The sequence below is a fragment of the Gobius niger genome (genome assembly GCF_951799975.1).
Source record: "Gobius niger genome assembly, chromosome: 2".
Taxonomy (NCBI): domain Eukaryota; kingdom Metazoa; phylum Chordata; class Actinopteri; order Gobiiformes; family Gobiidae; genus Gobius; species Gobius niger.
In genome coordinates, this window is record NC_136853.1 from 21,322,736 (window position 1) to 21,393,422 (window position 70,687).

At 41.2% G+C, this 70,687-nt stretch overlaps 2 protein-coding genes across 9 annotated transcripts; one reads left to right on the forward strand and one right to left on the reverse strand.

The window, feature by feature from the left end:
- The first annotated feature begins 4,688 nt into the window (after window positions 1–4,688).
- arhgap24 (Rho GTPase activating protein 24) lies at window positions 4,689–48,044 on the forward strand. 3 transcript variants are annotated; one of them, XM_079552088.1, is made up of 10 exons: window positions 4,689–4,943; window positions 13,279–13,500; window positions 22,150–22,237; window positions 39,291–39,413; window positions 41,939–42,146; window positions 43,677–43,809; window positions 43,874–43,947; window positions 45,507–45,628; window positions 45,826–46,954; window positions 47,033–48,044. In XM_079552088.1, exons 2-10 carry the CDS (start codon window positions 13,297–13,299, stop codon window positions 47,292–47,294), a joined length of 2,343 nt encoding a protein of 780 aa, XP_079408214.1. In that variant the 5' UTR covers window positions 4,689–4,943; window positions 13,279–13,296; the 3' UTR covers window positions 47,295–48,044. The 3 variants fall into 3 exon arrangements, with proteins under 3 accessions (XP_079408214.1, XP_079408216.1, XP_079408215.1); XM_079552090.1 differs by lacking the exons at window positions 4,689–4,943; window positions 13,279–13,500; window positions 22,150–22,237 and adding an exon at window positions 28,140–28,575 and having other exon boundaries at window positions 47,033–48,042; XM_079552089.1 differs by lacking the exons at window positions 4,689–4,943; window positions 13,279–13,500; window positions 22,150–22,237 and adding an exon at window positions 34,733–34,944.
- A 2,032-nt stretch (window positions 48,045–50,076) lies between these two features.
- mapk10 (mitogen-activated protein kinase 10) lies at window positions 50,077–70,072 on the reverse strand. Of its 6 annotated transcripts, none has more exons than XM_079551359.1 (13): window positions 69,750–70,071; window positions 65,092–65,163; window positions 62,998–63,167; window positions 58,321–58,450; window positions 57,326–57,384; window positions 57,113–57,251; window positions 56,766–56,931; window positions 56,412–56,483; window positions 54,168–54,350; window positions 52,790–52,914; window positions 52,620–52,683; window positions 52,467–52,544; window positions 50,077–51,264 (listed from the first exon to the last, which is right to left on the reverse strand). In XM_079551359.1, exons 1-13 carry the CDS (start codon window positions 69,750–69,752, stop codon window positions 51,122–51,124), a joined length of 1,404 nt encoding a protein of 467 aa, XP_079407485.1. In that variant the 5' UTR covers window positions 69,753–70,071; the 3' UTR covers window positions 50,077–51,121. The 6 variants fall into 6 exon arrangements, with proteins under 6 accessions (XP_079407485.1, XP_079407487.1, XP_079407486.1 ...); XM_079551361.1 differs by having other exon boundaries at window positions 65,075–65,163; XM_079551360.1 differs by having other exon boundaries at window positions 65,067–65,163.
- Between the last annotated feature and the right edge of the window lie 615 nt (window positions 70,073–70,687).

A 70,687-nucleotide genomic window follows, 5' to 3' on the forward strand; every position in this document is an offset into this window, starting at 1 on the left:
GCTACCTGTTTAATGGAACTTCTGAAAGACCTGGATAATTGCGGATTCTGCTGAAAGCTATAAGAAGTAACTGGAGTGCATAGGATTTTTATTTTTATAAAACTGACGCAGATGTAATAAAGAAGACAAAAGTGCTCACGCCATGATCTATACTTGATAAAGAACTTTTAGATATGGTGGAAAACTCTTGCACAACTAAGAGCTTGCACAATATTTTTGTAATGTGTTTACCTTTATTAGAGCAGTGTTTACCAACCAGGGGTACGCACGCACTTAGGAGGGGGGACATGGAAATAGTTATGATCTAGGCAGATCTGTTGCAGTAAAAGGATTGAATTTCAGAGTGATTTTGCATATTTTTAACAAAATACACACCAGAATACCAGTACATCTGAGTGGATCATTCACTGCACCTTAGAGTTTGGGGTAGTTTTAGTAAATGACAGACTCAAGGGGTTCGCGAGACAAAAAAGGTTGGGAACCACTGCATTGACCCACTCAGTATATAAGTCCATACTCACTTAGCATAAAATAAGAAAAAGCTCTCAAAAATATGTTTCTATTATAGGTGTTTTACATCAAGTATTAATTAACGGAAGAAATATTCTAGTTGGCTGCTGACGAAGGCTGTCAATTGATTGTTTTAATCGCGATTAATCACACTTGTGAAATTCCATTTAATCGCAATTAATCACAGTTATTTTTTCTCTAATAATTATTTTCATTTTTAATACTTGTCCAAAATGTATTGCACATTTCATTAGCTAAATATTGACATTCATAATTATGCCCAACATCTTGTAGCTAGTATCTCTTTAGCCCAAGACTTGATAAGTCACATTTTAGATACAATCTGTAAACCTTTAGGCTCTTAAAGTAGAGAATGAGGACAACATTAAAATAATCTTTGTTGAAATAGGATAATTAGCCAAACCTTTTTGATGCATAAGTTGCTCTTTGTTGCTTTTGTTTCATAAAAGTACCTCGTCGTGTGAAAAGATTGCAGACTCCAGGCTTATAATATGTAGTTAACACAAGTGCTTTGTGTTTCAGGTCATGTGTGGCTCAGATACAGACGTGTGTTTGGTCAAAACATATGATGCGATTAATCGCAATTAATCTTAATAATGCTTGCAATAATCGTGATTAATTTTGACAGCCTTACTGCCATTATTTGTTAAATGTGTAGCCTACATAAAGAGCTTAAATAAAAGTTCTTGCTTTGTCCAGCAGAGGGAAGCAGTCCATTAAGCGAAAACAATGGTGTGCCCTTGTACTAAAAACAAAACTCAACTCAACAATATAGGTGAAATTCATTCACATTTGTAAAGAAAATGTGTGATAACCTACATTTCCCATACATCAAGGCTACAATAGGCTGTATATCCAACTAACTTCATTTGATCAAGGGGGGGATTCTTCCGTCAGAGGGTCCAACCTGAAGAAAATTATTTTGTTTAATTTATTTGAAATATATTTAAAGTAAACGAAGTTTGAACATTAGAAAGTTGCCAATGCCTTAAGTCAAGGCTCTCCGAGCAATAGATCAGGAGCTTCCAGTCGCTCTCCAGCCCTTTCCTGGTCGCTCACCAATGATTTTCTGAATTTCTTCATGCGCTTTTTACAATTTAGGTGTAGTTTCTTTTTATTTTGAACAGAATCTTTCACTAGTGTCAGTGAACCTGTTCACTGATTTATTCCAAGTCAACCTAATGGCAATAAACCCTCTGATTCTAAATAAACTAAAGTATATAAGGACAAAACTCAAGCAATTTCTTTCATTTTTGTTGGCATATCTTGGCTACTAACTCTGGGTGAACTCGTCCTAAATCGCATAGTGTCTTTGAAGCACACGTAACTCTGATGGTTTTGTTATGTTAAAGTAGCTCACCAGGGTAAAAAGGGTTGGAGACGCCTGCCTTAAGCACTGATGCTCACTTTCATAAAGAAGTTCACTGATTGGACACCGGCCTCAGAAAAGATGAGCTCAGTGACTGTTTGACAGCAAACGCTTTCAAGCAAAGAAAAGTTTAAATAAATCAATTAAAATAAGTTTAAGTTAGTACATTCTTAATATATTATTTCAGGTTTGTTCAAATAACAGGTAGGTTGTAGGCTTTCATACTGTAGTGTTGCATATCTAAAGTTTGGTGTCTCAGTAGGACAGTAGGAGTCACAGGGCCATGGGAACAGAGGAGTCACTGAGAGCATCCTTACTCCCAGGGGTGTCCTCCACTGTTCTAATCTTACACTTATCCTCTCTCACATCAAGTCCCAGAGAACATGGACGCTGCTTTGTTTACACATGATGACCAATTCTCATGTTGCAAGGTCACGCGCCTTCGTGTTCTGCATACCATCTCTCACAAATATAATAAAACATGTTGAAAGATGTCTGTGGGCAGATGGCCTGCAGTTTGTCTGTGGAGCCACAATTTATTCAATAGCCTGACTTTGTTCATATGATCTGTGCATATCTTCTCATGGCATTTGTGTGCTTTGCGTGTTCAGATGTACATCAGCAAAAAAAACATTTAAAGCTCAATTCACCCACAATTGTACCTTTGTTCCCACTTATAGGTTATTGGCCCTGTTATAGCAAATGTGACTGATAGACTCCTCATAGCAAAAGTAGGTGGGACAGTGCATTATCCATACAACTCAATGTTTTTGACGGCATTATATACAGTGCCTCCGGAAAGTATTCACACGCCTACACTTTCCCACATTTTGTAATGTTACAGCCTCATTCCAAAATGGATTAATTTTCTTTTTTCTCATCAATCTAAACACATAAGTACATAAGTATTCACACCGAGCTCCACACTGAGCTCCATCCTTTGTCCACTGATCGTCCTTGAGATGCTTCGACGGCTCTCCTGGAGTCCACCTGTCCTAAATTAAATGTGTTGGACTAGATTAGGAAAGACACACACCTCCCACAGCTGACCGCTGCAGAAACTAAGGCCTGAAGTCAAAGTTACTGTCTGTAGACTCAGAGACAGGTTTGTGTTGAGGCACAGATCTGGTGAAGGTACAGAAAAACTGTTGCAGCTTGAAGGTCCCGAAGAGACCAGTGGCCTCCATCATTCGAAAATGGAAGAAGTGCAGAACCACCAGGAGAAGGAGAAGGGCCTTGGTCCGGGAGGAGACCAAGAACCTCCTGTTATTCTGAGGAAATACCCCATAATGACAAAGTGAAAAGGGCTTTTTTAATGTCTTGCAAATTGATTAAAAATAAAGTGCAGCACTCCACTAATCAGACTTTATGATTGAGATGGTTAAGTTTCTCCCATTTATAGCTCTGTCAGAGTGACCATCGGGTTCTCGGTCTCCTCCCTGACCAAGGCCCTTCTCCCTGATGGCTCCGTTTGGACGGGCACAGCTATAGGAAGAGTCCTGGTGGTTCTGAACTTCTTCCATTAATGAATGATGGAGGCCACTGGTCTCTTCGGGACCTTCGATGCTGCAACAGTTTTTCTGTACCTTCACCAGATCTGTGCCTCGATACAAACCTGTCTCTCAGTAACTTTGACTTCAGGGCTTAGTTTCTGCTCTGACATGCATCTGTCAGCTGTGGGACCTTATGGAGAGGTGTGTGTCTTTCCAAATCTAGTCCAACCCGTTGAATTTAGCACAGGTGGACTGAGCTCAGACCTGAGTGTCAGAACAAACTGTGTGAATACGTAAATATAATATATATATATATATATATATATATATATATATATATATATATATATATATATATATATATATATATATATATATATATATATATATATATATATTGTGATATTTCAGTTTTATTTTTAACAAATTTGCATTGTCATTATGGTGTATTGTGTGTAGACGGATGTGAAAAAAATAAATAATCCAATTTGGACACACAAAATGTGTAAAAAATGTAGGGATACTGTAGGCTAAGCTCACAGAAGTTTTTCCATGAAGGCGATTGAGTACAATAGGCTGTAGAATTTTACCCAATAAATACAATTTAAACACAAGCATTGATTTTCTGACACATATTTTCATCATTGAAAAAGACCTCATAAAATAAAGTAATTTTGCTGTGAGCGGCTCAGCTCTCCTAAAACATGACTGTAACTTTACCAGGAGTGGGTACTCTCAGCTCGTCTAGGGAGATGTGACTAAAGTCAGTAGAATTTGATTTAAACAGGTTAGGCCCTCATATAATCCATTCTTTTATTTCCCACTGCAAAAAACAGCATTTTCTGTGTTGAGCTGGTCATTAAGATCAAGGTTTGTTCTGATGGCAAAAGTATAGTCCAAAATCTTACGCAGTGTGCCTTTAACTAATTTTGTGTCGAGTGGACCACCAGTCGACCCCCGCCACCCAGCAAAGGATGATCTCAGTGTAGCCTGTGTGTGCACAGCTGGATTTACACCGGAGTGAAGAAAAATGTCATTTGTGGAGCCTCGAGTCAAGTCACTTATTTTGCCACCTTAAAGACACAGTATCTTCCATGATGGGCTAAACAAAGTGAGCAGCGGTGTTTGTGAGCGCCGCGTGGAACACGATGTCCAAAACTCAACATTGCAAATGCCTTTTCGGTAAAAGTTAAACATGTGAGATACTCTCCTCGAGCCTTCCTCAAAACATTACGCTGACAAAGGGCACTTTCTCCGTTTCCTCTCCCAGTCCTTTCGGCGCACTGAAGTGACTGTGCGCGCTGCAGTGCATGGGAGTGCATGTGTCTGTGATGTGTCTGGGCGGTCTCCAGCGGTAGTGCGATTGTGCACCATTTGTTGACAGAGCTGACCGTAACAGCAAGTCTCCCAGTCCACTACCGAGGAGGAGCCAGCGGGAAAAGTTTACCAGCGTTTCATTCAGTGTCCGTTCAAACTTCACGCACGTCGGGGTTTGCCTGTGGCTGCGTTGTTTTTGCCCCTTGGACTGAAAGGAGGGCTACCAAGGACAGGTGAGTGGACTGACGGTCCTATGTTCTTCCTGTGATGCTGCAGCTGAGGTTTAAGCACCTGAGCATAGAGGATTACGTCCACACTTCGCTGGTTATAGAGCAATTTAGTATGAACTATTTTGGGGATTGTAAAATCAGTTATGGAGGCTGACTTTTGTTTGAATTAGAGTGTCAGTAGGCTATAAGTGTGGAATACTCTATTACACTCTAATATGCAATGCAAACAAACCACCAAAACAATAGATTGTTTATTTTTTCTTCCTGATCCATTTTCTATTAATGATGTAGGCTACTATCCCAATAGCAGCTGCTGGAACACTATGGGCCATCCAAGATTCAAAGAAGTAGACTTAATTATGAATACGGTGTGGATAATGTGTTCACACTGTGGTCCAGTTTTGCATAGCCAGGACAAATGTTCCCTGCAACATGAGATTTTAGGTTCACGTGCAAATTACCCCTCTCAATCAGTGTCTTCACCCTGTGCGTTAGTGGAAGTGAGAGATGGGAAGTAGAGAGATGCAATGAGAGATGGGAAGTAATACGGCACAAGTGGAGACAGGAGGAAGGACGAACTGTGGCCATCCTGTGCCAGATATGTTCCCAGTGCAGGCCGTGCTGCTGGAAAGCCCAGGGATCAGATTCCTAATGTCAGCTGCTGCTGCGCCCAACTGTTCCAGGTTTAACTCACTCATACAGTATCTGTTCATTTGAGAGGAATGACGTGCAGATGATGGGGGTTGCACTGCTTTAACACGAGACGCAGCTTTTATTCATGATATAATATATATATAAACATGACTGTAATGAATATTGGGGTGACATGTCAACAGAATATCATTAACCCGACTGTAATGTTGAAATCATCAGATAAAACTGGCTACATCCATTAAAAGAAGGGAAAATAGAGTGCCTCTCGAAAGTATTCATACACCTTGAACTTTTGCACATTTTGTCATGTTTACAACCCTAAACATAAAGATTTTATTTTGATTTTTTTACTGAACGTTCACACACAAGTAACCGACAACTGTGAAGTGAAAGCAAAATGATACATGATTCTGTTATTTTTCAAAAAATAGAAAAGTGAAAAGTGGGGCGTGCATAAGTATTCATACAGCATGCATGAATACTTTGTGGAACCCCCTTTTACTGTAATAACAGCAGAAAGTCTTTTGGGGTTTGACTCTACAAGATTTGCACATGTAGAAACTGACATTTTAGCCCATTCATCTTTAAAAAAACAACTCCAGCTCTGTCACATTAGAAGGAGAGCGTTTGTGAACAGCAGTTTTCAGACCTTTCCACAGATTTTCAATAGGATTTAGGTCAGGACTTTGCCTGGGCCATTCTAACACATTAATATGTTTTTATTGAACCATTCCATTGTAGATTTATCTTTGTGTTTAGGGTCATTGTCCTGCTGGAAGGTTAATCTCCGCCCCAGCCTCAGTTCGCTTGCTGACTCCAGCAGGTTTTCCTCCAAAATGTCTCTGTATTTGGCTCCATCCATCTTCACAACTATTCTTCCGATCTCCCCAGTCCCTGCTGAGGAAAAGCAGCCCCACAGCATGATGCCCCCCCCATATATTTGACACTGGGGATGGTGCACTCAGGACGATGAGCAGTGTTAGGTTTGCTCCATACATAACGTTTTGCATTTGGGCCAAAAAGTTCAATTTTTGTCTCATCTGACCAAAGCTCCTTCTTCCACATGGAGCTGTGTCCTCCATATGACTTCTACAAACTTCAAACGGGATTTCTTATGGCCTCCTTTCAATAATGGCTTTCTTCTTCCACTCGTCCATGAAGGCCAGATTTGTGTAGAGTAAGACTCATAGTTGTCCCATGTACAGATTCCCCCAGCTCAGCGGCAGGACTTCAGCTCCTCCAGAGTTATCATGGGGCACTTGGTTGCCTTTCTGACCAGTGTTCTCCTTGTTCAGTTTGTTAGTTTAGGTGAACGGCCGTGTCTTGGTAAGTTGGCAGTGGTGCTTTACTCTTTCCATTTCCGAACAATGGATTGAACAGTGCTCCGGGAGATGTTCAAATCTTGGGAAATCTTTGTATAACTTAATGCTGCTTTAAACTTCTCCACAGCTTTATCCCTGACCTCTCTGGTGCTCCTTGACTTTCATGATGTTGTTTAGTGACCGATACACTCCGACCACAGCTTTGAGGGCCTAAAAGAACAGCTGTAATTATACTGAGAGTAGATTACACACAGGTGGCCTCTATTTAACCGTTAGGCCAAGGAGTGAACATTCTGGAGTCATTAGGAATGTTTTAAAGGCAATTTAATGCACTCAGTAAATGCTGTATGAATACTTATGCACGCCCCACTTTTCACTTTTCTATTTTTTGAAAAATAACAGAATCATGTAACATTTCACTTTCACTTCACACTTGTCTGTTACTTGTGTGTGAACGTTCAGTAAAAAAATCAAAATAAAATCTTTATGTTGAGGGTTGTAAACATGACAAAATGTGCAAAAGTCCAAGGTGTATGAATACTTACAAGAGGCACTGTATATTTAAATTTATTTCTGTCTGGTGACCATAATATGTGTTAGACATTTTCAAATTTGTCAAATGAACTGGGTTGTTCATGAGCAAGAAAAAAGTCTTCAACTCAACGACCCAGTTCACTGGACATGTTTGAAAACCTCCACTATGATGAAAGACATCCTGGAAGATTTTATGTGGATTTTCTGTATGTGAAAAATTGAACAAACTTTTATATTGAGTCACAATAAGTTGCTTTTATAGCAATAGGTATTTGACTCAAATAGCATTTTTGCTTATCGTTTCTTTGTCAGTACTGTGAACAAGTTTTATTACATAAACCTCTTAAAGGAACAGGCCACCATTTCTCCATACTGAGATATGTTCTTACCTGAGCTTAGATGAGTTGATACATACCTGTCTGGTCTTTGTGCGTGTGGAAGAGCGTGGTCGCTTCTAACTTCACCCCCGTTTGGAGCCATAGGAATATACTGGGAGAGGCCAAATGCTAACAACATCTTTGGTCGTTTTGCGTGACTGAGGGCACGCACAAAGACCAGACAAGTACGCATCAACTCGTCTAAGCTCAGGTAAGAACATATCTCTCTAAAAATGGTGGCCTGTTCCTTTAACCCCCGCTTCAAGCAAATCTTCTCCAGTTCGGCTTGACCCAAATCTAAAAGCTTCTCGACAGGAGTTGACAGCCTATACAGACCAGTGTAATGCCTCATTTGAAAGCTAAGACCTATAAAACTGATCCAAACTTTTTTGTTTTTATCTCTTTTTTGTCATTTTTTGTCACTTTTTTTTTCCTTGTTGCTTTTCTGGCACTTTTTGGCTGTTTTTTGATCCTCGTTTTGACACTATTTTCAAGACGCTTTTAGATTTGGATAATGCCAAACTCTGTTCAGGTGGGGGTTAAGAGTTTAATAGATGAAACATGGTCTGACGCAGTAAAGCGGTTCAGAATGAAAAACCTCATCACAAAGAACTTTTCTCTCTAAAAGTAAGATATATTACTTGCACACTCACCTTCCTCTCTTCTCTCTTTCATCTCTATCTTTAGCTCATAAAAGATTGTTCTGTGACCTTTCCGTCACCATGTGGGTGATAATTCATGAGCACGCACGCAGTCATTACACAGAGGAGTGTGACGGACCCTTTTTACTATTTTGTAACTTTTCTTGTCAGCAGCTGCAAAGTTCTTCTGCTTTCACATCCTCTCTTGCAATTAACTCGGCATGAGGCATGGCTTTCCCTCACCCTATAGACCTCTGATAGGACAAAACCAGGGCACTCTGTAGGAAGCCATCTTTGTAATGACTAGTTATATTTGTCTTGAACACATGTGGGTCATGGTAGCCCCCGCTGAGGCATTCGAAGAGTCCACAACATTGGCTATAAATGCAAAGTTCAAGTTTCCTCGGTGGCACGTTGGCTTTGGTCTGGATAGTTTGGGGAAGTCGAGTATACAGTGGTAGTAGTGTGCGGAAAGTAGATAGGCAAAACTAACTTTCTCCTCACTTCTCTCTTTGATCTTTAGTTTGTACATGAGGGGCTGCTTGCACGATGCCCAGGTGGATTCAATCTACTGTCAACATGTCAGCCAGCTTGTATTTATGAGAAAAGCGCCCACTACTTCCCACATGTCCTCGAAGCGGGCATATAGTCATTCAGCAGGAAATGCTATAGGAGGTGGTTTTTTCAGGGGGTATTTGTTGTTTCTTTTACTTGTTGTACTTTTCAAAAACCTATGATGACAAATGGATATCCAGTTGTTCTAATGATCAATATTCTCATGACAAACACACCTCATGGCCTTATGTGGAGTCACTAACTTCTTCTGTATGAGCGATGATGATTCGGTGTGTTTTCTCCTCAACAAAAAAAAAAGTATTAATTATCATTGAGTCACATCATATTACACAACAATCTTTATACTTCCTCCTTAAGTCTGCCTCATATTCGTTTCTATGCCCTCAAAACCTGTCCCCGGAGAAGGCTATGCAAAAGTAAAAAAACTTTCAAATGTTTCCTCCAATGTTATTTTTCCAGAGGAAGTCATTTCCCCGAGAAGAGCTTCATTTCTCAGTGGATGAGCGTCAGTGGCCCCAATTTCATTCCCTTCAAACAGAGACATGTCAAACACTCCTCAGGCTCTTTGTAAGCTCACCATTTTCCCATATGGAGCGCAGAGCAAACACCATGGCACTGATGAAGCACTTCTGAAGCTTCTCCTTTGCATATAAGATACACGCTCAGTAAAATCTAAATTATATTCTTATTGTAGGAACCTAAATAGTTTTGTTAGACAGTTTATATTTTTTACTATTATTTCTTCTTTTTGGTTCTGATAGTTTATGCCACAAATTATGTGGCCAAATTTACTTGTCTACTAAGTATCTGGTTAAAGGGACTACAGTAGATGCAAGTTGGTCATTTTATACTCACTACTGCCCCCTCAGGTCATACGTGTAACTGTAGGTTATATATTAAGCATGACGGCACTTTGGACCTGAAGTAACACCTTTGTGAGTGACAGTGCAGGATTTTAGAGGCAGTTGTGGTGAATAGGTCTGAGCTCATTCTACACATTAGGACATGGCTGGAACATGTAGGGGGAGGAAAATACATACATTTTTAATCTCTGTATAGTCCCTTTCAGCAACCATAATTCATACTCATAATAATGGTGTTTGATATTTTGTCATATTTTGTTTAGTAATGGCTCACTATAATGGCTCACTACCCCTTATTTATAATCCCCCACCTGTTTTGCCTTTTTTACTCACTAAAGAGTTTATAACTGTACTTTTGGTCTCCTTGGATGTTTTTATTGACACGGTTTCGGATTCACTTTAGACACTTCTCTGTGGACACAGTATTTCTTTCTTCTTCATGAAGTTCAACTTCTCATTAAAGTGTGATTTGATGTGTTGGTACTTAGGGCACTTTGGCCTCACGGTGAGATACAGTAGTTGTGGGTTCCATTTCTGTGTGGTGTTTGCATGTTCTCTCCTTGTCTGAGATGGGTTGTGCACAATCCCCCTGCCTGGTACTTGTATGTGGCGGTGTTGTTGGTCGGATGATTGTGTATATGTAACTTTGGCAGCTTCCCTGTTCTAAAATACATTTCTCTCTTGGGAGACGAATCAGTCAAACTACCTATATTAGAGACTAATTTAAGTATTGTTTAGCATCATTGTTTGACCACCCTAGTTATAAATCACTCCCCTCTCCCTTGTCCTATATTTATTTGTAATTGTAACCTATAGATCTTCTTCCATGTGTGCCCTGAATCAGATACATCCAGCTATGAAACTAGACTACATGACGTCATCTTTTAGGATCTTTTGTCCTGTCAGCTCTGTTTTGGTCAGAATGACTTTGGAGCTGTGACTTTTAGGATTTTTTTTGGCTGGTATTCATGATGATTTTGTAAAATGTGTTGGCGCTATAACAGTTGTAGTGTAACTACAGGCTGTTAGTCAGTCGCAGATGGTGCGAGCAGAATTAATTGGCACTTTGGAAATGAAACGCTCCATCACCTTATCATCTTTCATTCTTCACCAAAGCTGTGCTGCTTCTTGATCCAGTTCATTTGAATCACATTTGATCAGGGTTTTGAATGAAAAAGGTTCAGTCTTTATGACGTCACCAATCTTTGCTGTGACTGATCTGTTGGAGGATGCAACTTTATTTAAATCTCTATCACAACCAACTAATAATTTGGTATTTAATGTATGTGCCTCACCTGGACATTATCCAGAATAAAGGCTGGCATGATTGATTTTATAGTAACCTCACTCTAAATTGGACTAACTCATGATTGGTACTATTGCCACATTGACAGAAAGCACTGGCAGTATGTGGAAAAACATCAGTGTGTGGGTATTACTCCTGACAATGAACGGAGCTCAAAGATCTGAACATGTGTCCTTTGCTCGGCACTATGTTCTTCCTCCTGACAGGTTGACCTCGTGTTATTGAAGGGTCAAATGCAGAGGGCAATTTTCCTGCAGGGACAGGTTAGATGCTTAAAAGATAACGTTGCAGAATGAGATCATGTACACATAGAATACAGTGATAATGAATGGAGTTTGAGAAGGATGCCGAGCCCGGCTGGGGTCTAAACTAGAAGACTCTAAGCAAGTCAATTTGTGATGAGAGAGCACATAAATAAACCTATACATATGTTGAAAGTTTCCTTGTCTGGGGTAGTGACAGAATGAAGAATTTTGCATACAGCGTTTCCTCTGTGCTTATTTTAGAGACTTGAAGAAGTGAGACATTGGCTCACACACCTGCACACACAGGTGTTTTATGAGGACGCCTTCCACAGAGACCTGCATTGTGCTGAATGGACGACATGGTTCTAGATAGAGAAGCAACAAGGGCAGAGTAAAGGATTGAATAAACAATAAAGGATGTTCATTTTATATAATTAAACAAAAGAGTGGTTACAATGTATGTTATGTAATAGCATTAAAAGTGTAATTGTCTTCAGTTATTATACACAAAGGTTGTTAAGTCATCATCTGTACTTTGTAGACACTTCGTCCCTCAGTCGAGGAGCTGAACAAAGTGGTCAGTCTCAGTTATTGTCATGGGGCTTTTTAATGTTTGTTTGTTTGTTTGTATACTTTATTGTCCCCGTAGGGAAATTTGTCTTCTGCATTTAACCCATCCTTCGATGCCACTGGGGCAACCCGTAAGGAGCAGTGGTCGACGGCAGAGCCGCGCCCGGGGACCCATCTCCATGATGTGGAGCCAGGCTGATGGTCAGAATCACCTGGCTGGAGGATTCACCTATTGCACATGTTTTTAGTGGTAGGGGAAACCGGAGTACCCGGAGGAAACCTACGCAGACACGGGGAGAACATGCAAACTCCACACAGAAAGGCCCCGTCCTGGTGGGAATCGAACCCGGGACCTTCTAGCTGTGAAGCGGAGGCGCTAACCGCTGCGCTACCGTGCCGACTAATCATTAGTTAATTAGTAAAATAAATGTTCTATGGTATTAAATGTCACTTGACAAAAGGTATTTCTTTTTTATGTTCCTAAACCATATTAGCAAAAGCTGTATTAATTTGATATTTATATATTTTATTAGTACAAAACCCCTCGATTTGTAACATCTCATTTGCAAGATAAGACAACCATTCACTTTTTCACTTACAGCTGCCTGTTTTAAGAAAGTCTTATGGAATCAGTCAGTATCGGATATCGTTAGATGCTCAAACCCCCTGCGTCGGTATCGGATGTAAAAAAGCTGGATCGGACACAAAAAGACACAAAATGAGCAGTGGATTTATGGGACAATATGAGCACTGCTGCAGGGTGCACCTGGTTCTCATCAGGGCCAGTACTGTCTGGACTCTGGACTCACAAACACATGTTTAAAGCCACAAATACCATGGCTGTTCACAGTTACAGTAACAGACTCCTGTACTCCTCAAGTACTGTAAATCAGGTGTGAATTTTGTTTGTGATACGTCATGTGAGAGTCTGACTGCAGAGAGTGGACGACGTACGTTTGAGGTTACGCTTAAATTTCTTCCTGCTCAGTTATGATTTTCACTTTGAATAACTTTTAGACATACCCTTACCCTCTTGTCAGTTTGCCACTCCACAATGTTTAAAATAAAGACAGACAAATACGATTAAGGCGTAGACGTTTGGTTTTGTATCCAATAACAGGAACAAAAGTCAATCCATTACAGCACTTTGGTAAACGACTTCATCAGTCCCTGTCGCTCAAGTATGGCATGCTATGCATAACAAATACACATCTTTTCAAAACCTAACTTGCTATTTCTGCTTTCTACAGAAAAATCCAGACGTGAAAATGGATGAACAGAGTGTGCCCCCGGGCAGCCCGCATCCCAGTGCGGGACAGTCCTGCACTGACAGACTGAACAGGGTCAATGTGGTCAGGTGTGGCTGGCTCAGGAAGCAGGGGGGCTTCGTGAAGACCTGGCACAGCCGCTGGTTCGTCTTGAGAGGGGATCAGCTCCACTACTACAAAGATGAAGAGGAGACTAAAGCACTGGTAATACTGCTGATTTCATTAAAGGGACTATACATGGTTTAAAAATGTCTAATTGAAGTATTTTCCTCCCCTTTAAAGCTTTTTTTGGTCAGTGTTTGCACTTGTAACTAATGCGCCTCACTAACTAATGCATCATTAAAAACATCATTTTAATTACTAGCCTGGAAGTTATCATAGCAAACACATGTATTCTCTCTTATCACAAACAATTCTTTTACAAAGATAAAGCAAGAGTTGTAGGACATTACATTAAAGAGCGCCGTAACCAGGCATCGTGTACTGAGAATGTTACCCGCCAGCCAACAGAGGAGACACACTGGCCCTCTCAGACAAAGGTGAACCTGAATTAATTCTACCAGGATCTATAAAACCTTTATTGCATCAGTTATGTCTTTGTTTACAAACTCCCTTTGTACCCAGGCTCTGTCAGTACTGCACCCGCTGGAAAAATGAACAATTAAAATACTGATTTTGGAGCAGCATTAACAAGGCCAAGCTGAAGGTTCTGGATGAACAGCAGTGGGTCAGGGAGAGTGTATAGAAAATCCGTTTATGTCTAGTAATACAAACTTTAAGCGCCGTTTCATAATAATTCACGGGTAGACAGGGCAGGAAAGGTTGTTGTTCATACGGACCTCGAGGCTGATAAAAAAAAGATGATATCAAAATATTCTACATGTATTAATTCTGGACGTTATTCCTCTTTCACTCCTTCATGCATGGATTCTTGTTGCGCAACTTGTGAAACACATCATACTTTGGATGAAGGATAAGGAAACAGAAAACTCAATTCAAACTCAATTTCTGTTGTCTCCAGGCCAGAAACACATCTTTAATTAACATCTTTATCCATTTAACCCGTAATATTTTCTTTTAAATTACAGAATTTTGTGGAATAGTGTTGTTGTTGGAGTGTTTAGTGGTTCTAGTACTGGTATTTTTATTTGTAACTCTGTAAGTTCATGAGCAGCAATAGTAGCTCTATTCCTCCTAATAGTATTTGTTGTAGCAGTTGTTGTAGTAGTAGTACATGACATGGAAATCCTAATAGTAATCTCAATATTTTTACTTTCACACAGTAATTATTAGCAATGTTGGGGGCGACAGTGGCGTAGATAGTAAAGCGGATCGTCTTGTGATCCATTATCTGTGTTGTTGTTGTCGTGCAGGACACATTTAGAGATTGCCGCAATGATGAAATAATGAAACTACAAAAGAGAGTTCCTCCTCACCAGTGTGTCGAGCAGTGAAGTGCGCCTCAGCATAAAGCCGTTTTTAGTCGCGCTATTAATTACCCCGCTAACATACTGTGAAGTAGTCGTCATTTGTACCTGCTAGACATTGATTGCCTAATTGCCGCCCTCTCCATGGGAACAAGAACATATGCCCCACGTCTGTTGCCCTAGTAACGTACACAGTAAAAAACTCTGCTCTGATGAGGCAAAATCAGTCCATGCTGTTGTTGATAGTGAGCCACACTGCTGACTCCTCTTGAAAATCAATTTGCAACTTTGATTATTACATTTAGTAAATCACAGGGCAAATATTTTGATGATAGGACTTTACTATATATGTAATAATAATCATAATGGCATACACTGGTATAGCACTTTACAAGCCTGTGTTGACAAGTTTATCAAAGCTATGCTGTAGTCATTATTTATTCACTCCATGCCCAGTGGTCACACTGAGAGCCACAGCTCCCCTGGGGTAGATTGAGGGAAGCCAGGCTGCCAAACTACGCCCCTCTGACCAGCACACTCACACTCTACAGCAGGGGTCACCAACCTTATTTCAGCTGAGGGCTACTTTAAGAGCATTAAGTTGTTCGAGGGCTACCAGTTAAAAACAAATCCTAAAGACTTAAACGTACACTGTTCACTTATAGGATATTGACCCCATATTATATTAAAATAGCTTTATTTTAAACTCATACTGAGTCACAAGAAAATGAAGTGTTTTACAAAGTCCCAAGGGCTACTGGACATGCCCCAAAGGGCCCCTGGGTGCCCGCGGGCACCACGTTAGTGACCCCTGCTCTACAGTGAAATGTCTTGCCCAAAGATACAATAGCAAATGGCAAGCTTGTTTTTTGTTTTTATTTGATTAGACGTTTTCATAATGTATATTGATAAACTATACAATATATATATATTTTTAATCCATGTGTAAGAAAGAACTATTACCTCAGCTGAGAAGCAGAATACTTTCCAGGTAACTCATATATAAAATACATTTTAAAAATCCAATTTACTACCTAGCGTGTTTCTGCCACAGAATTGTCTCCAGACCTGATGAGAAGACGATACGAGATGGCCATAGCTGAGATTGTGACTTCTCTTTTTCACTTCATTGCGCAGCCAAACAAATGAAGCTGTAGTCTTGTTACTGTACAGTCAGGCCAGAGCTCTTGGACTAGCACAAGGAATCTAAGGAATGGCTGTGTGATGGAGGGGAAAGGTCATCCAAAAGTATGCGCGAGTACGGCACGTGGGGGCTCGCGTCAACATGCCATCTGCGTGTCCTTACTCGTCTATGGAGATGTATGTACTGTGGCTGCCTGTGCGCTTTACACACAAAGACAACAGTCAGTGAGGAGGGGAATCTCACATAAATTATTGTAATTCATGCCGTTCTTTGCTTTGAGTTCTTGAGGGGGTCATTTGGCAAACATTTTCTGTCAAAAGAAGTATTATGAATAAAGTTAATTATTTACATGTTTTGTTTTGAGTTAACCTAAATCAGCATTGAATAAGAAAGTCTTGATTCAGCAAGTCATGTGTTAATATTGATGTGACAATGGGCCTATATACTGTATGTCTGACACTCATGCATGCATTGGGCTGGCTAAATAATTATAAGTGAAGTCTACACTGAATCATCCACCAGAATTTGACAGTGGCAGTTGGAGGCGTAAAGACAGTGGCATTCCTGGTCAGTAATTACTTAGTCTTTGTAAATCAGATTCTTACAGTGTTTCTGTGAGAGACCTTCAGTCAGTGACTTTGAGTTGCTGCTCTACTTTCCGGCACTGTTTGTTTCTGAGAAGGGTTCAGTGAGGTAAATTGCATGTACGTGTCACTAGTGGTCCTAAAGGCAGGTGGGTGAAGACAACTGTGTGAAAATAGTTTACGTATATGCTATGCTTACATAACGTTTCTACAATTGACATTACCCACTAAATTCTTCCACACCCTCTGTTTCTCATGTTCCTTTTTCCTGATGTTGCAATCACTTGGTATTTCTATGTCAGCCACAACAGCTCTTTGTCCACCACCACAATGTCCGGTTGGTTTGCCATTACCATTCTGTCCGTCTGTATCTAGAAGTCCTTGGTCATTCTCCACCAACTTTGGAGGTGTTTCCCACTTTGACCTTGGGGTTTCCAGCCCATACTCTGCACAGATGTTCCTGTACACTATACTAGCCACTTGGTTATGGCGCTCCATGTAAGCTTTCCCTGCAGCATCTTACACCCTGCAGTTATGTGCTGGATTGTCTCATTGGCCTCTTTGCACAGTCTACACCTGGGGTCTTGTCTGGTGTGGTAGATCTGGGCCTCTATGGCTCTGGTGCTCAAGGCCTGTTCCTGTGCAGCCATGATGAGCCTCTGTGCTGTCCTTTAGTCCGGCTCTGTCTAGCCATTGGTAGGATTTCTGTATATCAGCCACTTCAGTTATGTTTCGGTGGTACATCCCGTGTAGGGGCTTGTCCTCCCATGACGGGACCTCCAGCACCTCATCTTCTGGTCCCCATTGTCTGAGACATTCACTGAGCACGTCATCTGTCGGAGCCTTGTCCTTGATGTACTTATGGATCTTGGATGTTTCATCCTGGATAGTGGCTCTCACACTCACTATTCCTTACCTCCTTCCTTAGCTTTCCATCTTAACGTCTGTGGTCTGTATCTCATCCTTTGGCCAGCTTATTATTCCTGCAGGGTATCTGATTACTGGCAGGGTGTAGCTGTTTATTGCCCGGGACTTGTTCTTGCCATTGAGCTGGCTTCTTAGGACCTGCCTTATTCGTTGGAGGTATTTGGCCGTAGCCGCTTTCCTTGTCACCTCTTCGAGGTTGCCATTTGCTTGTGGGATTCCGAGGTACTTGTAACTGTCCTCAATGTCTGCTATTGTTTCTTCTGGGAGTAAGACCTCTTCTGTGTGAACTAGCTTCCCTCTCTGAGTCACCATCCGACCACACTTCTCTAGTCCGAATGACATCCCAATGTCTGCACTGTAGATCCGGGTGGTATGGATCAGTGAGTCGATGTCTCGCTCATTCTTAGCTTTGATGTCATCCATGTAGAGGAGGTGACTGATGATGGCCCCGTTCCTGAGTCGGTATCCATAGTATAGCCAGTATTATTGATTATTTGGCTGAGGGGGTTCAGACCTATGCAGAGCAGCAGTGGGGACAGGCCGTCTCCTTGGAATATGCCACATTTGATGGAGACTTGTGCAAGTGGCTTGCCATTGGCCTCAAGGGTGTTTTTCCACAACCTCATCGAGTTTGCAATGAAGGCTCTTAGAGTCCTGTTGATGTTGTATAGCTCTAAGTATTCAGTGGTCCTAGTGTGGCATTGAGTCACAGGCTTTCTGTGACAGTGGTGCAGTTGGTAGAGCGGGTCATCTCATGATCGGAAGGTCTGGGGTTCGAATCCCAGCTGCTGAAGATGCACACTGTCATTGTGTCCTTGGCAAGACACTTCACGCACCTTGTGAATGGGTGGCTGGTTCTTGCTGTGAAGCACTTTGGGCCTGATGAAGGTTGAAAGGCGCAATATAATTTACTGTAAGTTGAGACCATTTACCATATTTACCATTCTTGTAATCAATCCAGGCAGTGCTCAGGTTACTGTTTCAGGTTCTGTAGTCTCGACCGACTGTTCTGACTATCAGGAGCTGGTATATTTTTGCCCTTCTGAGCTGTGCTCATGTATTGATCCATGAGCCCGCTCATCTTATGATTCCAGTCATGAGCTTCCCCGTTGTGGATAGGCAGCTTATTGGCCCATAGTTGGATGGGACCGTACCCTTGGAGCAGAGGTGGGCAAACTGCGGCCCATGGGCCAATAGATTATAATATTTATGGCATTTCCTAAGCCGAATTGCATAGCAGTGTATCAGAGGCCGTCCCTGCAGGAGTGTAACCTGGTTAACGCCAGACTGCTGTGTGTGCTCGAGTCATTTCGAACTGCACAGCAGCCTGGGGACCATGGCCGAAATTTTCGCATGGATTTGGGAACCAATCACAGAACGAGGAGGGACGGCAAGATGATGACGAGCTATTCGATATATACGGAAGCTTGTAGTTTATTTACGGATCAAACATGACAGCAGCAGACGCGATGCTATTTTTCAATCAAGCTTTAGACTGTGTTCTAAATAGTTTAGCTCAAAAGTTTACAGCGGGTACGTCATACATCATTGGATACGATGATACGATTGGCTGTGGCTACGTGCAGACACATGATAGACATTCGTAGCTCCCACTAAACGGCTATGGACGATTGTAAACCACACCTCTCCTACGAGAAAATGAATTGGTGGTCCCCAGACTAAATATCACTTGTGATTTTAGTCTGGCGATAGCCAGGCTAGCAGGAGTGGGCTTAAATCGCTCAATATTTTTCCTTTAGTATTAAGTATTTTCATCCCCCTACATGTTCCAGCCATGTCCTAATGTGTAGAATGAGGTCAGACCTGTTCACCACAACTGCCTCTAAAATCCTGCACTGTCACTCAAAGAGGTGTTAATTCGGTCCGAAGTGTCGACATGCAGGTTAATATAGAAGCTGCAGTTACGCATAACACCTGAGGTGGCAGTAGTAAGCCATGGCGGGATCCTTCAGGATCCGGATTGTGCACCTTTCGGTTAACCAGGGTGACCCATCTCTTAGCAGCTGATTCATTTGTGCCATGCCAGGGCCTGGTGCTGTCCAGTTGTTCATACCTAAGACTCTTTCTTGGATGTCTCATGTCTGCCACTGTGATGGTGACTGGATTTTGTTCAGGGTGGCTGCTGTGAAAATGCTTTTTCTAAAAATACTGCAATGATTTTTCTTAATGATCTTGTGAACAGCTGCAGCAAGATCTTACAAGTTGCTCAAAAGTTCTGTTGTTGACCACGAGACCTGTCTCTCTGAATGTGTGGTACAGTCAGGTGAACCTCACTGTCGTTTGCCTCAGGAAGTGAAGATACTGGACTTTTGTTTAAGCTGTTTTAGAATGGTATTGCATTTAGCATGTTAGATGATAAAAATGTATTACCAAATACCTGCAAAAAGCATAATATCCCCTCTTACAATCTTTGTGTGAACTGGCTACACGCACAAGAATTCTTCATCTTTTCCAAGCTCAAATATCGTTGTACTATCACTTTACAAACTCCAGCCGGGAGAGCATTTTTAGAATCTAGTTAGTGATTAGTGTGTGCCTGTCCTGTGTGATCTACAGTTACAAATGTCTCTCTTTGACTACCCACACAGCTTGATTATAATAGTGGCATGTTTTTAGTGTGTTTGTTTTGTTTTGAGCTTAAACCCCTTTGTGTTCAAGAAAAGGTTCTGTCAGTGCCCATACCCAAAGATGATCTCACCTCCTTTATGACAAAGTGAAACTCAGAAAACACCCCAAAATACTCACTTCTCCCCCCTGAGTCTGGTGCTGATTCGTCGCTAAATATAACAGTGCGGTTTGTCTGCTGAAAACAGCGGGCCGCCGGGAATAGTGTCACTGTGGAAAGTACAAAGTATGTTCACACAACTGCGGTTTTACAGAAGTTACACAGTTTCAAGTCTTCTTTATGTTCTGCATGGTCTAAGTCTATCCTGTGACTTTGATCACTGTTTAAAAGGGGTCTTGGTGGTCCGGTGTCATGTGACCTCCTGTCTGAAAGTGGCTTGGTCTTATTAAGGAGAGACTCACTCACTAATAATGCTGCCGAATACATCCTCAGTCACAGCAGAACACACTGTTTTCATTAACAACACACAGGTCAGACGCTGAAGTTCCTGTGGTTCTCAAACTCAGCTCCAAACCCTCCAAAGAAATCACAAACAGTGTTCTTGTGGGTGTAATGTCTAAAATGTCGAGTATAATAAAATACACCTGAAAGTTTAGTGCACATGTGGTCTCAATAAATGTAGAGAAACATTTGACTTGCTAAGAAGAAAAGGTTGTTTTCGTTTTTTGTTGACTTAAAGCATGAAGAGAAGCAAAGTGTATCTGTAGAGCACAACTTGTACACAAAGGGATTAAAACTGCTTTACAGAACAGGAATGTAGCTGAGTGTCGAGGCAAAAGAGTTTCTTGGATCACCTCATTCTTTCGATTTCCCACCTGTGATTGAACAGCAGATCACTAGATCTTTGAACATTTTTGCATATTGGCTTGAAAACTTAGACTTAAAAAATTGAAATTATCTTAATTACTAGTTCCAGATTTATTTATATATAGCACATTTTAACAAGTGAAACAGTGTCCAAAGTGAAGACATGACTTGAAGATAAGCATGAATGCTTCATTTAGCTTCACAGATGTAAAAACAAGGCTGAGATTAAACAAAAAGTAGCCTAGTCATCATTAAAACAATAAAAACTTGTAAAATTCAATAAAGTAAACCAAATAAACAACACAGACGAGCACACCACTCATGCAGTGTTAGGGCCATTTTGGAAAAAAATATTTTCCCCATACTTATCGATTTCGATTTTCAATTTGATTTTTTTGTTTTAAAGATAAAAACAATAAAACTAAACTAAAACTAAACTTTAAGCCTCACAAAACAACATCCCCATGTCACCTTCACCTGCCCCGCACCGTACACAAACATCTGCACGGAGACGCAGAAAAGTGGAATGTTTGAAGAATGTCAGAAGTGAGAGTTAGCGCATGGTTTGTATTCAGAGCCTCACACGGCCACAACTTCACAGAGTTTACAACTTAATATGAAAATAAAGAAATACGAGTAAACAGCACATTTATAAAAGACAATCAAGCTTACAATTCACTGTTAGAAGTCCAGCTAATCCACTGCAGCCTCAAAAATAATCCACATGGTCCAAACACCTTTAATAAAATAACGATTAGATTAAAATTCCATTAATAGCCCAACCCTACTGTTTGAAGCCAGAGAATTAAAATGTATCTAAGATGAGAAAACACTGCATTGTGTGTGGGCTGATCGGATGTGACGGGCCAGAGTGTTTCACAGCAGAGAAGGCCCTGTCCCGTCTGGTTTTAAGTCTCATCTTAGGCATCAGAAGCTGGAGCTGGTCCTCAGACCTCAATGCACACGCAGGAGTGTAGATTTTTCTCCAAGATGTACTGAAGGCCAGGCCAAAGCTTTTAAAACAGACCAAATCATCAGTTCAAATGATGTCCTTGTATCATCTTTAACAGCTAAAAAGATCCAGTTTCAGCCTGGACTGAAGTTTTTCAGAGTTGAGCTCTGACTCACATCTTTAGGAAAATCAGTATACAAATGTTTTTCTTCTTCAATGAACATTAACACAACAGTAAAAAACACAACGGAGAGCAGAGCGTGGCAGTGAAGGTGCAGGTGCTGCTGTGTCACACTAAGACAGACCGATATATACATGTCACATATATATGCTCAAATCATTTATTCTCTGTCTCGTTTTTCCAGGGAGCGATTTCCTTGCCTGGAAACAAGGTAACGGAGCATCCCAGCAGCGGAGAAGAGGGAGGAAAATTCCTGTTTGAGGTCATTCCAGGTAAGAAAATAAAGCACTTTATTAAAAAGATCATTATGTGAATGGAACATAGGTATACAGAGTTTCCAGTAGTTTCCTCGGCTCAGTCGACATGAATTAATTACAAATAGGAGCCTGCGTACAGTGCAGTGATTAATGCAATAATGATGATGACACATTGCGTTTAAGATAAAAAAGAGATTGTAACATTGCATGCTTAGGCGTTTTGTTGGACAGTGAAGTGAAATGCGTGATACACATGTCCTTTTCATTTGCATTTCTCTCATTTGCACCTGCTCTGCTGGGACATGCGGCTTGATGTACAGATGTGTGTATATATTTCCCCCTTGTCTTAAAGGGGAGGCTCTCTCACTCTATGGCCACATGATCGCTGGTTTCTTTCACTCACATCAACATACTTTAAAGTCGTATTGCTTAACATTTCAACCAAAATAAAAGCATTCATTTTGTTGAAGACGCTTTTGTAGGTAAAAAGTACCTCAAAAATCAAATGTCTTTACTTGCCTCTCTTTAGACCCAACTCCTAGCTTCTTTAGCAGTATCTTGTCTCCTTTAGACGTTTCTGCTTTGCTTTAGCTACAAGTGGCCAAAGCTGTTGATATCCCTCAGCAAAAAAGCATTGTTGTTGTGAAATGGATCATTCTTGGTTGTTGCATTGCTGGCATGTTTATGTTTTGAGTTTTACAATGGTTTGGCTGCAAAATATAACCTGGAATGTGCCAGAGAGCGGCTTCTTACAACGACCAGCTGAATTATATTTGTCCACATGCCATAACTGCCCAAATGTACCCCTGTTTTGGTTTATATGAACCACTTCCTAAACACATAGTCTTCTTTATACACCGAGGTCCGTGTCCTTACACTAGAGGAAAACTAAAAAACGCTTCTTATAAAGAGGCCTTTGAAGCAGAGAGAGTGAATGAGAGGAAAAAGCCTGCACATATATTCCGTTGGTCTAAATGAGGTCCACAACACAGTGACAGTCACTGGCACACAGACAGACGGGAAGCTGCACAGTAAAAGGCCTCAGTTGTCCACATGTTCTCGGACACGATGAGTATGTGATGAATAACTGTGCAGCGGGGTCAGAACTGGACTCAAATAGGGCACCTAGAAGGGGCTGACGGAAAGGGTGCATGTTTAAAAAGGAAGAATAGCTTAGCGAGAATTTAAATTCGCTGTTTTTGATCAGTGTAGCATTTTCTAACCATGAAAGTGTAAGACAGGGATCAGGGTGTGTTTGAAGTCTCCTCAGATGAATAATGGAATCTTAAATGTTGGAAATGTTCGATGTGGCCCCAAAAAATGAAGACTATAAAGACATTTATTTTTGCGGTGACTGACTGTGTGCCTGTGGAAACTGTTGAACCTGAAGGAGAGCAGTGGTCTGAGAGACACACGTCCTTTTGTTTAGACTAGAATCATGTGCTTTATTGTCTGTGAGAAACACTGATACTAAAGTTAGGTCGTTGTTATGACGAAACCAAAGCGCAAGGTTTTCCTGACAAAGGCTCATCTCTTCTGCTAAACCTGCCACTGGTTCTGAAGAGAAACCATAACAAACATCTTTTGGATTATAAAACACAGTCCGAAATATATCGCTACTTTATGTATGATACACATAACTATATTTTTAGAGCAGGCTGCCACCACTGAATGACAAATATATCAGAAACATCAAGAACATCCATGTTATCCAGGTTTATCTGATGTTTTGAATCCTCAAGAATGTCAGCCATAGTGGCGCAGAGGAGAGCACTATAGACTTATGAGTCTGAAATTCAAGCCCTATGTTTATTGCTTTGTCTTGCCTACTATATTGTTGTAAACGTGTCTCGGTGCTTTAGCTTTTGCATCTGTAAAAAACAAGTGCAACATTGAGTATGCTGCTGGGATTTTGAATGAGAGTTATTTTTGTTTCTTCCTCTACGTCTTGTAAACACCACTGAGTCTCTAGTCACTTTTGAAACCATTTGGGATTTGTGTAATGTTAGCACATTCCTTCCTCAGGTCACTATATTTTGTTTGGTCAGTCAGTCTTTCCAAAATGTTTGCCTCCAGACGTTTTTGTAGACCTTGTATAGGCTCCTGTGGGTGTAGACTTGTGTAAATGAATTGACATCAGCTGCTTACTGCTTCCTCCCTCTCAAATAAATGAAGCACATAAACAGTTTTATCCATAGGGATGAGGGACACATCCTTCACTGGCGATCCTTTACTGCCTCCTGGTGGCTCGAGTTAGTTTCTTTTGATGCAGCCAATAATAGATTTAAAAAAAATATGCATTTCTGAAGCACCCCTCCTGGAACCGCCACCTTAACGTGGTGGAGGGGTTTGAGCACATGAATGATCCTGGGAGCTCTGTTGTCGGGGGCTTTGTGCCCCTGGTAGGGTCTCCCATGGCAAACAGGTCCTATAGGTGACGGGTCAGACAAAGAGCGGTTCAGAAGCGCCTCATGAGAGACCAACAGGCCTAAGAATCGTGAGGCCGTCCTTCTGTGGACCCACCACCTGCAGGAGGAGCCATAAGGGGCTGGTGCAATGTGATTTGGGCAACTCCAACAGCTGCCCCCACGACCCGGAAACGGAAAAGTGGAAGAAAATGGATGGATGGATGGATTTCTGAAGCATTGAATGAAATCAAAACGTTGCCTTGGTCTAAGACAGACTAACCATCAACCAACTCACTGTGACACAAATAATAGAAATGACATCTGAATGAATTTGGAGACAGTGCCCCCTTGTGGACGTTTGAAACCATTACAAATAACAATCACTGAATTACTCATATGTATGTACAATAAAACCAAAGACTATTATTACTCTTTTTAATTATTTTTAGTGCATTTACATTTCTCCCACGACTTGCCAAAGTCAAGAGGGGAATTTGTTTTTGTTTTTAAGCAACTGCTTCTCAGAGCAGTATTTTTGAGGGCACATACATCTCTTGACCTCGTCCATTGACCTCCGTGACTCCTCAAATTGCCCTGTGAAGGCTGTTGTCGACCTCTGTTGTAAATGTCGCTGAAGCTGTTGAAGTGTGATGACAATCTGGCTTAGACAACAGTTAAAATCACTCCTAATGTGTATATTGCCTGTAGTTTATTGTAGATAAAGCCACACATGCACCGTTAGCTTTGAGAAGGCCAGGTGGGAGCGCACGAATAGCTAGAAAGTCATCTCTTTAGATCTAAATGTGATGACGGCATGATGGATAGGTGAGATAAATGAAGCTCGTGTGAGAGGGGAGGGGTAGTTGAGGGTGACCAATTAGTGCACTTGTTCGTGAGTGTCCGAGGGAAGGTCCCATGTATGGTTCCAAGTATGGTATTTGTCAGAAAGCGCTGGAGAAGTAATTGAGAGAGTATATTAATCTGGCTCGCTGACATTTCAGTGTCACGATGTATGGAGGGGGTTTTCAGAAGGATCATGTGTGCCATCACTCATGCAGGGACCTGACAACAGAGCCCCCTGTGTGCACTGGGAGCAGATCAGCACTTGATTAAACCTGGTGGTTCATTGACAAGCACAATTAGGATGTAAGGTGGGAAGGTGCATAGCATTGGTACTGTTGATGTGTGATACAGTGCAGTGTATTCATTCAAAAGCTTACTAGTTGCACTTAAATACGTTATGTTTGTTGAAATATTAGATAATGATTTAGACATTGTGTTTTAGTTCAATGGAGTGATATGGTTGCTCAGTGTTACTATTTGTGTTATTGTCCAGCTTGCACCGTGTTTTTCCTCCTGGAGGGTCATGCGAGGAGGATGTTTGTGTTGAGGTTTGCTGTTCCTTACTCATTCCACTGCGTCTGTTGACTTTGATGCCAAAGAGAGATGTGGAGTTTTCCTTTTTTGCTGCACTGTGAAATGTCGGCGCTGGTGCAATGAGTTCAGCCCTGAGAGATTTCATTAACACTAAGCTGAATGATGATGAATAATGCATAACATATTATTTTCTGTACATCAGTGAGAATGTCGAGATGGCTTTTTGATATTTGTGTTGGACTTGATATCACCAGAGAAATTGTGCAATATTAATTATATGCTGCTATTGTTCATTACCATGTTAATCATCATATCAAACTTGAATCGCACTGTGTGGACTTAATATAGAATTGCAAATCTAACACCTGAGTTGCTATTAGTATTTTTTTTCCTGGACACTTTGGGTCTCATTCTTAAAGACAGGTTTTAAAGCTTTTGAAAATATGACTTATTTAGAAGGATAACATCAGCTGTAAGTTCATCAGTTGCATAATTATCATTTTATTTCAGTGAAGCAGCAATTTTGATGAAGAAATGTTGGGCAGAAAAGTTATTTCTATTTACATTTTAAAGCTGGACAGGAAGTGACATAGAGGAAGGTAACATTCCAGAGCAGCTTGACTCATTTCCCACATGGTCGGCACGGCAACAGTTGAAAATTGTTTATCTTCTTCTATGTCACTTCCTGTCGGTGTCCAATGAGGAAATGAAACTTTAAACATCACAAAAATGGTCAAACTAAAGAAAGCTGAACAGTCTTTAACAAAATCTTAAATATAATCATGTCAACTATGTTTAATTGTGTCTAATGTGTCATATGCTAAACTTCCATATATGGCCATGACAAGAGCTTCATCAGAGGCCGGAAGTACTCAGATACTCAAGTACATGAATTCAAGTAACTGAAGAAATTGCGCTTTTTGTAGTAATTTTATAACACACCACTTTTTACTTCTAATAATAATATCATTTTGAAATAAAAGTATCTCAACAGTGATTGTGACATCATGCAAATGAATCAATTAGTTATTTAAAAAAAAAATATTCGTAATAATAAAAACTGATCATAGTAAATTCTCTAAAATAATTCTATTTGTTAATAGAAATATGTTGACCATGAGAAAGTTTTTTAAAGCTGCAGCTTTAAAAATTGTTGTGAGTAAGAGTCCTCCTCATGACTGTTTTTAGAGTTTGTTCGAAACACTGTAGATAGTCTCATCAGTCGAATGTATTGTGAGACAACTTAAGCATTTTAAAATGAGGTTTCCCCTGCAGAGCCAGGCCTGCACTAAAGCAGTAAACAGGTTGAGCTGGAGTGTACGGCACTGCCAGATGTGAAGTCACCAGAGAGTTTTGTGATTTAATGTTCTGTGCTCCGTTATCTCCAAGACTGCCAGAGAGAAAATATAATACACAAGCATTTTTCAAAGTGTTAAAGAATCATGCAAAGAAGCAAACGGCAAGCCTCCAGCTGGACTCCAGCAGCAGACTGGGGTGAACTAAACAGGAAGTTTCCATGGTTACATAACAACCTTATTGAGGGGATCGGTATTTAACACGTCACATACCAATCCTGTCCTTTTGCTCCCCACCCGCCCCCGAGCACCCCCTCTTCCTTCATGTATCAGGTTGGACAGGTCTGTACAAGGGTGCTCTTTGGCCACTGCAAAGTTAAAGCACAGCTGAGAACTTCATTCAGCTTTCACTGAATGTGAAATAAATGATTCCAGGACAAACAAACCTGATTATGTCTGATCATGTCTATATTACCAGGAGTAAATAACTCTTACCCTAACAGGACTGAACCTGGACCTAACCAAATAAAGCACCTGAGTAGATCTAAAACAGACCAGACAATGAACACAACAAGCTGTGGTCATAAATACTGAACCCTGAATATGTTTGCATCAGTAGTTGTGTCTGTACCAGCATATTGAGAACCACCACACTAACAATATATCAGCTGTAAAAAAGGTCCAGGAAGTTATGTATTGTGGCGAAGGTAGAGAGCCTGTGTCTGCCGGAGCAGCCCTCGCCGACCCTGCAGCGCTGTATTTATAGAGCAGTGTGGATGAGTCATTTGGCCTCATGCCCACTCTGCGTTCGCCAGATTTACAGGTCTCCGCTTTGGGGAGTGCTGCTTGATTTACGATGGCCCTCCCCATCTCCTCTCCCTTGCACTTCCTTCAGAGACCAGCTCACACACCATCTTTGCTCTCCGAGCTCCCTACTTGTAAGAAATATGCAGCAGTCTTGACAGACTGTTGACGTACTGTCCTAAAAATGAAGCTACAGGTCTGAAGAGCTTCTGTATGAAGGAAAAGAAACAACAGGAGGCAAAGGAAGGAGGGGCAGACACGGACTTGAGCGTCGAGGACAGTGTAGCAGTAGGAGTTGGAGGAGCTCTGTTTTGTATAGACTTATTAAAGGTGCATAACAGATGAAGAGGAGGTTCAGGGGGGCCGGCGGTCAGCAGCGACAGCGTGGCTTCTTTCTCTTCTCCTATGTGAGCCACTCAAAGAGGGGCAGGTCCACGTCTGCGTCCTATGGATCTCAACTCCAACCCAGGTCTGTGGATTGTTTGTTTTGCTTTTTACTCGCAGACAGAAAGAGACTTGAACTTGTCTGGTTTTTACTTATGCTCCCCATCAATCTTGTCAGCGATCGCATAACTTATGGCTCATAACCACAGCGTTAGTTTTTCCACCTTATGCCTTATAGTAATTGTTTCACACATGTATAAGGAATTACACTTTTGTATTAGGAACAAAGTTATTGTCATAGATATGGAAAAAGTATTGTTTTGTATTGGTGAGTAATTGCAAAAAGAAAAGATCCGCAGTTTATATCTATAAACTTTAAAAACAGGAAATGCAGATATAGATTCTTTTGGCATCTTCAAGATCCTGCCTTTGACCCCGGGCCAGCTGGGGCCTTTCTGTCTGTGTGGAGCCTGCGTGTTCTCCCCATTCCTGAGTAGGTTCCTCTGGTAAAAAGATACTTAAAAAGTTCAGCGTATCACTGAGGTGTTGGGTGTAAAGTCCAATTTCATTGAGCTTTGTCAGAGGCGGGCAGAACACACAACTGCTCCAGGATGTCCATAAAGGTGTTGAGATGCTTTTGTGTGGGTGAGGAGGCCTGAGCACTTGCCTTGATAAATTAGGTGACTTTTCTTTTTCCTTTTTTATGATATATCCAGGCATCAAGCTGACACAAAGTGACTTTCATATATTAGTTATTTCTCCAACTAGAGATGGTGTATGTCTGATGTTTCTTGCTGTTGAAATGGGTTGATCATTGTTGTCCATAATTCCATATTGACTGTGAAACCTGACATGGCTCTTGTCTCTCTCGAGTTCATCTTAATCTAAGGGACCTTAGTGCATGTAGGCAGCTACATTTCCCTGCACTGCAGTGCTGTCAGGTGCTTTAGCCCACAGAGCTTTTCCCGGCTTTGGCGGAATGAACACCAGTCTGTGGCCAACATGACAGACAGGACTGCTGTGACGGCTGAATCAAACCATGCATGTGCCAGAACCAATACTCCACAGCCATTGAAATAATTAAAACACAGCTTTGCTGTCTCTAGCTGCACTCTCTGAAGTTAACACTATAATTTTAATCAATTTATTCTTGTATAAACCGTCAACACCATAACATATAAACATTTATTTTGAATAATGATTTAGTGAAAAGTGTAGAATCACAACTTGAGTTGATTAAATGACTGTCATTGGGTCGGTTTAATCATAGTGTCAGCCCTATGTGTTACAGTGGTCTGCAAACGTTTGGGCACCCCTGTACATTTTCATGATTTTCCTTTATGAATCATTGGTCGTCTGGAAATGAATTTAACTTAAATATATCATATAGGAGACAAACACAGTGATATTTGAGACGTGAAATAAAGTTCATAGGATTTATGGAAAGTGTGCAAGAATTATTTAAACAAAAGTAGACATGTCCTCTTTGCATCTTCTCTGAAGAATGGCAACATGGAAGCCTCAAAACAAGTCTCAGATGACCTGAAAACAATGATTTTTCAACATCATGGTTCAACTATTCAGTGCACTTTACACAAGGAGCTGCTGTATGGACGAGTAATGCGGAAAAAGCCTTTTTTGAGGTTTGCTGAAGCACATTTGGACAAACCAGCTTCATTTTGGAATAAGGTGCTGTGGACTGATGAAACTAAAATAGAGTTTTTTGGGGCATGGAGGAAAAAGAACTCAGCATTCCAAAGCAAACACCTGCTTCCTACAGTAACATTAGGTGGTGGTTCCATGATGCTGTGTGGCTGTTGGGCCAGTGCAGGGACTGGGAATCAAGTTGAAGGTCGCATGGATTCCACTCAATATCAGCAGATTCTGGAGAACAATGTCCAGGAATCAGTGACAAAGCTGAAGCTGCGCCAGACCTGGATCTTTCAACAAGACAACGACCTTAAACCCTGCTCAGAATCTACTGAGGCTCATGCAGAGGAACAAGGACAACGTTCTGGAACGGCCATCTCAGTCCCCAGACCTGATGATTATTGAACATTTGTGGTGTGATTTAAAGCCGGCAGTCCATGCTCGGAAACCGTCAAACCTGACTGAACTGGAGATGTATTGTACCACCAGAATCCAAGCTCTAATTAGAAGCTATAGAAAACGTTATATAAATATTGAGTTAATTTTTCTCTTGTGGTGCCTAAATTTATGCACATGCCTAATTTTGTTTAAATAATTCTTGCACACTGTCCATAAATCATATGAACTTTATTTCACTTCTCAAATATCACTGTGTTTGTCTCCTATATGATGAGAATGATAACAATTACAGGGATGCCCAAACTCTTGCATACCACTGTATTTGATACTTACTAACATTAATTTGAGGGAAAGACACAGTATTTAATCTACACTATTTATATATATTTTTCAGAAACAGTGGCATTACTTTTACAGGGGGAAAAAAACGGTAAAATGAACTGTTCACATTTTTCTCTCCGTCGTTGCCGAGAGAAAGGGACCTGATACCTCATTAACTTCCAAAACGAGCAGTAGCTCTTGTAATCCAGTTCAAAGTACAGACAGTGACTCAGACTCCAGCCCCTCTGCCTGTGGGCCTGCAGGTGTGCTGGAGCCTCAGGACCTTGGTGCTGAAAGCTGATATTACAGGGCAGTAGAGCCGAAGCAGGCACTTGTGCACTCTGTTTCTTCTTTCTCTGTTGGGTGTATTAAGGCCTCCCTGTGAACGTCAGCGTGTTTGTCTGTCTGCATCTATTCCTGGCAATATAATTACATCAGTATGTTCTCTCTTACTTACACTTCAGACTGTCATAAGCAACTGCATCGACTCTTCCTCTTCCTTATTTGGTTGTGAACTTGCAGTAACATCCTTATCTACACGTCTCTAAACAGTAATGTGTATGTGGTTTAGTGTAAAGTTTCTGATCTGCAGTTTAGATCAAGATGTTATTCTGAGGTGTTCCATACATCACACACTGTACAGGTCTGTGCACTGCAATCCCAAAGATTTACAGTGCCTGGGCCCATAGCTGTGGGACACACTGTGGCATTGGTAATCTGTCTTACTAAGATCTGTTTACAAAACCAGGAATATCTTTGGTTTACATGTTCATGGTGTGCACAAATGACAGGTTTTTGAGAATCTGAAACGATGCAGTTGTCCAGCAAATCCTATGTTCTCCTGCCTCCTGTGTTGTCGTGAGTCACTCAGTCTAGTCTGGTTCTTTTTGTATCCAGTCAGTCATCCTCTCGAGCTCAGTGAGAGTTGAGAGGACTTGTGGAACAATAACGCGATATTTTGATGCAGTATACATCATCCAGAATAAACTGGGGGTGGGAACCTTAGTGGCTTACGATAACGATAATCTCACGATACGCCAATACTATGATAATCAATATATTGCACAAAAATAACCTATGATACATCAATATTGAAAAAAAACTTTTAGGAGTTGACATCTGCAGCACAGCTTCATAAATGACTAACACACTCGCTAACATGCGTTTGGAATGACTCACCGCTCTGTCCTGGCTGCGTCATCGGGTGTTTACGTTATGGGACTCGCGTTGGTTATAAAAGTTAATCCATTTTGGTTCTGGCGAAGATTCACCAAACATCCATCAAGAGACAGTCACAGAAAAACACTATTTTGGTTGATAGTACCAGATCCCGTACCTCTCGCAGCCAATTGCTTTTTTCCGTGACAGTGGTAGGGCAGGTCGTCTCATGATCGGAAGGTCGGGGGTTCGAATCCCGCCTCCTGAAAGTGCACACTGTCGTTGTTTCCTTGGGAACGACACTTCACCCACCTTGCCTCCAGTGTCTGCGTACACTGGTGTATGAATGGGTGAGTGGATTCTTACTGTAAAGCGCTTTGAGTGCCTAATGTAGGTGGAAAAGCGCTATATAAGTTGCAACCATTTATCATTTACCATTAGGTAACAAAAAAGAACAGGCGTGTCCAGAGTAGGTAGGTTTTCCAGCAGAGGGTGGAGCAGCTGCTCAGAGAGCAGGATTCAGGAGGATTGCTGAGAACTCGGTGAATGAAGCCAAAAACCACTCTGGGGGTGTTTTTGATAAGGAAATAACACTACAACATGGCTAAAAGCTCCAAAAAGTCGATTTTGCATGATATAGGCCCTTTAACATACTGTTATTCATCATTCTTTCCATGTGCTCTTTTTTTTTACCTCTGTGTGAATAAATGATCCCTGACTTACACATTGAAGATGAGTCAGTAGATCTCTCAGAGGCATAAACCCCGAATGAATCTTATTCATAATTATACAAACTATCATTAAAAGTAATATATTTGTGTGAGTGTTTGGTCCAAGTGCTTAAAACTGTAGCGCTGTCCTCTTTGGCAGCGCTACTGAATTCTTGATCATTATTGGCCTGTATTGACTGTGAAAACAGTGGAGCACTGCTGCCTCATTAATACACATGACGTCGCTCAATATGCATGACGGCATCAAAAATATCGATATTGGAATAAAATCGTATTGTCCTACAAAATATCGCGATATACTGGAAAATCGATATGTTGTCACACTCCTAGTATAAGCATTAGAGTTTATGAGTTTTAAATACTTTTAACTTTACTTGTAATATTTAGCCAAAAATAATGAATATAAATACTAATACTTAGGTTGTAGTGATGTTACATAATTAGGCTACTATATCGACTTATCGTTCAATAAAAGACAGAACTGAATTAATCTTCCTCATGGGCGTAAGGCTGAGATTTTGAAGTCAATTATATCGTATATAATATATTGTTATCGTGATATTTCTTTTTTATATCGTGATGTAGATTTTAGGCCGTATCGCCCTGCCCTCATGGAGGATATTTTAAGGGAAAGTAATTTTCGAACACATCTTTTTCTGTCATTTTTAAGCTTTCGAGTTTGTTTCTGAGGCATAAAACAGTCTTCAGTAATATCGTTTATCGCAATATACTCTGCCTCGATATATCGAACTTTAGATTTTGTTATCGAGACAGACCCAGTTTGTTGCACTCAGAAGTTTTGTAGTAGCGGTTATTCTTTTTTGGTTATTGACCTGATTACTCTGAAGTATTTCACTGAAGCTCAATAACTTCAACCTACAAACCCAGAGAGTCCGTCACAGGCTGTCGCTGCCTCTTCACAATACACACAAGTATAGAGTCGTCCAGGTCTATTATTCTCAGATCTTTCTGTGCCACCGTCCATTACCCACTTCCCCACAGAGGCCATGGAGGAACAGAGCAGCCAAACAAGCCGTGTACCCTTTGACCTTCCCCGTCCCATTGACTGTGTTGCTCACTCAGCAGTAGTTGGTAATGGATAGCTGGAGCTACTCTATGGGGCAGTGTTCCTGTGTGCGGCGGATCATGTGGGATAAAGTTTTGGAGACTGATTTCAGATTATAACTATGGACCGCTAAAGACCACCATGTCACCTGCAAGAGGAGAAGGTATCAGTTCCCACAGAGGGGAAAGAGTAATTGGACACCTCCAAGAGATACACATGAGATAGTAGTAAGTACACATTGTTGTACTGGGTTAACTTTTGTGACTGTGTAATGGAATGGATGATTTAGAGAGGGTAAAAAAGAGTCTTATCTGAGTGTAAATTCTGTATAACAAGAGAATAACATGCATTATTAATTGCAGTCAAATCACTATGGTCATTGAATGAAAACAACATAATAATTTATCTCCATTACTGAATAAAATGTGCTAAGACCTCTATGAACATTATTCTGAAACACATTGAGCAGCTTTGCCTGGCAATCCTTGGAAACTTTTAATCTTGGTTTTAGCATTGTGTTACATTCATTTTAAGAACGCAATGAAGAACAAATATATGGTTTTGTACTGTTGTAGAATCTGTTCTTTCACAAAAGGAGCAGTCTTTAATGATCACAGTGTTTCTGCTTCATATTAACGCCCCCGAAACCCCATTATTCTATCATAAAACCCTTTGCTCTGTTTTGTTGAAGGAGTTAACATTGCACCGCAGTGTCAATGTGTCTGTGTTTGCTTATGGGGTCACGCCCCCGTGTCTCTGCCTCTGGTCTTGTTCAAATCAATCCCCTTCACTTCAGAGATCTGCCTATTGTTCCTAGTACAGTGCTTGAGAGAGGTATGTGTGCTCCCTGCCCCCTCTCCAAAACCGCCTCCTTTCTCTTTCACACCCTCTGTCCCTCTCAGCTGCTCTGCCTCAGTCAGTGTGGGTCAGGGCAGACCGCGGGACAGCAGCTCCTCAGGCACACCCGTCCGTCCTCACGCAAACCTTGGACTTTAGAGCTCACCGGGGCGCTCTACTTCTGCAGCTCTTTTAGGGGATTAGCACAGGCACAAGTGTGGAGGAGGAATGGAAGTAGTGTATCAGACTCTGCCACAGTATGGATTCACAGATTTACTACCTTCGCATGCAGGTAACGTACACTTCACAGTTCACTCGGGATGTTACGGGCTTGTTGATAGCTTTATGTGGATCTGTCTTCTCCATAAATGCCTGCTGAATGACTAGCAGCACTTTTGTTGAGACAGCTGTGATCTTCTGAGGGATTAGCGGATGTCTTGTGGGTGGTCATAAAGTTAACAGTGGTGAAAAGATTACTCTCAGCAATTGAAACAAGAAAACTGTGGGTTTTCATCAATGTGCAATGTGCGAGGCTGTAACTTTTATGAATGAACACTTACAGTCTCTGGCAGAGGTATATCTTGTCTTACTTACTGTCACTTCCTGTTCTGTTGGAGGTATTTATGATGTGAGGACTTCTAAGAAGACTATCATTAGACACAATATTGAATCTCAACTTGCCCCTGCTTGTAAGCACAGAAGAAAGCAGAGCCATTGACTGCACTGTATGGGCACACACTGGGAGAATAAGGACATAAGGGCAAACAAAGTGTGTTTGCATTGTTTTCTGGGCCTGCAGCTGTTGCTTCCTTCACTTGTCAAAGAGCTATAAAAAAAAAAATAACAACTTCCACAAGAGGTTTCACACTCTCAGGGCAATTGTTAACAGAGTCACTGTACAAATTGGTTATAACAAGTCTCAGAAACAGCAGATTTATTACAAATGGTTAAAGTCACCATTACATTACACCTTGGGACTACAGTACTTGGGTAAAAGGTTAATACTTGGTCTGGATGTGTGATTATTTAAATAACCGCTTCCAGCAGACACAGACCAGAAGTCTCCCAGGGCAGTGCGATCGCTCCAACTCTGGCCTGTTTTGGACGGCTGCTCTATTAGAACCCAAAAGTATTAGCTTTACTCTTCCACCATGTACGATACAATAAGCAAGGATTAAAGAACGAGGGATAGAACATGATTTAACTGTTGCCAGACTAACTGTGCGTTGTACAGTTTTAACGCACACCAGTTCTTAGCCAATCAGAATTGAGTATTCACCCAAATGGTTTACTGCAGTCACTGTTACCAGAGTATCCGATGTTTGCCATTGGTGCTCTGAATTATGCGCGGGCTATGGCAGGTGACTGGGCCTAAACCTGGTGCATGACGTCTAATGACGTCTAATGAAGTCTAATGACGTCTAATGAAGTCTAATGCCTTCAAGACTCCAACCATTTTATTTTTGAGGGTCACGCCATTCTCGTGTGAGGCAAAACACCTTGGAGTGTTTTTTTACAAGTGGTCTGAAATTTAAGCGCCACGCTGAGGATATGTGAAAATTATTGCAAGAAATGTTTTGTTCTGAGACAGCCTAAAACAAAGCTGCCACCAAGAAGCAATACTATATACTATATACTATATACTATATACTATACATATATATAATTAGATTTTTTTGCGATGGACGCAAAATGCAGATGCAAATGCAGAAATTGCCTAAACTGTCAAAATTGCATAAAGTGGTATATACATCAATTGGTTAATTTACATAAATTATAAAAATTGCATAAATCCTAAATGGCATAAACTGTTACGTTTCATAAACTGGTTAAACTGGTTAAATTCCATAAAATGGTTAGTTTGTATACATTTTTATATTGCATAAATGTTTTAAATTCCATAAACTGTGACGGTGGCACAGTTGGTAGAGCGGGTCATCTTGTGATCGGAAGGTCGTGGGTTCCCACAAATGCACACTGTCGTTGTGTCCTTGTGCAAGACACTTCACCTTACTTGCCTCCAGTGTCTGTGTACGTATGAATGAGAGAGTGCATGGGTGAGTGGTTCCTTACTGTACAGCACTTTGGGTCTGATAAAGGTGACTTGTCTCATACTGCAAATGATTCTTTTTAGTCCAGTGCCGTCTCTCAAAAGGCTCAGGAGCATCAAGGAACATCCAGGTTCCAAAGTGGCACTTACCCAAATGCCTATTTTGAATGTGGTATTGGGAAAACTCTGCTACACTGTTTAGAAAGGCTAGAACAGAGATGCAAGTGTATAATTCTCCAGCTGTCATACTACACAGAGATAACACCTGAGCACTGCAGGCGTATACAGGCTTTCTTTCTTAAAGGGGGGGGTATTATGCAAAATCACATTCACATATTTTTGAGTAATCTGTAAAAACTCTGACGGCAGCCATTTTAGGGATAGCTTTGCCTGAGTCCTCCTAGGAACGCCCCCACCTCCTGGAGACGCCTCCGAGCTTTCGTCACCAGCCGAGTAACCAACCACTGCTCCTCAGCAGAACCCCCTCCCCACTCATGCCACAGACAGCGTGTGGAGGGGGCGTGTCTGAAAGGGTCAGAGGTTCTTAAAGAGACAGAGGCCTATTTCAAGACATTCACTACAGCCATTTTGAGAGAGCAATTTTATACAAGGCAGTTATTCTAATTTACTGCATTTACAGACCAACAGAAGGTTTCGTCATCATTGTAGTGTGATATAGACTGGTGCTATGTGATTGAAAAAAGCATAATACCCCCTCTTTAACAATTAGGCTAGTGGGGCGCTCGTCTTTTGATGTTTTTAAAATCCGCACTGTGAGCTGAATCTTGATTATAAAGTAAATTGTAAATCTAATCTCATTCACAATAGCTGTTGTGAATGAGATTAGATGAGATACTTGTTTTTTGTTCTTTTTTAATACAGTGAGTCAGTATGAGGTGTCAGCCTGCAGGTTCCACTACATTGGACTCCTTTGTTGCCTCCACCTGTTTGAGAGGAGCATTAGTTAATAACTGGTCTGCGGCTGCCCGCCCGGCCTCTTATTAAAGCCACTGAAGAGCTGTGAGGCACATACTGATTGAGGTGTCTGCTGACGAGGGCTGCACACTTTTTAAAAATACCTAATCATCATTTTCCCAAGATATATTACAAATGCAGAGAGATTTTGTTTCAAAAATCAGGATTCAGATCACACAGTTTTTTAAACAAGTTCAAGAAGAAAAAGCATTGGAGAGAAGACCGGAATACAAGCTTCTATTCACAGAAGAATAAGATAGATTTCAGGAAATGTTTGGAGAGGTGTAAACTACTACAACTTTAATAAATGCCTGTATGATAAATAAATGATTTAATAAATGCATGTGATTTGATTTTTATTTTTTTATTTTATTTTATTAGTTTATTTGAACAGGGACAATGCACATTAATTAACATCGCTGTAAATATGCCAGTTTTAGCTCCAAAGCCAGTTTTCACCTGCAGTCCCTGGGCAAGATGTAGATTACCAACAGTAAATAATATACAACGATATCAACAATCATTATTAACCTGTAAAATGATAAAACAATTCATTAGTATCATCTCAAACACAGCCTATGTCAACATTGGGCACAAACACTACACCATAGACAAATACACACAGGCAGAATTACACTGGCAGCACAAAAGCAGCAAGAATAAAATACATTAACAGTGATGGCCTCAATGTATCAACACTGTGTATGTGAGAGGGGACAGATAGATGATTTGGTAATTGCAGTCATTCAAATTGAGGAGATGCTGATCCCTTTTCTGTATCCACACAGTGCTGCAGATACAAGTCTGTGGGATATAAAGAGCGTTGTTGTGTCAGTAGTTCCGCCTGTCTCTTCAGGTCTAAGCCGAGTGCACTTTCTCCACTGTCTCTTCCTAGGAGCACTTTATCTAAAAACTAATTTCACGTGACAGCAGGAGGGTGACTTGCAAACAGGTGATCAAAATAGTGAAATGCAGTCATGAATCCCAAAGCGCGCTGTGGTGGAAAAACACTGAAAGTCCTTTATTCTGACATTGATTGAAGATCTAAAATAACACATTACGCATTAGATGCAAAAGCAGGATCTGCAGGAAACTTCACTGTTAAACGCATTTTTTATACATATTTGACCCCCTGTTTGTGTCTCATGCTTTTGTGTCTGGGTTAGTGAGTGTGCTCTTGACAATTACAGTATTATCTGTCTCAGGACAAATGACTGAGTGGGGCGCTGATTTAAATACAGCCTGCAGCTTTGTCACACTTGTGTTATTCATGACTACAGCAGTAACAACAGCCTTAGGCACACTTCTTTTAAAAGTCAGCAGTTCGAAAGGCTTTATTTATTTTCTAAGTGACTCTCAAGTATCAGCAGGACGTGTTGGGGACTCTGGTTCTATACCAGCTGTGGTATTATGAAAAAACCCTGACGTGCTTAATGAATTCAGAAGCGCTGGGTCCAAAAGGAAACAATACAACAATGGACATAGAATGGAAAAGCCTGATTGATGTTAAATGTGGCCGGTGGAAAAACGCCAGTTATTGAAGAGAATGTTTTACAATCTGACAGGCCTTGTATGTTTCATATTAAATCATTTTATTTATTTATTTTTAACAGGAGGGGAAAGAGAGCGGATGACGGCCAACCATGAGACCTACCTGCTGATGGCCAGCTCTCAGAATGACATGGAGGATTGGGTCAAGACGATACGCAGAGTCATCTGGGCCCCTTTTGGTGGAGGTCAGTAACTACAGACGTGATTTTAACTGTTTGCAGTAGGTGCATAATAATATCCAAAACAAAACAAATCACAATATACGACATACAAATCATTAAAACTACCATATTTGTCATACACTCTAGGGAGGTAAAGGGAAAAACTTGCAACCCTTAATTAGACTCCTCAGCATCCATGGACATGTTTCATAAATGTGTGACTTAAAGGGACTAGATGCAAGTTGGTCATTTTTATACTCACTACTGCCACCTCAGGTCTTATGCGTAACTGCAGGTTCTATATATTTCAGGGTTTTTGACATAGGGCCTCATTTCCTAATTATCCAGAATGTTGTTGATTTCTGGAGATATTTTTTTCTTATATTTGAAGAGCTTAGTGGCGCTAGGCTAGTGCTCGGCTCAGTGCATGTCTATGGTATCAGCTAGCCTGCATTAAAAGCAGTCTGACCCGCTCCACAGTGCACCTGCAGCAAATCACTTGTAACGCCTGAGTAACCATCTGTGTCCAGAGAATATTTTTTTTAATATAACCTTCACATGAATCACCGCATGTATCACATGAATGATCGCATTTTGCGGGACTATTTTCTAGCAGATCACTCCGCCGCCACGTAGTTTATACAACCACGAAGCTGATGCTGCTCAAATATAAATGCAAACAGTTATAATGATTCTATGGACACAGACATTTATATGGTTAGTCTGGCGTTATAAGTGATTTACCTTAGGTGCTCTGTGGAGCGGGTCAGACAGTTTTTAATGTAGGCTAGCTGATACCATAGAAATGCACTAGCCTAGCGCCACTAAGCTCTCAGAAAAAAAATATCTCCAGAAATCAACAGCACTTTGGATAACTAGGAAATGAGGCCCTATGTCAAAAATCCTTTAAGCTCGTGCATGACGGCACTTCGGACCCGAATCAACACCTTTTTGAGTGACAGTGCAGGATTCTGAGCTCATTCTACACATTGGAACATTGTTGAAGCATGTAGGGGGATGAAAATAGTCAATTTTAACATTTTTAAACTCTGTATAGTCCCTTTAAACGTTTCTATTTACAATTGATTGTATATAAGTCAATGTGAACAAAATGAACCCAGCCTAAACCTGAATACCTATGAGGATTGCACTGTCCAATATGAGGCAAAGCAACCTCATAACAGAAACGTGACTGAAAATGCTGTATGACTTCTGAAAAGCTGGAGTGGGTCATGATTGGCCACAGAGACCCACACTGGGCGCACACCGGGGGGACATGTTTCAACACGGCACACTCACCACAGCCACACAGTGAATAGACGAGGCTCAGTTGGCCCCTTTGTTTTCAATGCACTGAGTTTGACGTCGATTGCAGTTGACTGCTCTTCAAAAGGACAAGCCAAATGTCAACGATGCCACAAGAGAGGTGGCTCCACATTGGACCAGAGCGGGGGTACTGTCGGCAGAAAAGCAGATAGCACATATTTCAGCCCATTCAGTCTTTGTTGCAACAGAGGGGAACTCAATGACCAGGGAGTGGGAGACAGAGCAACATCTCTGAGTTTGCAGTGTGGAGAGTTTGGGATATTTCAAGTTGCTTTATCCTTTTGTCAGTTGTGAGAAATGTGCAGCTGTGGCTTCTCCTTTTGGATTATTAATGGTAATTACAAGCTATATTTGAATCGTATCATACCTCTAGTATTTATGAGGCAGTATCTTTTTAAATGAAAAATAGAAAGTTGTAATTTGATGAAGCTGGCAGAGTTTTAATGTTCTCTTTTAATACCCTTTAGTTCATTTCCACATTTGTTTGTGATTTGCACATTTCTCAGATCAGAAAAGAGCGAGCGTTTCCCCCCCTCTCAGTTCATAAGCTGGTGCACACACGCCAATACATGTGACTCAGAAAAACACTCCCAGACTCATGATCGCTGTGTCTGGAGGCATGACCTGCTTTTCTTCTGCTAACCTCACTTTATGATGGTTGTCAGGACTTCTGCTTCCCTTGCTTGGAGTTTTGTCTATACTTTTGGTGACATTTGAGTGTGTGAATCTAGTTCTATGGACTGTCTTTGCTGGAATTTACAACATTTGTTTTGTTTTACGAAACTAGTGGCTGCTTTCAGACCTCGCTTCTGCTGCTTTTCACATTTATGGACATTGCGTGTCTTTTTGCTTATTCACTTGTATGTTAAAATGTTAAAATGCAAAACATTTTTGTGGGCGCCTGTTGGCATCATTTCTTATCACAAACTTATTAATCAACGCGTTTTTCAGAAGCTTTTGAGTTGTGTCCAATTTAAGAAGGGTAAGTATCTGTTGCAAACGCGTCCACTCATCTTCTCATGCAGATCTTTAGGTGGACGTTCACATGGAGTTTTGTTACATCTTACATTTTCGATGTGTTTGTCAACTTTGGAAATGAGAAACATGCAAATCTAAATCTTCAGGGACAGTTACTGTATCTTCATCCCAGCCTCCACTGATATCTATGAATGTACTTTATATATGAATTATGCACGTTCATTCAGTAAGACTCTGTGTTGTAGGTATCTTTGGTCAGAGGCTCGAGGAGACCGTGCGCTACGAGCGGCGCTTTGGGAACAAACTGGCTCCGATGCTAGTGGAGCAGTGTGTGGACTTTATCAGACACTGGGGGCTTCAGGAGGAGGGCCTCTTCAGGCTCCCGGGACAGGCCAACCTGGTGAAAGAGCTGCAGGACGCCTTCGACTGTGGGGAAAAGCCCTCTTTCGACTGGTAAGACACATTTATAGTGGATGCATTACTTCTTAGGATGGAAATAACAGATTAAATTAGTATTATTAAAATTTGATCTAACTAATGCTTTCAAAGGCTGCTGTGATTTGAATTTAAATATATGTGGTATAATATTGATTACACCATGGTCTGGGTGAATACTCGATTCTGATTGGCTGGAGGGTGTCCATTAAAAAGTGATAATGTACACCTAGCCCGGCTGTCACTGCCCGGGCCGTCCCGGAGGCACGATCTGTCCGGAGGTTCTATATACAGTATGGGCCAGTTCTATATCTTTAGCCTAAACCAGAAACACAATACTTATTGTTTGAAACATTGTTTTTAATTATAACTTTGACTACGGTGATTTCAATTGATACTTATGTATTTATATGCCAAAACTGGGCAAAAACAAAATGTTGACAAGAATACTTTTTTATATTGCTGGCATAAGCATCGGCAGCGAACGCCCTGATGCATTCAAGTGACTGGGTGAAATGCAAATATTTAAGAAGCTCACTATTAATACATAGCATCTCTTTCTGCTCTTTTTTCCCTTCTCTGTCCTCTTGTGGTGCTTAGTGATATATCTATGCTCACCACAATCACATTTTGAACTTACAATTTCCCACAGGAGAAACAATGAATCAGTGAATATACACTCCTTATTGTAAATATTACATCATTTATTTGTTTCAAGATGAGAGCAAACTGACCCAAAACATTAAAATAGAAAAACATATTTAATTTTAGTTTTTTTTGTGTATTATTATTATTATTATTATTAACTCCTCTTAATTCTGAGCCTATGCTGCGCGTTCATGTTATATCGCTTGTTTCCTCTACCTTACTCTTGCATATCACTTTTAGGGCTTCGATTTGCCCGACCTGATAGGCTCCTTAAATATTAATTGGCAATGTCATCCAATGTCACCCATTGAACTTGATTTTTCATATCACTTGAATGCCTCAGGGCGTTGCATAGAACGTCCGGATGGATCGTGCCTCCGGGACGGCCAGGGTAGTGACACCGGCAGCAGTTAAATCACGTTCTGTATCACTCCACTGCAGCTGTTTCCATAGTAACAATAAACAATTGAGCTGGAACTAGCTTCAGGTAAAACTGATTAAAAAGTGAAATAACTCCTGCCCCGAACTTAAAAAAAAAAAAAAAAAAAAGCAAACAGGCCACAATGAACAGTTTCAGTTTGTGGGACCATGGTGTAAGTGGATTAAACAACTCGGAGCCGTGCGTAATACAGTTTTAATGCATGGCTCCGAGTAATCTTTGCTTACACTTCTCTATAGTTAATAACAATGTGTATTTCTGTTTTTTTTACTTATTTGTTTATTTATTTTATGTTGCTCGTACTGGCACTTTACTTGTGTGACACCCCTTTAAGGTCAATGTAAAACAAATTCTGAAAATATGAAATATGAAGCTATTTGTGTCACAGATCTGTTTCACCCTCAGCTTGTAGACAGGATAGATTTTCATTGTTTTTGTTTCTCTGTGTTTTATCACGGCAGTAACACAGACGTGCACACAGTAGCCTCTCTTCTAAAGCTGTATCTCCGGGAGTTGCCGGAGCCTGTGATTCCTTTCCACAATTACAATGAGTTTCTGGCCTGTGCCAAAGCGCTCAGCAAGGATGAAGACGAGGTGAGTCCACTAATAAAAGGCTTCCAATCGAGTTTAGCTTTGTAATTTCAAACTCTGTGTCCAGGGCATGAAGGAGTTGAAAGAACTTGTCGACAGTCTACCTCCTGTAAATTACAACCTCCTCAAATACATCTGCAGGTATGGATTACATAGCACTACAAATACTAACTATCACGCACGGGTTTAAATGACGTGAATTCAGAATACGGATGTAGTTGTTCTCCTACCGTCTTTACCAAAATGACCTACAATGACCAGCTTGTTTCTTGACATTTCTGACTGGTTTTCCCACTGCCACTAGGACAGATCCTCGTTCCATTGAGTAATATGTTTCTTAAAATTATTTCCTTTGAAATAAGGAGCCAGTCACAAAACATCCCGGAACAAGTCGAGGCGGCCAGCATTGGCGAAAATGAATACTTCTTTGAAAACGATGACCAAGCGATATTCTTAAGCTTAATTTAGACTGTTGTGTTGGTCAAAAAGATCATTGATAAAGCTGCCTTTCTTTGTTCGTTCACTAATTTGCATTTCTTTCAAATAACAATTTTGATATTATCTTGTAATGTTGACAATATATTTCCCATTATACACAACTGAATCTGCACTGGTCGATTAATATTCTGAATTTGAGCTATTTAAATGTATTTCAAGGGGCTAGATTCAGGTTAACATTTTACTACTACCACCTCAGGTCATACGTGTACCTGCAGCTTCTATATTAAGCTCATGCATGACGCCACTTCTGACCCGAAGTAACACGTTTTTGAGTGACAGTGCAGGATTTTAGAGGCAGTTGTGGTGAACAGGTCTGAGCTCATTCTACACATTAGGAAAGGGCTGGAACATGTAGGGGAAGGAAAATACTAAATTTCAACATGTTTAAAGTCTGTATAGTCCCTTTAAAGGATTAGGCCACCGTTTTTATATACTAAGATATGTTCTTACCTCACTTTAGACGTGTTAATATATCCCCGTCTGGTCATTGTCCGCGCGCTCTGTCACGCAAACGGAGCACATACGCAGCCTCTCCCATATGTGACATAGCTCCGAAAAAGCTCACGATAGAAGCTACCAAGCTCTTCCACGTGTTCCCTATTTAAATAAAGTTACGTGAAGTGTTTTCATGCGAAGTATATTTACACAGAAATGTAACGTGTCGATTTTATAAGCAAATAAAAAGGGGGACTATATTGTGAGGCGTAATGATACGAGGAGCACAGCGTCCGCGTAGTAACTCCTAAAGACTTCCCCCGCTCACTTCCGTCAATAACCTTTAGGAGTTACTGCGCGGACGTTTTACTCCTCGTATCATTACGCCTCACAATATAGTCCCCCTCTTTATTTGCTTATAAAATCGACACGTTACATTTCTGTGTAAATATACTTCGCATGAAAACACTTCACGTAACTTTATTTAAATAGGGAACACGTGGAAGAGCTTGGTAGCTTCTATCGTGAGCTTTTTCGGAGCTATGTCACATATGGGAGAGGCTGCGTATGTGCTCCGTTTGCGTGACAGAGCGCGCGGACAATGACCAGACGGGGATATATTAACTCGACTAAAGTGAGGTAAGAACATATCTTAGTATATAAAAACGGTGGCCTATTCCTTTAAGTATGTATTTTTGGCAGTGTGCTTCTCCTCTTAAGGACGAATGTATCTCTGTGAACTTTACTAACGTGCATTTTTCCAGATTTTTAGATGAAGTGCAGTCACACTCAGGGGTGAATAAGATGAGTGTTCAAAATCTCGCTACTGTGTTTGGACCCAACATTCTGCGGCCCAAAGTTGAGGATCCAGTAGCCATCATGGAAGGTCAGTGGAGTGGGTATCTTAAACCCGTCAAACAACAAACCTAACAATTCAAGTACATATGATTAAACTAGATTATACATGTGTTGTTGCTTGAAATAATTACAAGCTGTAATACCATGGGGGTCCTTGTTTGCATGGATATCTTTTGGATAGCTTGAAAGTTTTAGTTTTCATTGACAAGTAACCCTTTGGTTTAGGTACTGTCCTGGTTCAGCAGCTGATGGCAGTTCTGATTGGTCGCCATGACGTCCTCTTCCCGCCTGGCGACGACAGCCCCACAGCTGTAGAGCTCGTAAACAATAATAACATAGAACTTTCTCAGCAACAGGTGCCCACAACTACCTCCTCCAACACACACTCTCAGAATGCAGAGAACAACAATGTACATGTGGCACGACAATGTGTGTGGGAAGCCCCGGACTGTCCTTCGCACAAACACACAGACGCCAGCGGGTCCCCCAGTTCAGCCAGTCCTCGTAACAGTGTGACTGCACGCTTCGACGTTACCAGGAGTCCACCTCTGACCCTGAAGAAGAACCCTGCATTTAGCAAGGGCAGCGGGATCGTCACAAATGGTTCCTTTAGCTCCTCCCCCTTGTTAGATTCCTCGCAGGACAAGCTGTTGAGTGCAGGCGGGACTCTGACAGGGCGTCGCACTGGCACACTCAAAGGTTCAGGTACGAAGATGGGCACGAGCGGAGTGACAAGTGCAAACACCTCTGGGGGAAATGGCCGCGTGGGCGTTTTGAGCGCAGACTCTGGGAACGGCTGCAATGCTCTTTGGGTTTCCAACGGATGCGTGACTTTACGTGAAAACAATAAAGCCAGCATAGATCAAATGTCCAATCAGAATCGCCTCTCCACATATGACAATGTCCAGGTAAACCATCAAAATGTGCAGCAGAAGCAGAACCATCTCAACAACACCTGTCTGAGCAGCAGCTGCGAGGACAAGCAGAGTGTGGACAGCGCCACGTGGTCCACTTCCTCATGTGAGATTTCTCTCCCAGACAATTCCACCTCCTGCCGCTCCTCCACCACCACCTGTCCCGAACAGGACTTCTACACCAGCCATTTTGGAGAGCTGGACGTGCCTGAACCAGATACACAAACTGTCCCATCAGAAGCAGGGGGGGGCAGCAGGAGCAGCGTCAGAGAGGTGGAGGGTGTGGGCAGAAACAGTCACAGCTCCAGCAGTAGTGATAATGCTGACTCTTTCACTGGCACCAATGGAGTTGGGAGTCACAGTGCTCTGCACAGCCTTGTGGCCAGCCTCAAACAGGAAATGCACAAGCAGAAGAGCGAGTACGAGGCCAGAATTAAGAGGTGGCTTTTATAATATTCTACATCATTTTAATGTTTGCTTTTTCAACCAATTTGTTTAAATACCTTTTCATTTTGCAGCTTGGAACAGCACAACCAGGAGCTGGAGACTGAAATGGTGAACCTTCACGAGGAATTGGACCAGGAGAGGAAGAAGTACACCATGGTAGAAATCAAACTGCGTAATGCAGAGCGAGCGAAGGACGATGCTGAGCGAAGGAACCAGATGTTACAGAAGGAGATGGAGCAGTTTTTCTCCACATTCAGTGACCTGACTGCAAACAACAGTCCAGCAACTGAGCACAGGAGAACAGAGCGCAATAACACCATCTGGATCCAGTAGAGCAACATACCAGGGTGCTTTTGACAAAAGTGAATATTGTTTATTGTTGATCTGAGAATCTCCAAACAGGATTTGGTGGTTACTCTCGTTGTTCCAGGAGTTACTGTTTATAGTGTTTGTTTAACATATTAAATTAAAGAAAACACCTTAAACTTGTTAGAATCACCTGGGGTGATCGTAAATACACTGTTATTTAAATGTTTTAACGTTAAATGTATTTTTCTGTCTAAGTTACGTAAAGGGACACTGAACCAAGTCTGAGTTTTCTGCAGTTCAGCGACTTCAAAGGGACAGATTTGTCAAATTAAACTGTGTTTCTGGCCGTGCCAAAACCCCTTGCTTGTTTGGTCCCTGCTTATGTGCATATTGGGAAACAATGAAAGTACTGTGGTGTATGTAAAGATAAAGGTAATATAATGTCTTTGAAAGATTTAAGCTTTGTTTGACATTTTATAAATACCTTTCCTTGCACTTATGTGTCTATGATACTGAGCAAAGTGGTACTGTGTACAGTGTGTGTGCCTGTGTTATGTTGCATTAACTTCATGACCAAAAGACTCTATGCTGTAAATATTGTAAAAAATGACAGGAGACGCTACTTGTTCAAAGGTTAAAATGGCTTGTGTTTATATATGTGTATAAGGTGCTTTGTAGCTTGTAAAAAAGAAAGAAAATTACCCAATAATCTAAAAATGTATAATATGGCTGTGACAAAATAGCTTTTAGATTATTAAGTTTTTTTGTTTTTTTTTCACTCACAATTTCAAAATGCTATATGTATAAAAAAAAGTGGGTTGCATGGTGGTACCATGCACCATTTGAGTTGCACGTTGTTAAAAGCTGAATCTATTTCTTCTTTAGTTCAAACAGAAGTTAACAGTAGCTCTTGGAGGTTTAAAGTGTTATAGTGGATTCAGTGCCAGTACATAATGTTACATAGGATCACAGCAACTCCTGAATGTGATGTGTTTGCAGATTGCATTGTAGCTTGAAACCAAACTGAATGCTCAGAATGTCAAGATAAAAGGATGTAAATGGTGAAAATATTACTTGCAGACAGTAGCAAAAATGTTGTAACCAATGCAGCTACAAAGGTGCAAACTGTCTCTGCAGACCATGAGGAAGTAATACTTGAGACAGTTTAAACATGTCTTGTTATAAATAAACTCTATTTTAAATGCCAGTCTGGACTATCTTAAGGTAGAAACACCGCATGACCTCCGTGCACTCAGATTCATAACTCTCATAGCTTAAGGTAGTATTTACAGCTGCAACATGACATTAATTATTTGAGCTAATATGACCTAAACTGACATAATAGATTTGGTATCTTAATATAAGCAAATAAGTCTGGGCATTTTACATTGAATGTACCATAAAAACTGCATATCAGCTGTGGTGCAGTAGTGAAGTCTGCTGTATATGAGCCGCACGGTCCTATCCAATAACGCCTATGGGCATAATAATAATCAATCATAATGTGGTGTATGGACATTAGCCTTTTATTATAATGAGGATTACTATTGTTCTAAATAAAACACACATCGTCCAAGTTCAAATATTTTGTTTATTTTCAGTCACATACATATAGTACTATTTTTACATACACAGTTCCTTTAAAATGTCGTGTAACAGCTTTTCACTTTATTTTAGTCATAACATTTTCTGTAGCATTTGTTTCGATTTTATTTGAAATACTAGAGCCCGAAGCTTCAAGATCAGCATGAGAACAAATACAGGTATATTTTTCCCCCACTGTCAAAAGAGTCGTTTGTTTAAACCGCACATAGTAAAAGAAAAGCCAATTGAAGTGTAAAAGTACATCACCTGGTTGAGATGAGCAAAACAAGCTTGAATTGTTCTTAAAATGACATGTGATATTTGTAGCCTCCACTGACCTCCTGCAGCAGTGCCTCCCTGTCTCTAGTGCAATAACATGTCATGTATTGCATTGTTGGTTTGTTTTTATATACAAGATTGAGCAGGATCACAAATTCTAAAATGGGACCAAAAGGTTGGCACAAGAAGTGACTGGGTACACTTAAATATAGTGAACTGGCAAATGTGTGTTTGGACCTAATTATACAACAGGTCCAGAATTTAGCTTTCTAGTCCAAAAGTGAAAGGACCCAGACACTTGACCATACCAGGGGCCTTTCACATTCTCACACTCAATCTACAATGTATTTTTTTTTTTCTCTGTGAAGAAAAACAACTGTCAAATCATGTCTTCTCGGCCAGATTATGACAAATCGGTTGTGTGTCAAGAAAAACAAAGCGACGGCTGCTAGTTGCTATTACATTCAAAGCTAGATATTCAGCCATCTACTCGTGGTGCAATGAATCCAAAAATGCACCGCCAAAATTGTCATAAAAAATTCACATTCAGAAACAAAAAAGCAAAATGTGTGTGTCCAGTAAATGTCCTGTATAAAAATCTCGTCTTTTTTTTTTTTTAAACATAACGTAAGCGGAAACTGAAACACGTTGTTTGAAGTTGCACCCTGTTATGTGACTTTAAAACTAAACCCTGGTCAGACACTGGACAGGAAGCCAAGCATATACGGTAGCTTATTCTAGAGACATCATCCTCTTAGGTGGATAAACATATTGTGAGTTTGTGTTTAAATCTTCCATTGTTGTTAGTAGCAATGCAGCTACAGTTGCAGGGGCCAAACGCAGGTCTTCAATGACATTAAAACAACAACAGTAGTATGTATGTTCTGAATGTAAACCAGGTCACATCTAAAGGTAAACTCAATTCCGAAGGACAAACAGTTTACGAGTGCTTGGGAGGTTGTGAGAATAAGGCAGAACAAAAACAGCAAAGGAATGGAGATGTGAGGGGGAAATACAATTCAACTGCATCCTTCAAAAAGGCACTTGCCATTTCCAGTGTCCACCAATATAAATAAGTTAAAGTTAGGTTGGACAAAACAAGGATGTGGAATAGACACTGTTTTGACCTTTGACAGAGGTTGGATGTGACTAGTTGAGATGTTCATGGATGCTCTTTCACAAATCACCGTCACTTCAGAAAACAGGCCCCCCATTTGTTCACGTCATGTTAGTTTACATAGTATAATTTTATACAGACTCGTATTTAGCATATTGTTTTCAGTCTAACCATGCAGGATAACAGCAAAAAGTGAAGGTTATGGGGGGAAACTCAAGTGTAAAGCAGTTGTGTGGCAAGGTGCGCTTGAAACAGAAAAACTCAATATTGTACTGGCCTTCTGTCCCATTCTGTGTTCGCGTACGACTGTACAGAATTACATTATTTACAGGTAGCATATAGGAGGGTGCGAGTGCGACCCCATGTGCAAGAAATCCCTACAAATCGACAAATCCCTGCAGAATTACACATAGACACACACATCAGGCAACCTTTCAATGTGGGGAAATGAGTGAGTGGAGGTCAGAGGTTAAATACAGCAGTGTTGTCACATAAAAGGGAGGATGTTTACATTGTACATTGGTGGTAAGCGGAATGGCACCTTGCCACAGTGGTTTGAGCTGAAATGCCTTTGTAAGAAGTTGGGACACCAGCAGCCAATAATGCAGCTTCACAGGAAATGCAAGTTGAAGCAGTACTTTTGCCTTATAAAACTTAGGGGCAGTATAAGCAAAGCAGCTAGATGTTCAATAATATTTGGGGTCTTGTTAAAATTTAAATACCACTGCTGTTTTTTTGAGCAACGATGCACAGGCTTTGAGATTTCATTTCAGTTAAGCTATTTCTTACATCTTTTTTAAAATGATTTTTTTGTCTGTCACTCGTTCGTTCACCTTCTAAAGAACATGGGGTTGCGCAGGCAGGCGGCTAGTCACCTGCAGCACCCGAGGGGTCCAGCAGAGGTCTCCAGGCTGCTGTCAGTGTCTGAGGCCAGGGTCTGGTCGGTGGACATGGAGGAGATATCATTGATGGAGGATGATGGAGGGAGGCTGTCACTGCTGTTCACGGCTGCACCTGTGCTACGGAAAGAAGCGCGCACCGGGGTCACAACAGAACAGAGAGACAAGTGCAAGACAAGGCAAACACAAGTCAAAAATCAATATATCATTTCAGGGACAAAGACATACAATCACACATCGTTCACTGGGACAGACACGGGTAAGGTTTAGTTCCAGCTGGTTTAGAACAGTGGTTTCCAACCTTTTTTCTTTGAAGCTTCCCCTGCGCACGCTGTTCTCAGGCCGCGCATCTAAATAATGGCCAATACGTATATTTCAAACAAATTAGAGTGTTTTATGCACATGCACTTCTTTATCAGTCATTTGTTTAAATGATTTTAACCAATATATTTGCTCAAGCAATATCACTTGACTTGGCCCTCTAATTAGACAAAGCTCTGCCCCCCTGCCCGCCCACCAAGGTTGGGAACCACGGGTTTAGAGCATCACACTGCAGAGTGTTTAGGACTGATTGTTTCACACAGATTCTGCATAAAGCATAGTTCAGGTATTCAGATAGGAAAGCTACTGTTTAATTACACAGTCAGCAGGTACATCAGATCTTTGGTGCATCACTGTCAACAAACTGTTGACAATAAATACTTATTTGTATGTCAGGTCTGGGTTCTACTGTCAAAATGTACAGGTGAAACTCAGAAAAATAGAATAAATTTCATTTATTTCTGTAATTCAACTTAACATGTGAAACGAAGTGACATATGTCAAGCCTTTATTTGTTTTTTTACAAGCTGTGAGCCATAATTATAAAAATTATAACAAATACATATCTCACTTTGCATGTAATGAGTCTATCATATATTAGTTTCACAGTTTAAGATGAATAACAGAAATGAATGCAGAGTTTCACCTGTAAATGTGTACTGCACATAAGCGCAATTATACCAACAAGACATGAATATGCTGCCCCTGTGTGGGCAACTGGCAGAATTACACTTGAAAGCTGATGCATCCCACTGGACTAAATCTTATGCCAACCACAAGATGTTTGTGCGAACACAAATCGTTCAGGTTTCATCCTGAGATCATAGCAGTAGCTTTTGTTTAAGTCTGAAGATCTTTTTTATCAAAGTTAAACAGACAGGAGGAGAGACAGAGGGACATGGAGGACAGCACAGGGGGACTACGTATATACAGGGGAACTCCAGTAAAGTTGTAAGAAATTCACTTACAGAGCCATTAGTTATGCAGTGAGAGTACCTGAAGGTGAAGGCTGTCCCTTCACTACGCCATTCTTCGTTCTCTCCTCAAAGTTCATCACCTCTTTGTAAATTAACTCTGCCGAAAAGACACACACATGAATCCGGATTTTATACAGTAGGTCCCACAGTGCTGGCACGGAGTAGCCCTTACCTTTCCACTCATCAATAGAATGTTCTCTCTCATCAAGTTGCTTATCATAGATCTGAGGTGGAGGCTAAAAGAGAGAGGGAGACGATTAAGAGACAGACTCTCTATAATGAGATCAACATAGTGATTTATGAGTTAAATGATGCTTTCATTCACTTCAGCTACAAACTCACCGCCTCCACCTCAGCTGGATCATACCACACGTTAATGTAGGGATGCTGTAAGGCCTCGTCTACTGATATCCGCTTAGCTGGGTCTATGATTAACATTTTAGACAGCAGGTCTCTGGCTTGGCTCGCTGCAAAGAAGGAAAATATACAGAGAGGGAATGATTATAAATTGATTGGCAAGACAGTGGGAAAAAGTCATTAGGTCTTCACATGGGTTATAAATAATTGTCTTGTGGTAGTTTAGCAGTTCATTTATTGAATTTACACATCACATTTATTTATTTATTTATTTTCATTATTTATTTTTATAATACAATTTAATCAGGAAATGCAATCCACTTATTTCTATGACATTGCAGTCCGGGCTCCTTCATTAAACTGAGATGCACAAACAAACCATGTAATCCTCTACCATGTAATCCTCTACCATGTAATCCTCTAACTGATTTGAACTATTGTGATCAGGTGAGTCGATCACATGGACCCTCAGATCGGTCACTGAATCAGTGGCCTGGCTATAGCGCAGCAGCAGTCTGCCTGGTCTACGTCAGCTCACACACTGCAGTCAAATCCCTCACCTCCCACGCTCTCACTCTCCGACTCCAAACCTGCCGCTGTAGCAGAGAGCGGACAGAATACACAAGTGCTTCTTACTCACATCTTTAGTGAAGCTGGTGCAGCAGCTGAGAAACACAATCAGCATTTTCAGCCAGTCATATTGTTTCAGACTGTCAGCTGAGAGAGGTGAAGTTTTATTTTGTTTAGTTGAGTATTTTGCCATTTAATATTCGGGGTACTGCCGTTTATCATGAGCAACCGTCCAGAAATGGTTGATGTGAGGATAAATGATCTGCAAATTTGGGGGAGACTGCCAGTCCTACTGCAGAGAGAGACACAGAGAGAGAAGCCTCTGCTGAGGTGGAGCAGGTCCAAAGATCCTATCCAAGTTTCGGGGTTTACGGGTACCAATTGTTTGTGTGCAAAATGCAGATTCATCTTCTACTAAAATACATACATTAGTGTTGACTTTATAGATTCAGAACTTTGCCACAAAAGCATATTTTTGCTCTTAAATATAATTTCATGTGATTGTGAAGATCATGTTATCAGCTTTCTACCCTCGTGGGGCCTTCAGTCATTTTGACCCGAAAGCCACTGGAGCCGGCGGCCTATCAAAATGACCCAAAAGCCACTGAAGATTTTTGTAAAAAGAAGCAGAAAAAAATATGAATGTATGGTTATTTTAAGGCTTTTTGGAGTGTACATTTTTTGACATTAGGGTCTTGAAAGGCTGCAAAATTAAGGGCCACACGAGGAGTTTGTCAATACAATTTAACAGAATCTAGTGCCGTGGACTAAATGCAGCATAAGAAGTGCTCACCCTTGAGTTTGTTGTGCTCAGAGTCAGCAGGGAACAGGCAGTCAGGGAACAGCTTGGGGAAAGTGAGGCCGGCATATTTGGGCCTGTTCTCCACGTAGTTCCTGACCGTGGGCTGGAGCTTCTTCATGAACTCTGGTGCGGGTGTGCCAAGCTGCTCAATCACTTTGTTCCACTGGTCAATGTCTGGTATGAGGGTTAAGGTTAAGGAAAAATCCCACAGTAATATGGTACATACATTATACTGTATAAAACAAAGAGACATTTTGCATTGGATTGTGCTGATGATTACAAAAAATAACACAAAACAAAAAATACCAATTCAATCAGATGCTAAAAATGATTCATGTATTTGAAGATTTGGACTGGAGTTTAAACTGTCTCACACCTGTGTTTGCCCTCAGCAGCTAAGAAAAACACTCCTGCTCACTTATTGTAGATCTAATTACAGATAATGCACCAAAACAAAACATTATTTGTGTGTCTTTTCTGGATGGATGGAAATTAGCTTAAAGGTGCATTATGCAACATGCTGACCACTCATACAGCCGCTTGGTCACTACAAGTCATATACGCACAAATATCCACTTTTTATTTCCACATAAAAAGTTGCATAGTGCACCTTTAAGGCTACAATCCTGTTTACATGTATGTTCATCAACATGCATTGTCCCGACCAACCAAATAAACAAACTAATACCTAACTTTTCAAAATGATACATAATTTAGACACACACTGTCACTCTTTCATCCGCAGCCCTGACTCTGATCAGGTCAGAGCTTAGAGCTGATCTCGCAATCAGCTCTCTACTAACCCAGCTTTTCTTACAGACATGACATGGATTACTCTGCTGGAGAAGAATCCCTCTCGAAAACACACCACACATTTCCAGAACAGCAGCACACAGTACACAGATTAACATGACCAGGCTATTAAAATATTCATTTCTTGTAATAATAATAATGTACTATCTGATTGAAGTCCATCTATACCACATAATGCAACCCTACGCAGCGCCATATTAAGTCCATAGGCAACGTTTAAAAAATTTACAGCAGATTTCAGTATTTATCAACTGCACCAACAACAAGTCACACTCACAACAAGAATCTAAAAACAGATGGCATTTTGTCAGGCAATTACAAAGTCATATGCAGCTGCTATTGAAATAAGTTGTTAGCAAGGTGCTTTTGAATGCACATAAAAAAAAAATCATTTGTTTATTTGGTCGGGGCTGTACATGTTAATGAACATACAAGGGGCTCATGTACATTAACATGCCATACCAGACTATTCACTATATTCCGCTCCGCTCTCTTTTTCCTCCTTTTGCCACGGATCGGCACTTCCATTGCAGTTCATAAAGCAGAGAATTAATGTTTGGCGAACATTCATTCCCTAAAATCTGATGTTTAGTAGATTTGTGTAAAATGTCCAACGTTCACTTACACCAAAATGTCAACACCGTCAAATGGCTTTGTGCCCATGTAGAACTGATTTTCTTTTGACTTCTCCAGTCCTATGTAAACTAATACAAATGAAGGGGCAGGCACAATTCACACCCCAGCAAACCTCCCGAATAAGGTGACCCATTGTCCCACAGTCGTACACACAATCCCAACAAGAAGGGGTTCAATCCCTGTGCGGGCCTCTCTGAGTGGAGTTTCTCTCCCTGTGTCTGGATGGGTTTGCTCCGGGTGCTCTGGTTTCCCTCATCACCCCAAAACATGCACAATAGGTAAATCCTCCAGCCAGGTGATTCTGACCATCCGCCTAGCTCCACATCTGGAAATGGGTCCCTGGGCATGCACTGCGACCGCCCACTGCTCCTTACAAATTTCTCCAGCGGCATCGGTTGATGGGTTAAATATGAGGATAAATGTCCCTACGGGAACAGTACACCTTAACTCTCCTGGCTCCAGAGGGAACCCTGTTCTACATGTTTTTGGTGGTAGGGGAAGGCAAAACACCCAGAGAAAAACTGCACAGAAAAGCAGTGATTGGGGAAACTGCCGTGTGCATGAAGCATTTTACCAGCCTCTGCGTCATGGGTTCGGGTCCTGGCTATGATGATTTGTTGTCTCTACTCTTCACTCCCATGGGCTGTCCTGTCAAAGGGATCGCATTTAAAACCCTCATGCTGTGAGGGGAGAGTGCTAACCACTGTGCTGCCATGCAACAATAACATAGGACCTAAGGTAAAAAACAATCTGATTGAAACAAATTTGTGAAAATAAGAAGGATACAATCTCTCCCTGGGAAAAGGATTTTATGGCGGACCATCTCTCCCATAATGCAGCCAACAGACCAAATATCCACTGCACACGCCAAGAACACGACAAGGCCGATCATCAGGAAAACAAAAGAGACGGCAATGGTTAGTGTTAGACAACCTTACAAACCAAAGGAAACAGACAGAAGAAAGCAGTGATTGGGTGAATCATTTTAATAAGTTAGACATGCTCCATAATAGAATGTGACAATGTGACTTTTCGAGAAGACTAACTGCTAAAAGCTTTCTGATTGCATCCAAAGTGTTACAGCAAATGAAGCTGATAGTTCATGTGATGTTACGTGCAATCAAGTAATGAAATACGCACCATTTTCTTTGTATCCCATTCCAAGGATGACCTCCGGGGCTCGGTAGTACCTGGTCACTACATACGGGGTCATCATGAAGCTGGTACCCGCAGTTCTGGCAAGACCGAAGTCCAGGATCTTCAGAGTACAGTCGGACTTCACTACTATATTGCTTGGTTTTAAATCCTAGGGGCAGATACGCAAATGCTATGAGTAAGACTGGACAAGTTCATTCCTTGAAAGACATGTGAAAAGTAGTCCCCAACACTGACGGTATAACTACTTTTTGTGCAACCAACTTTGTCACTTAGTGTGATTACTTATTACTTTGCTGTTATAATTGTGCCATTAGAATATAATAGTTTACCCTGTGGATGATGCCGGCGGAGTGTAGATGTTTGATGCCACACAGCATCTGATAAAGCAGGTATGACATTCGTTCATGATCAAGCTCCATCTGAATGACCTGGCACAAGTTGGCATCCATCAGCTCCATCACTAGGTACCTGCGGGCATTGAAACAAACATCAGACATTTGCAAAGGTTTTCAGAAAAGCATTGAGGACTTTGTGATACTTACACATCCTGAAATTCCTCTAATGATTTATGTGGTGTGAAGACGTTTAATAAACTGATGATCTGAAAGACAAAATTTGATAAATGCTCAAATACATACAGAAGAGTTACAATCAAAGGGGCATTACGTGACAACTACTGTATTTTTACTTAGACCCATCAAATATTGTATCTCCTACACTAGGGATCCAAACTTTTTTCATTGGATATTAAAATGTATAAACCGTGAAGGGCCAGGAGGCAATGCAGTGACAGTTTGACCTGGGTGTTTTAGCAGAGGTTGTCTATAATGATGAACCTTGCAGTTGCGGTTCATCTCTGTATGCCAATTCAACAAGAAGCCTTGGGGCTGTCACTAAAAAGTGAGTTGTCGAGTTGTCGCACTTTGGCCGTACCCCTGTCCCACACGATGGATCTCAGACCAGTGATTCAGGAGAAACAAGACGATCTCCAGCCAATAGCTCCCTAAAGGCTTTCTACATTTCTACATACACTTGATGAGTTTCATTTTAGATGCATTTTCCTCTTGCTACAAACAAAATGTATTTTTTTTTTTTTTATATTAACCTAACACAAGAATTCAAATATTTGCCATACTGTATATGGTAAATGGTAAATGGTCTCAACTTATATAGCGCTTTTCCACCTACATTAGGCACTCAAAGCGCTTTACAGCAAGGATCCACTCACCCATTCATACTCTCATTCATACACCAATGTACGCAGACACTGGGGGCAATGTGGGTGAAGTGTCTTGCCCAAGGACACAACGACAGTGTACACTTTCAGGAGGTGGGAATCGAACCCCTGATCTTCCGATCATGAGACGACCTGCTCTACCATCTGCGCCACCGTATATTTGCCATTGTGGCGGTTTATTGTTCTGAGACTCAGGACTAAAATGTGGTGTGATCCAATCAGCAGCTATTTATCTTCACTTTGCCGATGACTAAACTGCACATCAGTTTTGCAAAAGAGTGCTAATAATATATTTCTTACATTTTTATGATTGACACATTTCATGAGCACCAGCTCCCTGTATGCCCTCTTGGCATGGGTCTGGTTCTGGAACGGTCGACTCAGCTTCTTGATGGCCACATTTCGGTCCAAAACAGCGTCATAGCCGGCACTGCAGAAGAAATAAGAAGCATGAATGACTCATCTGTGTCGTCTCATGTCACTATCTACTTGTGTTGCCATTGGTCACAGCAAATACAACCAGTCTGCTGACAAAGACACGAGAGATGATGGACGACTTTATTGTTAAGACCGAGAAGGCAACACAAAACATCTGAGATGCATTTGGTGGGTGGTAGTGTGAAGAGGATGGGTGTAGAAGGTGTAGAAGACAGTTATTGATCAACATTGCAATAACATCATTTCACCAGTCAAAGGTCACAAATTTGATTTAAAAAATTCTGATATATGTAGTAAATGTGGAGCAGGTAGTGCAACTCTTACATTATACGTGTGTAGGAGTGTAGTGAGATGAAAAAAAGACAAATCTGGAAAGAGAATACAGTTCATTCAGCTCATGATGGATATCAATATACCATTTATAACTTAACTACATATTTTGGGTATATACCCAGCCCATTCACTCTTTCAGAGGAAAGAAAAAGGCCTTAATTAACATCTGCTTGTTGTATGTCAAACTCCTTTCGTCACAACAATGGAAAACAGACCTTATTTAGGCCACTGGATTAGAGAAATGTCCTCTTAACTATCGAGAACATTACAAAACACAAAAAAGCCCTTTGTGATATTTGAATTCAAATTCATTTAAAAGATTTTACTGTCAATTCATTGATATGAATCGGAATGTTCATTCTCTCAAGTCCTTGTTATGGAGTGGGGGTTGGGGAATGAGGGGTAGAAGCACGGGGAGGGCAGGGAAGGGAGAGAGTTCAGCTTCCTTATAGCCTGGTGGATAAAACTATTCTTCAGTCGACTGGACCTGGCCCGTGGATTCCTCAGTCTCCTCCCTGAAGGCACCACCTTGAAGAGACTGTGTGATGGGTGCGTATGGTTCCTGGTGATTCTGATAGTTTTGCGGGTGAGACGGGTGGAGTGCATCTCCTTAAAAGAGGGGAGAGGGGCTCCGCAGATCTTCTCCGCTGCTCTCAAGATGAGCTGGAGGCTCCTTCAGCAGGAGGCAGTGCTGGCGCAGTGCCACACAGTGATGGAGCTGGTCAGGATGCTCTCTATAGTCCCTCTGTAGAAGTTGGACATAACGGAGGCTGGGACTCTGGCTCGAGAAAGTAGAGACGCTGATTACTTTTTCTTGACCAGTGATGTAGTGTGCATGGTCCAGGAGGTTTGAGTCGTACTTGTGAACAGAATGAACAGGAGGGGCCTCAGCACACAGCCTTGGGGAGCCCCCGTGTTCAGTATGTTGGTTCTGGAGGACTTGCCGCCGACATGTACAGCCTGTGGTCCCCCCGTCAGAAAGTCCAGCAGCCAGTTGCACAGTGATGTGTTGATCCCCAGGTGGAGCAGTTTGTGTATTAGCTGCTTTAGGATTATAGTGTTGAATGCTTTTATGACTGAAGGATGGACTTTGGATGTTTTCAAATATGTAAATCAAATAGGGCAGGCATAGTGCAAGTCACTGCAATGAGAGAAATGTTGTGCTATGTCTATGGTTTAAAGGAAACAAAAAATAAAATTACACATAATTTGTGTAATGAGAATTTGTCACCATTACACCACTGGCCGTAAAAAGTTAGTCGTCCCTTAAATCTTGTCACTTGAACACAGAGGAAGACAATACAGAGCAAAGACTTTTCCGGCTGTGCTAGTTTAATGTTGAGTGGGTTTGATCTTGACGGGGTTGAATGATACATAGCGCGTGGTGTGTCTTTGGAGATTGATGCGTGGCCATGGAAACAGAAAAGCATTGATCCAATTGTTATTCCAACCAGTTATCAGTTATGTGACGGACAACTAAACTACTTAATACTTTCAATCTTCACAAGTCTTGACATGCAGATTTGAATCACTGCACTTTCACACATTGTCTTTTCAGTGAGTTGCATTCTGGGAGGAGCCTGTGGAGTCTCCAGGTCCGGTCCAGCTGATACAAAGGCTACATCAGGCTAAGCTGAACTCTGGGGGGCTATGCATCTTCAAGGTTATCTGCAACAAACTATTTATTGCCTTTCACTTTGTCATTCTTTTTGGAAAAATAATTAAATCGTATGATCCAGGAGATTTGGCTTAAAAATATCATGACCATATGATGCCAGAGGACAGCTGTGAGACCAGCCAAGCCACACAGACCAGCTTCAATTAGATTTACACTGTCTGTGTAGATCCTTCAAATGGGCACAAACCCAACAGTGTAGCCCACTCTTAATGTTAACAAGAAGAACACGGCACAGTGGTTGGTGCTCCTCGAGCAGATTCAAAACATCTGAATCTCCTTTCTCAAGGATCTCTTCAAGTCCTCACATTTCCTACACCATATTTCAAATTTGTTATGAATGAATGAAAATGTTAATATCACTTACTAAAAGCAAATAAAAAGGTTTAATACAAGAAAGGTGAGGGTTGTGGAACATGTTCACCTCAGAGGACTGGTACAGTGTTTCTTATTGCAGTCTTTTGCTATTAAATATGTTTTCCTAAACAGTTCTGTACATGTAACAAACAACCAGCATCTAAAAGTCAACTCTCTGGACTCTACTCCACCGGAGGCCCATAGTTGCTGCTCCATCCATCTATGACGACTTACAGACAAATCTGTGAAGCTCAACAGTTTTAAAGATAAAGGAGAAAGTGCCAAAGGAAAGGGAATCGACCTCAGAGGAGTGTGAAGTACACATACCTAAATGAAGCCTTCTGCATAGTGAAACTATCAACGGTACAAAATGACTGTGATGAACAGAAGTACATGGCATGATGATACTGTGAAAGCACACAGAAATCTGCAGCTCAGTCATTTGATGGAGATTGTGACACTTTCCTTTAAGTGCAGCCTTGGCTGTGGTTGTGTGCACACTGACAGAGAGGCTACGGAGTGAATTACAATGAACTATGAGCCTGCACTGGGACAAGGATTAAGGATTGTCTTAAGTACTCACGCAGCTAGTCCTTATGCTCCATGCAATCTGATTCTCCAACCAACATCAAATAAGCAGCAAGCAATACCCCAATTGTTAAATGCAGTACTTCATCTTGTGTGTACTGTAGCTATGTATTTTTACACCATCAAAACATTATGAGCATCTACAACCCAAATAAATATAATGTTTGTAAACCTTTTTTTGAGCCCAATTTTAATTTCTCCAGTTCAGGGAGGCTTGTCCCAACAAGCGTTTTATTTTAACAGTCTGTATGTTTAAAGTTTTGTTCATAAAAACTGCTTCAAAAATACAATATTGTTTCTTTCTGAATGTCTGTAACACTTGATCTTCCATAAAGTTTCTTCATTTACATTGTTTTATGTTCCGGCTCCAGTTCAACAGTCTACTCCATCATTATATTTTCTTGTCTAAAGTGCTTTGCCTTTGCAAATAATTTGCCTCTTAAAACTGCTCCTCAGGTGTCCCACAGTAGGCTCGAGGAGATGGCTTCATTGTCGTGATCCTCCATGTACGTTTTGATATCTTTTTTTTTTTTTCCTCTTTTCTTTTCCCGGATCCTGGAACTGAGTCTCCAAGTGAAAGGTGTTTTAACTTTATCAACATAAATTTTCCAGTAAACTGGGCTGTGGTCTGATAAGTCCATTGTTCCGAACAGTTTAGGAGGAAAGACACAAAAAACAATACAGTGGACATAATGGAAGAGAGATCCCCGAGAGACCACAAAGACCCCCAAATGTCACTACTGCCGGTGTGAGCAATAACAATCGGTGAGCATACAGTTGTGCCGATCTCTCTTCCAGTTTTTCCATAAAAAAATGTACAAGTTCGTCATAACCTGGACAAAATGAACAAAACAGATGCTAACAGACCACTTAGTAGAATAATAAAAACACTAAGAAAAGTGGTAGAAAGAGGGTCATTTTGAGTCGCATGTGGATGAATGGACTAAGTAAGAGAATTCATGGAAAAGTGCATCTTCAAAAGTGTGATTCCTTTTAGTTCTTTTTTTTTAACACCGGCACAAAGAGGTCGAGGTTCATGCAGATACATAATGTTGGAGGTTATGTGGGATGAAAAAGGCTCAGCACCATCATGTTTTTTGGAGTTGTCCCAACTGAGCAATGTTGCAAATTATTAGAAATAAAAACTCCAGCCAATTTTGAAACTATGTTCCTAGGTTAACGGCCAGATTTTATACAAGGATTTTGTCAATTTCATCTGTGATATGTCATGTTGGGTCGCAAGTAAGTAAGTAATCACTAGGAAATGGATGACTGATAAATTAACTACAATGCATCAAATGGCAACAAAAAAAATCCTATTTGCATTGAGACTTCATCATCAAGAAGAAGAAGAAGAAGAAGAAGAAGAAGAAGAAGAAGAAGAAGAAGAAGAAGAAGAAGAAGAAGAAGAAGAAGAAGAAGAAGAAGAAGAAGAAGAAGAAGAAGAAGAAGAAGAAGAAGAAGAAGAAGAAGAAGAAGAAGAAGAAGAAGAAGAAGAAGAAGAAGAAGAAGAAGAAGAAGAAGAGTGTGCTTCAGCAAACCCCCGTGAATATGAAACCATATACATAAAAGAGTTAAACACTTACCAAACTATTCCCTGAGCTCCAGAGCCAATGGGCTTTAGATTCTGGTATCGCTTTAGGACTGTGAAGGTAGAATCTCCCACTTCCACACTGTAGAACTGGTTGTCGACTTTACTTTTGCTCATGTTGTAATGCTTGGCAATATATGACACATCCACTTGTTTTCCAAATCCCTGCACAGACACAGCAGCAAGACATTACGCAATGAATGCAAATCTCGATCTTATTGATAAAATGCTGGTTTTCAATTATGTTTTATTAGCAAAGAAGTCTAACATACTGTCTAGTCTTGAACAACATTGTCATTTTGCATAATTTTGACTAAAATACTTTTTTAGCCCATTAAAGGTGCATGTTGATGTACACATACTAATGAAGTAACTACTACAAATACCACCACAACAAATATATCAGTTAATCACAGAGTAGTTAATTACAACAGAGCAATTGTTTAAATACAGCCCAGTTATAGCAGAGACAATGATCTGTGAAATGTAGACATGCCATGCAAAGCCTTCTAATGATGGAATAAAGTGCAGCGTCCTGCAGACCAGCGCTGGAGGCAACATTCACATTGCAGTCAGCACTTTATGGGATTTATGGGAACGCCACTGGAGCATTTATTCTTAACAAAAAACAAACGCCAAGCAAGATGGGAAATTGAAAGAAGAAAAAAAATATTCAACCCTTATCCAATCATTTTTAAAGCTACCTTAATGAAGCTATTCTCCATAGGAAACATTGATGTCAGTGGTAAACCCTGTTCTGCAACCCCCTCCCCTCACATATATCTCCACACCGTTCACTCTGCCTCCACACACGGCTCTGATGATGCATTCAAATGGAAAAGGAGATCTCAATAATCTGTGCACTACACACATTTATCAGCTGAATAAATAAGATATGCATTTGTTAACATTTAAAACATAATAGTTCCATCTAGAACACCATTTACAGTTCAGAGGTTTTCTTTCCCGCAACCCTCGAACGCCTCATACGCTACCTGATGGTGCAGGTTAATAATAAAAATGTCCTCTCGGCTCCCTAGCGATTGGATTATTTAATAAACATGGACATTTCAAAAGGGTTTTTTGGCTTCATCAGAGCGGCCAGATGTTTATTAGTTCACTATCTTTTGTAAACTTCAGTCATAATGCTAAATTCTGACTGTGTTAGTGACTGACTGTTCTGCCTGCACTCCCTACAGGTGTTTGTGTTTCCATGGTGCTGGGGCAGGTGTGTTGGGGGTGCACTGTGAGGTGAGGGAGGTGCGGAGCTCGTCTCTGCTGCTGTGGGACAAAGTTAACACGCTGTTTGGAAGGAGGCGCATCGTTTTACCATCAAAACACGCGGCTTGTTGAGTTATACTGAGTGGTGTTGCTGTGCATGTGCAGAACTATCGGCGCATTTCCCAACGTTCATTTTTCATTTTAAACTGTTTATAATCAAAGTAGCTTAAGGTAAGGATTAGGGTTAGGCTTAAATCCTGGAACGCATTTTCCAGTGCCGCTCGACTAAGGAGTGCATCTCGACGGGACTCCGGCAAATGGACTAACTTAGGACAGCTTTAAGGAAAGATTTCTAAAGTATGCGTCCTCTCTGAATATAGTTGACCTCACTTCACAGCTAAAACTGATAATCGGGTGCTGTGACCTGCTCTGTCACCACAGACACAATAGCTCTGTGCAACTCTATTCCACAAGATAATAGCATTTTCTCATTGTTTACTATCAGTCAGCTCCCCCTGTTTTTAAGGCTCACTATAAAATTGCAGATTACTGTCATTGTTGTATGTAAACTGTCTCCTTGGCTGAGTAAATAGTCTACATTATGACTTCAGATTATGTCCTTCTTATCAGGAATACTTGGTTGATCTCACATTATCAAAATGTAAATAATAAAAAAGAAAAGTAAATAACGTGCTTGTAAACTGTGAATTGTTCTGCAATTGTAATTTGTAAGTTTAAATAAATCATCTCAAATATGAGGAACAGCCAGTCAAAATGAAAGTAACTGTGGTCGTAGAGGGAAATCTGCTTGATAGAGAACAATATGGAGAATCAGTACAGTACCTTTTTACCTGTATGGAACACACACCTGGCAAAAGGCTATCTTCACATCCAGGATCGGTTGACTGCAGTTGTATAAGAAATGTCTGCTCATAAAGACCTGTAAGGCACAAGATAAAACAGTATTGAGATTTACATGTGTACTGTATCCTTTCATTTTGAGTGCATTATAGTGTCTAACCACTAAAGAACCATGGATTTGCATCTATTTGTAAAGATACAGTGTATACAATGAACCATCTACTACAGGGGTTCTCAATCGTTCTACCTCATAAAGTGTAGGTAACAATCCAAGCACTGCCAGGCCCAGATCAAGGTCAAAGATCAAATCAGGACAGAATCATGAGTAAAAAGGGGACTAAATTATGTGCAGTGATAATCAAATTATTTTCTTGTAATTCTGTATTCTGCACCAAAGATCTACAGTACATTGTAAATGTAACATTTGGAACAGAAAACAGAGCCTGTGTGCCACTGTGTGTCTGTATACTGATAGACCTCTTGTGCTCACTCGTCCCCATTTACATTAATTACTCCATTCAAGAAACGATCCATGATCGCTGCTCAGTCTCCGATAGATAGAAGATAGAAGAGATAATCGGTTATCCATTCAGCCCCATTCATTATAATGATCCCGAGCGGTCTGTGAAAATAACATGGCTGCTCAATCTCCTCCTACGAAACCTGTGGGCAAAAAGGCGGGAAGCCTCCACAGTGCTCCCGAGCCTGTCAATCATAGATCTGGACTTCCACTTTATAGTGGTGATGTACAAAAAACCGGAGTGGTTAAAAATATGACACCATGCCCAGCGTTGTCACATGGGTCATAGAAATTTTTAGGGAAAAAAAATCCTCTTTGGAGCCATGATTTTAAGCAGTTTAAACGAGGCCCAAAGCCACATATGAACCCTGTTTATCAAGTGTATTTTGGAGTCGCCCCTGGCCACAAGGGGTAGTATTGCAGGAACGTCAGCTCCCGGCCATGAGGACCAAAGAGAAGCGCGTTCCTCACCAATTGGTCAAAATAGAGCATTTTCCTCCAGCGCAAAATTATCTCTACTTAACATAAGCCAGTCTTAAATCGCAGCTGAACCTGTGCCGCCTGAAAACCCCCAAATGCCACCAGTGGTGCACATACAGTACATATATTTAGATTTACAGAATACTTGTGCCTAGGAAGCTGTCATTTCTCAGGACCTGTGCAGCATCACACTAATAAATCAAGCCACCTCTGGCAGCAGAGTGTGTTTATTAAAAAAGGCAATCAGTTTATTCTTTCTGTTTCCCTTTGGAGCTCAAACTCAGACCTGAATGTGCTGAGAGTGGTGCTGTAGTCTGGGCTAATACTGCTCAGCACCTTTTCCCAAATCTCCATTTATCATTGTGAGTGCGTAGTAGCCAGTGCGGCCTCATCAGGGCTCTGCCAATTCACTGTACCAGAGATTGTGTAAGCAAACAGCCTGGATATTCCAGTTTCATCCATGGTGTAAGGGAAAAGGGGGGAGTATTTGTTTGTGGCACACTTATTGTTGCTGTAAGCATACCAATCATTAAAACATTAAATTACAAAAATATATAGTGCAAATAATGCTCTTTGGCTAAGGCAGTGATGTTTTGTTTATGTGTTTATTTCTGTATATCTGTAAAATGTCTGGGGCAACATAAAAGCAAACTAATGAATCTTTTCACTGACAATGGCAAATGAGGTGAAGGCATTTCCTTCCTCTTCTCTCTAATCAGAACCCTCAGCGTTCCAGACTGAGGGTCAAATTGCATAACTCAATGTTGACACTCACTCATACATAATCTGTACAACCCTTGCTGTACTAGGGGTGGGCAAAATCACAATTTTCCTCGAGCCTAGATTTTGATTTTATCACGCCTCATGTGCAGTTACTCTCTTTATGGTGCCTTTAATAGGTCCTCAACAAAACCTGCTGCTTTTGAAAGTCCACGCTTCAGTGTGATCGGTAAACTGACGTGCCAGTCACTCACTCAGAGCATGACGAGCCTGACAAACAGGAAGAGTGAGTGGTGAAAACTGTCCTTGTTTGAACACAGGAAACAGAAATGATATAACAATCTCTCTAAATGATCAGATAGTGATGCAAAGTTTTATCATCATGCCCATTCTATATACATCACACTTATGAAAAGGACTAAGAGCAGTGAGCAAAGAGGCCCTGAATCCTTATCCACCCGTCCATCGGTTTGTTCCATGCCCTGCACATTAATAGTACAAACATGCCATGTCGCCCAGTCTCCTCTTTCTCTCCTGTTTTGGTGCATTACAGCACATCCTCCATTACACCTCCTCCTTCACTGAACTCCCGGACCCATCACGGCATTCCCGGCCTCCTCACTGTCCCACACTGTCACTCCTCCAACTATTCCCCATCTCTGAGTCTACTGGCATTAGCCGCAAACCGCCACCCCTCCCCCCCCCCCCAGCTTCATTGTGAGCACCTCAGTCTCCCTCTCCTCTCTCTCTCCCCTGCAGTATGTATGCAGCCATTGCCTCACTGTAGTGCCCCAGCGAAACACAGAAGAGGACCCATGTGGGCACGGAGGAGAGGCCGAACAGAACAGGCACAAGTCCAAAAGCATGAAGTTATGATGTAAACGTCTCCTGACTGTAGTCCTGTCTCTGTGGTGCCACTACCCTGCTACTCTATGAATAAACAATGCCGGCTAGCTGATATGCTAGCGGTGGCAATACATAAACAAGACCAAGCCAAGCAACTGAGCTGACAGACTCTGGAACTTTTGATTGGTTTATGCTTTGTGACACATGGCTAGTCAGACATTGATTTTTGTGCAGGCATTGGGGATCACATTGCTAAAAAAAAAAAGAAATAATAATACTCCAAAACAAAACAGCACAAAAACTGCACCCAAACCATTCCTTCCAGTAGCAATTCCTTTACTTCACGAGCAGTTACTTTGGTAAACATAACTCTTGATCTGAATGGACTTTCCCTGTCCTCGGCGTTCATATGGATGATAATGCTGTAGAAGACGCTAACACTTAGTGGCTCTGGATTATGTTATTGGTGGTGTGGTGGGTGGGGCACTTGCACTAAAACTATGGCACTGTTGTTCACTTACAATATGTAGTGGCCTATCATTGAAACATAGTTCAAAACTTCTTCATCCCATCCAGTTTATTGGACTCTTCTAGTCCCAAAACAAATAACATGTAGTCAAAATCGGATTCAGAGCTAGTCCTTTGCCCTTTCTTTGCTGATTGTTACTTCATAAAGAAGCTGGTGCTGAGGCAAATACATCAACATTTGAGAGGTTAAATTCAATTACCTGTAGGGTTCCAGAGAGAAGAAACAAACAACATTGAAACTTATGTCACAGAGGCCTTGACTTTGAGAAACATTGATCAGAGGGACCTATTCTAATGCGCTGTTAATTTAAACATCACACTCCAACACAGAGACCTGCCATTATACTCTCACCTCATGTTCACAGCCAACAAGGTCAGCAAGGAGAAGAGGATGCAACACAGAATCCGCTTTAACAGCCAGTATAAACATATGCTTTTGGTTTTTTTACTGTCAGCATTTTGTCCTCAGATAATTCATTGACTTTCCATTTCTAATACAAGTTACCAAGGTAATGCAGCTGCTGCTTAGTACCTTGCATAAACAACACTGACTTTTTCCTCATTCCCATTCTGGAAATCCCACAACGTGTAAACAACACATCTACATCCTAACCAATAACGACAACAATTACAAGTTGAATCGACTATGACCATAAATAGACAGCGTAAAATGAATAGTTTATATTCCACGGCCTTCGGAACAGCACGTCCATAAGAAAGAGAGCGGGATTTCCACACCACTGTTGACTGATTTTGCGCTTATAAATGAAACCTGAAATGAAGGTCATAACTGCTTTCAACATTTGTTTTTGACACTTTCTGATTCAAGGCTAAAGCAACATGATGATGCCATTATTAACGAATGTAGATTTGCGTGTCATACAATGATAAAAGACTACCAAGAGTACAAGATTAAAAAAAAAAAAAAAAAAGTAAAAGTTGTCATCAAATGAACATTGTAGGTTAAAGCAACTCTATGATGATTTTCAAGGCTGCCCCACATAACCTACAGTACAAGCGGGGGGTCTGCATAATGCAAAAGGTGCGCAGCTGAGTCCTGGTAGGGGAGGAGGGACCGCTCTACATGCAGGAAGGCCTACAGAAAGTGTTTTGAACAGCGTCATCCAGTAACCAATTGCACCACTTTTGCAATCCTCCCACACGAACCAAGCATCACAAAACTGCACCATCAAAGCAGGAGAGTCCGCAGCTGCTGAAGGCGGCTACTTGCAAACGAGCGCATTCTCAGTTTTTAGCCTTATGGATGATGCTGAGGATATAGCACAGCGGCGCATATACGAGGTGCCCAGAGGATGAGGGGACGGGGGGGGTGTTTTGTCAGGTCAAAACAACGCCATCATGGAAAACCCCGCACTGTGCAAGCGTGTTACAAAACCCGATCCGCGCCGTTTCTGAATTAGGGTTGCTCTATTTTTATTCCCACCGAGCCCTCGCGCTACTGGACTTCGTTAACCTTTTCCTTAGCGGTCGATATTCATCATCCCCTGCACTCTCTCCGGGCAGCTGGCTTCCAATCCCCGCACCAAACAAACCCGAGGGTCCGGCCTTACCATTCCGTGCCAGCTGATGACGAGCCCAGTCCTGTGACGGTCCTGTTCAAAACATCCTTACGGAAAACATCGCGCCGACCGGGTCCGTTGCGCCGATTCATAAAGATGGGGGAAGGGGGTGGGGGGGGATGTTCAAAAATGAAAACACGACGGAGAGGCAAAGCGAGCCGAGGTGGGCGGACGAGGAGGCTCCGGGATGCTGAATCACTTCTTCTGTCCTCCTGTTCACCACCTTGCAACCATTGTGCGGCAAGATGCTGCTGCCTGGACCATTGTAGTGCGAGAGCAGCGCGCAGGGACGGATGGGAGGGGCGGAGGAGAGGAGAGGCAAGGGGGTGTAGGGAAATGTGTTGCCATGGCGACAGAGCATGGGCACATGTGACGTCAAAGGACCAGAGAGAGAGAGAGAGGGAGAGAGAGAGAGAGGGAGAGAGAGAGAGGGGGAGAGAGGGGGGGGGAGAGGGAGAGGGGGAGAGAATGAAATGGGCTGACCAAAAAACAAACTTTAATGCTTTTCTTGCAGACATTAACCTATATATTTCTACTATTAATTCAATACAATATTAAAAAATGTATTTCTTTCTTTCTTTCTTTCTTTCTTTCTTTCTTTTTCTTCCTTCCTTCCTTCCTTCCTTTCTTCCTCTTTCTTCCTTTCTTTCTTTCTTTCTTTCTTTCTTCCTCTTTCTTTCTTTCTTTCTTTCTTTCCTTCCTTCCTTCCTTCCTTCCTTTCTTTCTTTCTTTCTGTTTCTTTCTCTTTCTTTCCTTCCTTCCTTCCTTCCTTTCTTCCTTTCTTTCTTTCTTTCTCTTTCTTTCTTTCTTTCTTTCTTTCTTTCTTTCCTTCCTTCATTCCTTCCTTCCTTCCTTTCTTTCTTTCTTTCTTTCTTTCTTCCTTTCTTTCTCTGCTAAGAGTTAATATTGTATCTCCTGGCACAATTTCC

Bases quoted from the DNA above. Each gene is read 5' to 3' on its own strand.
- mapk10 (XM_079551359.1), bottom strand. The intron at 57,385-58,320 runs GTAAGAAATATA...TTTGTCTTTCAG, and splicing joins AATGTGTCAATCATAAAAAT to ATCATCAGTTTATTAAACGT. The intron at 51,265-52,466 runs GTACTCTCACTG...TCCGTAGCACAG, and splicing joins GGGACAGCCTTCACCTTCAG to GTGCAGCCGTGAACAGCAGT.
- arhgap24 (XM_079552088.1), top strand. From the start codon at position 13,297: ATGGATGAACAGAGTGTGCCCCCGGGCAGCCCGCATCCCAGTGCGGGA. The intron at 43,810-43,873 runs GTGAGTCCACTA...CTCTGTGTCCAG, and splicing joins TCAGCAAGGATGAAGACGAG to GGCATGAAGGAGTTGAAAGA. The intron at 46,955-47,032 runs GTGGCTTTTATA...TTCATTTTGCAG, and splicing joins TACGAGGCCAGAATTAAGAG to CTTGGAACAGCACAACCAGG.